The 72,089-nt window shown below is 40.8% G+C and overlaps 3 protein-coding genes across 3 annotated transcripts; 2 read left to right on the top strand and 1 right to left on the bottom strand.

Annotated features, from left to right (window-relative positions):
* Positions 1-24,175: 24,175 nt before the first annotated feature.
* tpbg (trophoblast glycoprotein) lies at positions 24,176-26,517 on the bottom strand. The gene has a single exon (XM_006794835.3). It carries the CDS (start codon positions 26,003-26,005, stop codon positions 24,872-24,874), a length of 1,134 nt encoding a protein of 377 aa, XP_006794898.2. The 5' UTR covers positions 26,006-26,517; the 3' UTR covers positions 24,176-24,871.
* Positions 26,518-29,217: 2,700 nt separating this feature from the next.
* On the top strand, positions 29,218-50,759 carry ibtk (inhibitor of Bruton agammaglobulinemia tyrosine kinase). The gene is made up of 29 exons (XM_006794836.2): positions 29,218-29,399; positions 29,993-30,856; positions 31,003-31,099; positions 32,438-32,562; positions 33,980-34,090; positions 35,679-35,849; positions 36,020-36,137; positions 36,520-36,700; positions 37,788-37,911; positions 38,234-38,411; positions 38,620-38,773; positions 39,896-40,280; positions 40,472-40,728; positions 40,817-40,903; positions 41,008-41,090; positions 41,447-41,484; positions 41,614-41,710; positions 41,852-41,953; positions 42,196-42,313; positions 42,484-42,544; positions 43,154-43,281; positions 43,443-43,555; positions 43,645-43,790; positions 43,953-44,071; positions 44,343-44,441; positions 44,651-44,806; positions 45,700-45,900; positions 49,032-49,164; positions 49,605-50,759. Exons 2-29 carry the CDS (start codon positions 30,533-30,535, stop codon positions 49,728-49,730), a joined length of 4,032 nt encoding a protein of 1,343 aa, XP_006794899.1. The 5' UTR covers positions 29,218-29,399; positions 29,993-30,532; the 3' UTR covers positions 49,731-50,759.
* A 10,824-nt stretch (positions 50,760-61,583) lies between these two features.
* tent5aa (terminal nucleotidyltransferase 5Aa) lies at positions 61,584-66,426 on the top strand. Its single transcript, XM_006794837.3, has 2 exons — positions 61,584-62,770; positions 63,223-66,426. The coding sequence occupies exons 1-2, from the start codon at positions 62,345-62,347 to the stop codon at positions 64,000-64,002; spliced, it is 1,206 nt and encodes a 401-aa protein (XP_006794900.1). The 5' UTR covers positions 61,584-62,344; the 3' UTR covers positions 64,003-66,426.
* Positions 66,427-72,089: the final 5,663 nt, after the last annotated feature.

Below are 72,089 nucleotides of genomic sequence, written 5' to 3'. Positions count from 1 at the left end.
ACTGGGACTGAGAAGTAGAAATTAATACATTTCTTCGTCTAGAACTGCTTCACCCATCTGGAATAAATGTCCAGTAAATTGACACGTGACATCACACGTGTGGAATGATCAGGTCTGCAAACACCACAGTATGAATTTCAAATTGGATTTTCCAGGTCTGTGCCTTTGCTAATGGGTGTTGATATTATTTTTGGATTAAGCGAGACAGCGATGTGTGAGATTAGAGTATGACCAGTGTAAAAAGAAAGAGATCCCTTTGGGAGAGTTCAAGCCATAAAGCTTGTCTCATCTCTGAGGGGCAATGAGGCATTAGATTGAGTTTCCGTTTTAGTCACCCAGTCCTAATGGGTCATCTATCCTGAGAATCTTGGAGTTGTTCTGCCAAAGAGGGATCACACAAGCTTTGCTTCTCCTCTCTCTCTCTCTTTTGTCTGAGTCACTGTGAAGGTGACCAAGTAAAGAGAAAAACATCTTGAAACAGTCAAGTGATGTCCATCTGTAGTTTTCATAGGATTCCAATGGGATGGTGACAGATTGTTATTGGATTTGAGAATATTGCACTAATACAGAATTTGACCCTACATCACCCACTGGATCATCCATCCTCTACTGCAGAAGGCAGTACCATTTAACTGCGAACTTAGACTCATATCCACCGATCAAGCATACAGTTATGAATAACACTGACTATCTCTTCATCGTGGCACCTTTAAGAAGGTGGGCTATGTTATGGAGCAAGTGAATATTTAGTCCTTAAAGCTAAAGAATTAGAAACAGAAAAAATGGGCAAGTATGAGGAGTTCAGAACTGCAGCTCTTGTGGGGTGTTCCCAGTCTGCAGTGGTCAAAGTCTGCCAAAAGTGGTCCAAGGAAGGAACAGTAACAACAATAACATGGTCATGGCTGGCCAAGGCTCATTGATGCATGTGGTCCCAAAGGCCCATGTGGTCTCATTTAACAGACAGCCGACTGCAGTCCAAAATACCGAAAAGAAAAAAAGTTAATCCTGGTTTTGACAGAACAGAATATACAGTGCTTTCCTCTGCATAGCTGCAGAGCAGTCCGGGTGAATATGGTGACCCTGTTTACCGCTGAAAACACCAACGGTGAGCTAGTGAGCATGGGAACTGAACGGAGGACCAATGGAAGAAGGTGTCCTGCTCTAATGAATCACATTTTCTTACATGGATGGCTGGGTGCATGTGTTGCTTACCTGGGGAACACCTAGCATCAGAATGCATTATTGGAAGAAGGCAAGCTGGCTGAGGCAGTGTGATATTTTGGCAATGTTCTGCTGGAAAACCTTGAATTCTCCCAACCATGTGGATGTTAGTTTCACATATAGACCCTTACATAGAAACGATATTCTCTGGTGGCCGTGGCCTCTTTTAGCAGGATAATGTGTTTGAAGACCACAGTAACAACACTTTATTTCTTTATAATGTACTAGGAAAATGGGAAATATGTGCAGCAGTTTATTGAAACATGCACAAACACACATGGATATACAGTATACATTATGACTATCTTTATTTTCTTCAACACAGCCTGAACTGTGTTAGGTAGCTTTCTTATATAAGTAGTCTTCAAGATTAGTACTTCTGAATGCCATATATAGCACCTGTTAGTGTGGTGTTTAATCTTCCTCATAACTTCTGTGACAGTTTTCCAGTATTTTTGGTTTCTAACTAAATACCTGCAAGACTTTAAGTCTTAGCTCTGCATTGTATTTGTGTTAGTATCTTAGCATGCTAATTCATAGTTCTCAAAAAAATTACCGTCACTGTGAGCATGTCAGTAATCTTATGTTAGTATTCCAAACACTGCTGCACTTAACTAATGACCACAAAGAGCCACTGGAGCCACTGTCGTTTCTTAGTCGTTTCTGTGATCCTAATTTCAAAGTCAAGCTGTCTTTCCCTCTGGCTTTCCTGACCCCATAAATATAAACCACCCAACCTTTGCATCCATACATCTCCCTCTGCAACTTGCCCATCTCTGTGATCTAATCAAACCTTGGGTCATATCCATGACTCTTCAGGGGCTCATTAGTTTGTCCATTGGTCTCAACAAGCTTCAGTGCTAACCATGGAGCAAGCCTACACCAAGCCTTAAAGCAGGCAAAGGCCACAAAGTCAACATGCTCCCGGGGAAGAAGGATGCAGCTGCTTCAGCAAGCATAAAAAACCCCCCATCTCAAAAGAGACAAACAGAAAGCACTTTTAGAAGTTATAATGCTTGTGACAGCGCAATGACAAACGGAAAAGTGCTTACTGTCATGAGCAGTGGGTCCAGAGTGAGAATACAGTGGTGAGAATGAAGCTTGTCAAATGCATCAGCAATATTTCAGTTGTTGGGGTTCCAGGATACACATTGATATTCAGCCATAATGCAAAACCTCATTTCTAACTTTGGAAAGAAAGTGAGGTGGTACTTGGGCAGACAGATACGGATTGAGCTGAAAGCTGTGGTGTGACAGGCAGAAGACATTTTGAGCTGACAGCTGGCAGAGGAGATGGAAGCCCTGCTGGAAGTGGGGTGTTAGGATGCTGCTTCTGCTGCCGCTGCAGCTTGATATCTCCTCCAGCCCGAGGGAAGATAAATCGTCTGTTGCTTCTCAGTTTGGAGACAGAGGAGCTTTTGCCTCACTGTCGGGGGGCAAAATGCTTATCAGTGGTTATGTTCAGATGTATTATGGTAAAATAAGCAGTTAAGTTTCCTGTTGCTGCTAATCTGCACTCTAGGGGTAGATGCACAGTGTGCTCTAAAATCCCAATTCAAAAGGAACAAGTTTGTTTACCAGGTAGAAACAGGGCATAAAATCAAGGGTTCAAACAAATGAAAACGAAACATGACTTTTTTTTAGAGGTTGCTCCTGGATGTCGATGGAGTTTAGTTCCAGACCACATTTGGCTGATAATAGTCTTCTGGTCTTAATTGAACTCGTGCTTGTATTTAGTAAAGATGAGCATGAGAATGATAGCTACGTGAACTGGTGGGAGGACCTGAACGAAGGAGGTGCAGAACAGAAAGAAACAGAGGGAGGGACAATAATGACAGAACAATCTGTCAGACTTAAAACGTTCCAATCTGCCCACAAATTTGATCTTGTCTTTTTATTCATGATAGACAACAAATAAGTAGTGAATTTTTCTGGGATGTTGTGATCAAAACAGAAAGCCTTGCAAAGGTTTACCTCACATAACTGTGTTCAAGTGAACTGTCCTTATAGTAAGCTACCAACTATCTCAACTTTTTCCTTGTCCATAAGCGAGGAAAAATGACCATCTGAAAGTTAGCATTGCTAATACCTTATTACTGCAGAAAGTCCTGGCAAACAAATGTTTATTACCCTTGTAGTTCTATTTTGCCAGATAGTCTCCACAATTAATGCAACTTTTATAAACAAAAATGCAATTTCCAAAATAAATTATGAACCTATGGTATGTAAAACCTTCAAATTCATCTAAACCCAGACCTCATTCCAAAAACAAAACAAAAAAATGTACATGTACTTTGACTCTTCTAGCTGAAAAGTCAGGAACATCAATGATATTATAATTAGGCCTCAGGGAAACGACTTAATTCACTGGAATTCCACCCAATAGTTCTGGAGATGTTTCAATGAAAACCAAAACCATAAACCTCGATATTTCAGTCTTGACTAAAACATATATTTTTTTAAAAAAAAACAAAACAAAACTGTAGACAAAATTGAAGCATTCATCTTTTCAGCAGTTCTAGGACACCAGAAAATCTGTAGCCAAGGAGAGAAGAAAAGAATAGGGCACATACGAAATTGCAATATTGCTCAGCACATTTCTCTGCTGTCCTCCCCCTCTTTTTCTCCAGGAGTTTTAGCTGATTCTAGCCTCAGGATAAAGAGGCCTTCTGTTTGTGTAGCAGACCTGACCTCTGAAACCCTGCAGCAACACATCCTTCACACGATGAACCCAAGAAAAGTGGAAACCTGGAACCAAAGCAAATAATAGGCAGAGACACATTCCCACTGGCCAACCAGGATGGTCTCCACAGTTTCTGTGTGTGCCTTCATGCCAGTTTGTGTGTTACCCATTGCTTCTTGCCAAAGCGAGGCTTTTTGTCTGTTCCAATATATTTCCGACAATCTATCTTTAGATGGCATTCAGTTTGATGAGTCCGGTTTTCTGAATGGTTCCAGGATTGTGCACATTATGAGCCTCTTGAGGTATTGATGTTTTGAGGTTCGAGATTCCCATTTCCTGGTACCTCTCCCAAATTATACTACCTTCCACATGCAGGTGTCCCTAGACGGCCTGCTACATCAGACAGAAGCCTTTATTCAGTTGGGGGGCTTATCGCTGAGACTGAACAACGACCCTCGTGTCCACTGAGTTGGAAGGGAGGACAGTTTGACAAGTTGAGAAAGTCATTTCATTTCCTTTCTGTCAAAGTGCCGCTTTCCTTTTCTTTTGCAACACTTTTGTACCTTCCAGAGAGAAAAAAATTATTTTTTTAAGTGTGCTTACCTTTCTTTGTCTATTTTCAGCAATGGAGGGTGACAGAAGTTCAAGCAAAAGACCTTGAAATCATAGAGGATATATGGGATTTGTCTTAACTAGCCCCTTCTAAAGTTTTTAGTAATGGTTAAAATGCAGGTTGCTTCACTCGAAAGAAAACCTCGTAATTCCACAATCATGAGAAAAACAATTCCTGTTACATTTTTGGGACACAGAGCATATCTTTGCATTGTTCTCTCAAAGAAAAAAGAAAGCACATTTGAATGTTGGACCTGCTTGTCTCCACTGCTTCTCATCTATAAGAGAGCCTGTCCGTGCTGTGCCTCTGGCTGGGGATCTTGCAGTGCATTGTGTCGACTGTAATAGCTTCTGTAACAAAGTAAGAAATGATTCACTTCAATTTGCTGAAGGCTACATGCGTTGTACTGTGCTGTATGCGGTGAATGAATCACGGCCACGACACGCAGCATTTAATGTAATTTTTGTGGAGGAAAGAGGGCGAGGGAGAGGTTTTTATATCTACTTTAAGCAGTGCACGTTATTATCAAGAGCAGTTAGCAGGGACTTTTTCAACAGTGATGGCTTTATAATTACTATACAGCAGGTTTGACTGTCACCCTTGGCAGTACCATACAGTGGCCTCTGCACATTTTTATAAAATGATCATTTTAGCACACTGACAAATCGAACCATTGTAAGAAAGTAGGAGGAATGTCATTCGTCACCCACACTGAGTAGAAAAGGCCAATTAAATTCATAAACAGCTAGTTGTTAAAGTTTTCCTCTTTCCAGCATTAGGTCACAAACAAGCAATATGTTTTTACCTAATCTTGACAAACATACGCCTAGCTCAGTTTTAAAAGGGATGAGATTTTGCAATATTGAAAAGTAACCGCGGTGCTCTATGATTAATGGAAAAGAGTGCATGTCTTAAAGGACCTGTAGTTATAAGATATGCTGTTCTGCCAGTGGAAACAGTCCTATGCAACTCTAACTGACCTTTGTAAAGAAATAACCCAGATGATTTTATCAGCTTTTTTGCAGTACCACTGATATCATCCAAAAAAAACCTGGTATTTAATTTCAAGCATAATGAACCAAGCTCTAATACCTCAGGATGAAAAAGTAAGCCAATGTGAAAGGGACCAAAAGCTGTAGATCTTCAAACAGCCACTTGAACTGGATTTCTGTTTGTGCTCTTTGTGCCTTTTGGAGCATTTAAAATTAATTATTCATTTAATGATATGGCCTATAGTGTCGTACAAACATTCCAAGAACACAAAAAGCTAACTCCCCTGCTCCTTGCTCCCAAGGAAGGACCAATGATGCCTCAGAGTTTGCAGTTTTACAACCGAATATTTTATTTTTCTTTGAAGGTAGGAAATGTCAGGGTGGGTGTTGTAGACCGTGTTGTTGTTAATGTATGTTTGGGGGCGTTGCACCCCGGAACCTTCAGAGGTTTTTCAGGGTTTTCCCTGTTGGAATGTTATGTGAAAAACATTCCTGTATGTGTTGCGACTAGCTGTGGTTGTTTCTAAAAGTGGTCAGTAAACGTCCTAAAAGTGGCACCTGAGTTTCCGAGCATTTTTATCCTGAGGTTATAGCAGTGGGCATGGACAAAACAACATACAAAACTAGAAATGAAACAGAACTAACTTACCTCGCATGAGAAATCCAACAGAAAATACAGGCCTCTTACCTGTGTCCCTAACCTAAACAGGAGAAAAAAGTTTTGAAAGAAAAAGGCTTCCCACCCCTACAGCTACCAGATCAATTAACAACGGTCTAGTTACACTATTTACAATATATACAAAAACAACCATCTAGTTCTAGCCACAGAAACATAATCACACACAGACACACACAGCTAAACACAAACTACAGGGCTAAATGCACAGCTTGTTTCGAAGCAGGCGACAAACTCTGTCATAAGTTTCCTTATTTCCTAAATAGCCAGATAGAGGGTCATCATGGGCAAGGCCTAAAACTTGTAGTTGGTAATCTTTTGGCATCGCAGCCTTAGTGACCACATCACACTCTCTTCCAGACACCGGAGACCACTTACGTAGCAATACACCGTGGTCAAATAGTACAACACAGGTTGGGTTACGTGTGCTTGTTGCCTGGCAGCAGACAGGGACCCAGACAAAGTAGCATCAGACTGCTGAGTTTTAATGAACTGCTCTCTGTCTATCGCCAAACACAAGTCATTTGGTAGCACATAAAATTATCTAGATTTATGTTTTTATCCCAGGAGAAAGCTTAACAGCAGTTTTAAACTTCAAGAACGTTTCGGAAATGTCCACCACATCACCTGGGCACGAGTAACCATGCATGCCGGTAAAACTGGAGAGACACTGAGCCCAGAGGGGGTATGAACGAAAACATCTGCAGCAGGATTTTCAGTGACTTTGGGTGTGGCAGGAAACACCTTTCCCCGAGACAAATCATTTCCAAGAATAAGATCAATACCAGCAACTGGCAGCTGATCTTGCACCCCCACTCGCACCCGAAAGGGGGGAAATAGAGTAAATGAATGAAGCGGCATGCCAAACATACTCATTCTTACTCCCCACACCAACAAATCTGAGCCACAGTATGACTGGTCAGAAAAAGGCACTACACCACATCGCGGCACAGAATGCTTTGCACTGGTATCCCTTAAAATTGTGACTGGAACTTGGCCCCCCTCACTCCCAGTCAGTGAAAGAAAGCCTTTAGACATAAAAGGACACCTCATCTATCTCTACTGCTGGCACTCTGGCAGACACTGGTTTATGCTAATCAACAGTAGATTGACCCTACAGCAGAGGTTTTATCCTTCAACATTTCTTTCTTTCTTAGCACCAGGCAAAAAGCAAAGAAATTACCAAGTTCCTGACAATAGAAACACCTCCAGCCACCATGAGGTTCCACTGGGAAACCTGAGGTGATCGTGCTATATCCACACCAGGTGAAACCATAGTGTCATGCTGCGTCGGAGATGAAAAAGCACCCTTGTGAGTCAGGGCAAACTCATCAGCTAGGACATCAGTGTTTGCAAAACCCTCAACATTTTGTTCATTTAAATAGACTACCACATGCATTTCTTAAAATCTTCTAAAAGCACTAGTTCTTTCAGCTTTGCAAAATCCTTGACTTTGCTAGCTTGACAACATTTATGAAAAAGAAGCCCAGGTTGGTCTTTTTTTTTCTTCACAATTTTGGAATTTCTGTCCATATGCTTCAGGCACCAACTCATAACCATCCAACACTATAGCCTTAGCCACATCATAATCTAAGCTTCAGAGTCTGCAATTAGCATCAAATCTACTTTTCTACACTTATTTAGCTGCTGTAATGTACGATTTCTGGCAAACCCATCTAACTCAAAATCCATTGTGGCCAACCAAACAAAACAAAAAGCCAACCTGAAATATGTAGACACAAATGAGAAATACCTACGGCACTTACCCATTCAGTCTTCAAGCTGTTGCAACCTTTCTGAAACCCTGTGCTGTAACGTACGCCATAATATGCGTACGCGTATGTCTCTAGAAATACAACTACATGTTGCATCAGTGCCAGCTCCAGTTCAGTAGCATCATTTTTTCCCCTACCTATTGCCTGCTGCTTCTTCTTCTGTCATTACTTTTTACTAAATTGACTGGAGAGAATGGATGAAGCTGAACAGAGAAAGCCTGCTGCTAGTCTTGATGTTGATGGTGAAACTGCAGAACAACACAGGCACATAACGCACACGTATAAATGTTGGGAATGTCTGTGAAGGTTCTCAGTCATCCAGGTCATCGTAGTCAAAGGAGCTTGCAAAGAAAAGCGTCTGGACTACTTTAAGTTACTTGAAGACGTTTCACCTCTCATCCGAGAAGCTTCTTCAGTTCTAAGGTCAAATGGTGGAGAGTCCCAGATATAAACCTAGTGGGAGTATCCCCCCACAGAGGGACAAAAGGACCCCCTGATGATCCTCTAATCGCCTGAGCCAAGGTGTGAAACTGGGTGTGGGTCCCAATCAGCCAGAGTTTCGGGTGAGTTCATTGTGAAACCTGGCCCCACCTTATCATGCGAATTCCTGAGGTCAGATGGCCCAGGATGTGAGTGGGCGTTAAGGCGTCTGGGAAGGGATCTCAAAACTGGATTATAGATGGCAGAGAGTTGGTGTCGTAAACCACCGTAAACCACCTTGGGAATGATTTTACTGCAATTAGCAACAAGAAATGAGTCAAATCTAGCACCAAATGTCTGATTTGATTCTTACAGGTTTTCAACATAAATTTTAGGCAATAATAATACCAAACTCCACACTTCCAATCCTACAAGGACGTACTTGAGTATGTTATGTCATAGACTCAACATAGATTTAACAACCTTTAAATTAACTATAAGGAGCTGCCCTTTATACTGTGTGTATAAAGGAGGTTTAGTGTAAAAAAAAACGCTGTAAGAAAGCAGGAGCAACAGCTCCAGCGTCTGTTCAGGGAGTAGTTAGAAACAGAATGAGCAGTGTTTTGGCAGCAGTCAGAGAACAAGTGCATATTCAGCGTGGTTATGTTGGGAAAACAGAAGAAAATGAGACAGTTTGCCTCTCATATGTAGCACAATTGAAACAATATCACACAGTTTCTTTAGTTGCTGGGATCATATTATATTATTCTGGTTGTTTATTTAATTCATCACATAAGGTGATTTGAGCCGTTGGTTGTTAGCATGAGATGAGTGAGGAACATGATGCCACATCTATGATGGGCGATCTGCACTATGACCTATCTGTGCTGCTTCTGGGTGGAAGTTTGGCGGCGGCACAAGGGAATACAAAGAACAATGTAGGCTTGATGCCTGCCCTGTGTGTTCTACCCTCAGCCCGCCATAACAACAAGAAACATTGCTTTACTTTTGTTTATATTACACTGTTAAAGAGTTTCTATACAACTTTCACAAGAGGCACTGGAATATATTCTTCCACCTGAAAAAGAAAAGGAAAAGTTTAAACACAATAAAGCACCCTACAGGTGTTTTTTTAAATTAATGATACTTTTCTTATTCTGTTCTTATGCTTTATGGTATATTTTAAAGGTAACAATCACCCCTTAGTTTCCTCTGCTCGTCTGTATAATTAGCATTAATGTTGTTCTGGTAGAGGAAAGTAAGTTGACCCAAAATCAGCTCTTCTGGAGTTTAATTCCTGGGAACATTTCAAAAGAGCAGTTTGAACTTAAGCTTAATGTGCAGCGTTTGTCTGTGAGCCATGCATCTCTGTTGTTTTCACACCACTAAATGATGCCTCTCAGGGATGTCAGCGTCTCAAGAAGGGGATATTATTACAGCAGCCCTTTTCCTCTGATCTTCCCGTCTGTGCTTGTTATCCAATAGCTCCTTTATCACTCGAACAGCCCCATCATCATAGTTCAGAGTCGCTGCGGAGGAGAGCGGCAGGCCTCGAGGACTGGGCTTATGTCACACGGTTGTGGAGCTTATAGGGCGCTGCGTGTACATCTTCACCAGCATTCATGGTGAAAGCGCAGCTCCTACTTAAGGATGCTGACTAACTGGCCAATAGGGAGGATGATGTGATTACAGAGTGTGTGCATGCCCAGTCGATCTGTTGTCATTAACATTTTACGCTCCTCTTTGTAACGTCAGTGTAGCACAGCATTATTGCCTGCAGCCTTGGCCTCGCCGTAACCCTGCCAGCCTTGTTCAGGATCACTGCTGATAAAAGGAAACTGTTTGAAAACTCCCTTAATGGGAGCAACAAGGAAGAAGCGTTTCATTTTTCCTCAACAGCTGTCAGTTTGACTTTGTACCCCTCATGCACACGCTCGCACACTCACACAAACGCAAACATAGCCACACCTATCTGGTCTCTCTCTCTCTCACTAATTAAAGATGGAGTTTACCTGAGTCTGTGAAGGTAAATGAGCTCACAGTCTGCAGTTCTTGACTTTCAAGTTGCTTATTAAAACACCATCATTATATAATTACATATATGCACAGCACTTGTAAAATGTTATATATGCTATATGTACATTTTAAGGTTTAACGAGATACTTGTGCACTTTAAGAAGAGATCAATGCCAAAATGAACTGGTTATCTGAATAAGAATACTTTAATATTATTGCATAATAATATTAATTTATTTTTAATAAAAAGTTAAAAAATAAGATGTACTATATAAACAATATATTTCATAAGTCATAAGGAAGAGTTGGAAAGTTTGATGGCGTTCTGTGGTGCATCATGTTGGAATTAGTCTTTTGCTGAATGCTTCTGTGGCTATTCAGCATTAGCTATAGAAGCTGTCTAATACTGACAGTAACATGTAACAACAGCAATAGTAACTAACTCATGAAACATCATGATCATGGGCTGTTCTCACTTGGCCACTGGTGTATGGGTTGCTGTCATGTCTATAAGCAGTGCCTTAGTCTTTGCCACGTTAAACTGCAGATGGTTCTGCTCGCATCACACAGCAAAGTTGTCCACCACAGCCCTGTACTCTTCCTCCCACTACTGCAGAGTCATCAGAAAACTTCTGAAGGTGGCAGGTCTTTCTGCAGTAGCTGAATTGCGTGGTGTACAGGGTGAAGAGATAGGGAGAGATGATGATCTCCTGCAGGGCTCCTGTGTTTTTGACCACACTGTCTGAAACACATTGCTGTAGGTGCACACTAGAGAGGCAGCCACCTGCATCACTGTGAGTTTTTCACCTACTAGAGCCACTCTGATGGTGTTGAAGAAGTCAAAAAACACGACTCTCACGACTCTGGGTGTAGACATGCCCACAGGTCTGAACCTGAACTGGGTGGGATCTATGAGTGGGCTAACCATAAGAAAGAGGTTGAGTCTCTCCACATCATGATGCGTGATGTGAGTGCCACAGCTCTGTATTCCTTAGGGCCACTGGGACATGATATCATGGGGATTCTTTTGCATATTCAGGCTTTTCATCTTTAAGGAACTGCCTGGTTCTCAAAGTTGTTGGGCACAGAACCAGAACTCCAAGGCTCATGTTGTCCCGCCCCGCAGACTTGCCTGAGTGATTTCTTAACAGCTGTCTCCTAATTTAGTCAACAGTGAAGGTAGCTGGAGCGGAGAGAGTGGTGGTGTCCTGATCTAGAGTGTCGAGAGTGCAATGTATCTGGGAACCTGGGGAGCAGGTGTGAAATAGGCTTCAAACAGTAGGCTTAAATCTGAAATTCTGAGTTCGCTGTGGGAATTTTTTTTACATACATGTATTTGTGACTAAATTAATAAACCATACACAGATTACTGACCAGGCTGTCTCCATGAATGCTCTACAGTGTTATTTATAAGCACAAAAATCAATATTTTCTTGGCTTTGTAAGTGACATGAAGGGCTATACCTAGCTCCTCACTTTCCCCCCCGAATGCACTAACTTGGGAGTGACATCACTCCTGAGTTCCAGACACAAGGAAAGTGAAGAGGAGAGAAGGAGAGAAGGAACAGAAGGTAGTTGGTGATCGTAGGCTTCACCTCCACTGCTGCTGGTTGTCCTAAAACTAGTGATGGTCTTCATGCCACTCCAGCCCTCCCTTGCATTGTTCCACTGTAGTTTGTATTCCGGCTTCCTCCTGTAATTGCCCTTAGCCTCCTTGATTGATGTATTCAGTTCACTTTGAACTGTACTCACCTCCCCCCTATTGCCAACTTTAAAGGCCGTCTTCTTCCTGTTAAGGAAATGATAAATGGTTATGTTGAGAGAGCTTCAGATCCTACTTCAAATTTATAGCACCTTACTTTACAATTACAAATATGATTTGTAGATTTTTTGAGTTTCATAAAGGAGCAAGACGTGTCACATCATCTATTATGATTATCTGACAAATGTTACATTAACCAGTTATACTTTGGGAAATAGGTTAACTTAGGACATAGATTGTAAATCAAAGCTCAAAATTAATTGCAACATGTTACTACATTTAGCTCCAAACTTTAGAAAAAAGGGAAAAAGTTAAGTTTAGATTTATAATATAAAATAAAATAATATATATAATACAATGCTTTCATTTCATCCTCCATCCATACATTCCCTTCTGCTTATCCGATTCAGGGTGGCAGGGGGGCCTGGGGCATATCCAACCTGTCATGAAACAAGAGGCAAGGCCCTGGACAGGTCCCAGCACCATTCTATGAAAAATCTAATACAGAGAGACAGAAAATCAATCAAAACTCACATTCACACCTATAGCAAGTTTACATTCACCATTCAGCCTAACAAGTCAGAGGACATGGAGAGAACGTACGGAGCCATGGAGAGAACACGCAAAACCAGCAGCTGGTGAATTAAAATCCAGAACCCAACTACTAATATTTAAATCTAAATTTTAAATACAAATATCAAATCTAAATTTAATTTTTTTTTATAAATGTTACATTTAAATAGTACACCTAAATGTCATGGTTAAAAGTAAATAATTATCTGTTATACAAATTTAAACTGCTGATCAGAGAAGCATCAAAAGAAAGCTTTATGAAAACTTTGGTGCCAAACAAAAGTGCTTTTCTACTTTCTTGGAGTACTCAAAGCACTCTATGGGCTTTGTTCAGCATTATGATCTAACAAGATCATAATGCTGACTGAACTCTGTAAATATGCATATTTACTAATTACCTGTTACATTTACGTGTTATTTTATTTTTAATATTTAGCATTTATTTTTTAAAATACGTGATTAATTTTACATTTAATTTTGATAATTTTACATTTAATTTACGATTTAGATTTACATTTAAAAATGTAAATATTGTTGTAAATCTTGTAGAAAATGACATCATATTTGAAAAAAAATGTTTGAACTATTTTAATTGTGCTTTAATTTACAGTAGAGAACCAATAGTGTACACGAGTTGGTAGAACTTTTTGGTTGGAAACCAAACCTGTTTTGATTATGATCTGAATGATCATAATCATGGTTTACAACAGTAAATTAATGGACATTCAATGTAAAGTGATTTAGTTATTCCCTCACCTGATTTTTGCTATATGCATATCATACCTATCTCTCCTAATATACCATCATAGTGAGAAAGGTCTATATTAAATCTATAGTAGATATAAAAGAAAAAGTTAATTTGGCCTGTATGCATGTACATATAATGTATTTTATACATTCAGCTATGGTATTGACTGATTGTGTTTTTATGTAAAGTGTGATGTGATAAATGTTACTACTGTCCTTGTTAAATAAATGCCCAACTATCAACACTCAGCTCTTTTTATGACCTTGTTTTAATTTAAAGTTCATTGGACATTTCTGTTAGAAAAAGAATAAAGTGACATTATTGTGTTACTGCACTTCAGTAAACGAGCGTGCTTCTGTTGCAGCTTCATTACTTGCAGATATAAAAGATTTAAGGGAGAAAACAAGTTTTTAGGAAGCCAGGAGATCTTTATCAGATGATTGTGAGTCACATTTTAAACTCAATGTGACCTGGCTGGATTGGAGCAGAGGAATTTTTTTACCATTAACACGAAGCTTGCCTCATTTCATTAATTTACATATTCTCCATCAAATCAACGAGGTATTTGTGGAGTTACAATGCCCCACAGACATCATTTCAGAACTTTGGCTGCTTTTTTGGCTGCAATCCCCATATTTCTGATTTACAACGATTCATCTCAAATAAATGAATCTTTGACAAAGTGTGTCTCTGCGGGGCGAGGAGAAAATAGAAGTTGAGGGAAAGATAAGGCTGAGGGAGACAGTATGAGGAGAAACGGTACATTTTGTCTCAGCTCCTTCATTCTGACGACTAAGAAGGCCGTGACTTTGCCGCATACCTTTATAGTTACTGAACTGACGCCTCTTTAGACTGCCCACTCAATGACGTATAAACCGGGGGACCAGTTGTCAGAGCAAGTATTCTGTTCATGTTTATCCTCACATTGTTAAAGGGATTTGTGAGGGAGTGTGATGGATTAATCCTCCATGAGCTGTGCTTTTTGCAAACTCCAGTGAATTTAGAAATTTTGCTGCTATGAGGGGGGCCTGGAAATTCATCTCAAAATACAAAGTAGTGACAACAAACAAATAAGAAAGGTCGTAGCTTAGCAAGTATAGTATGGAATATGTCAGCAGGTATGTGAGCGATCAGCACTTTACAAAAGCTAATTGAGTTTCTATCCTTCTCATCTGAGATTGGCTTGTGTACAGAAGGGTAACCGGAGAGATCTAGCTTGCCCAAAGCGTTGGCTTGTGAATGGTAATGTAGGCATCGTCAAGTACTATCTGATGTCTACATATGAAGCTCGTGTTACACAGCACTTTAAGAATGCTGCATGTCATCTGTCGGGCGGGGTGGGGGCTGTCTGTGGCTCTATCTGAAGCCTGTTTCATTATTCTCAAGTGCTGCTGTCAGACCTTTCTGGCGTGGAGACTCGTCTCATTTCATACAGAGAATAGAAAATGACAAGATGGTGTGCAAAGGGGCGGAACGGCACACTTGACAACTGGGGGCAGAGATTGTAACAGGAGAAATGTGAATGTAAGTATTTCCACGTGCACTGAAGCTGCTGAGAGAAAAGGCTTCGCTTGATGTCTTGAATATGCACATGTATGAAATGTTAACAAGGTGTGGGGCACTAAAACTGACAAAGTGCAGGAAAAAGTCCAAGTTATAGCCGAATGCTGCTATAAAAACTGTAATTTTCAAAATGGTGTCTAAAAGTAACATGAAATATATGGTTTTTTCATGGACAGTTCCTTGGAAGCACCTTTATTTTAATATCAGCATCATAGATGATAGTACTCATGCAGCACTCATAGTGATGTGTATGGGGGTAAAGTATTCCTGAATACACTTGCTAAACTATTGGATGTCCAAACATTACTTTTGTTGGACAAGGTTAATTTTTTCTTTGTAAAAATGCATCACATTAGATATAAAAATGTTCAGTTTCATGTTCAGACACCAGTTTGGTCAAAATTATACAATAACTTTTGAATCAGGTAAAAAATAACCTTAGAGAACTTTATCAATTGGGTCACAAAAATAAAATATATGTGTTGTGGATATGCATTATTATGTAATTTAACTATTACAGTCCTATGCTTTGTTTATGTGTGGCCACAAGCAACAAGACTGGCACTTATTTCCTCTACATTAGGAAATAAAATAATAACTTTTAACGTAACTCGGTTGAAATCCAATTATCACTGTGTTCAAACAGTCCAACTTAACATATAAGTTTAGGAATTCTTGCAGATATGCAGTATAATGTAAGTACAAAAGTCACCAAATTATCGAAAACACAAATCTATTCATTTTAATGCATCTTTATCCCTTTTATACATGTTATATCTTTAATATAGCCATTCCCCTGTATTTGCTGTAGTTAAAAAGTAGCAGCAGCAGTAGCATATACAATATTTGCAGCAGTGATTTTAGATGGTAGCAATGGTCAGCAACTAGTTTGAACAAATTTAACTCCAAACTCGGAATCAATTTTAAACTTACTAAATACTAAAACCGTATTACACACTGCACACAGTTTAATACGGGTGATAATCCAGCGACCATAATGCACAGGTTCTCCTCTGTGATGTTTTTGTGATGTTTTGCAATTGATCCTGTGTAAGACTCGCCTTGGGCGGCCAGAAATATTGTGTAAGATCAGCTTTTACATTATCGAAAACAGGAAGAGCATGTATTTTTAAACCAAGCATAAAATGAGCAGAGAAGTGCAAGTTAATCCGATGTGGCTGCCATGTGTAAAGACCCATGAAAAAGAAGACAGTTTTAGGCAGCATAAATTCTTGTTTCTTCTCTAAGTGCTGTAGCTGGAGGAGTTGACACAGCATCCACTTTAGCACCTCTTGTACCAGCAGATTAATGGCTGGAACACAGTTTTCATATTCTGTGTGGACCTTGTTATACTGATTCTTCAAGGCCTGCTGAGCACTCTAATTTGGATACGGAAAGAAATGTACATGTTTTTAAATGGGGGTTTTGCACCACATGACCTTGTAAAAGCAGTGCTGGATGGGGTGATCAAGCTCCTTCTGGCTGTCTCTGCTCCCGTTGCTTGCTACTGTTCTGCTGAGGTCATTACTCATTGTGACACCCTCTGCTAGACTACATCATATTACAAAACGTTTAATATTGTTCCGTGTTGAACACGTGGCCTCGCAAAACAAGCACCAAAAAGCCAAATTAAATGCATCATCACGATAGTTTCAGTGCTTCTTTCCTCAGCAAATCCTTCTCGTGTCTTGCAAAACTTTTTAAAGTTTTGCTTCGCAACTTTGGTTTGACATTCTGGTTGATTAGCAATTGATCACCTTATGTGAGAAAATGCACACACTATGCAATCAAAACCTTTTCACATTTTACCTCCTGAGGTGTTACGTGTTCAGCCCAGCATAACAAACAATTCTGAGCTTGCATTTGTTTTCCACTCCTGTTGTCTTCAGTCCCACCCCCCACTGCAAAACTGGAAACTGCACAAAGACAAGAAGAAAAAAAGATGACTTTCCATCTAACAATCCCCTATTTTTCCTGGTCTTCTCTAAATTTGATTCATTTCTTGCTCTGAGATGGTACATACTGTAGCTAAGATTTCATAAGAACCACTTTACCATACAGCACAAATGTGCCTCAGAAAGGTTGTGCTGTATTTGCACATTAGGGAAATATTGCTTTAGATTAGATTGTGAATGTGTTTCGTTTTAATCTTTATTTTTCTGCCTAACTGCGTTTGTGTACGTGGTTGGAGTTTGTCCATGTAGAAACGAGAAGTCCCGGCTTAAAAGCTGATAGCATGCTGTGACTGAAACCACTGTAATGGAGCTTGTAGAGATTATTGTTTCCAACTGCTGCCTAAAAAGGTAATATTGGACTTTTGACCTCCTTTCAGTCTCTGCCAGGAAATCTGATTGTAATCTGAGAAAAAAAGCATGAACTTTTACAGTTGTGTTTAGATTACATGATAAGATCTAAAGTTCCAGACTGCTTTCTCTGTAATGAGATTTGAGTCTCATCGTCAGGAACAGGAATGCACTTGAAATTCTCCACAGGAGTGAAAGTCACCAGATGGCAGAAAAGGTAAATAATCCCACACTGAACCAGAGCTCTGATGTCAAAATCTGATTTTAATTGTATAATCACAAAATTTCACTTCAAACTCAAACTACATTTTACATTCGTCATTTTAACTCCATCTATGAACACAATATCTCAAACATCACAGTACAAAAAAAAAGCTGGCATGCATTTCTGTAAATCGCTACAATACATTTATAAAACACACATTATTTGCCAAGACTGTGCTCATACAGCTTCACCTAATGCTTTCAACAGCAACTCGGAGCTGTGAGGCCCTGATTGTGAGTCAGTGTAAACATGTTGTTTGTATAAGTGGACTGTAGAGCAACATGTTTCCATGAGCTCAGGGCTAAAGGTGTAAGGGTGTTACCTGGTCCAGATCAGGTTTCCAGACTACCAATCAGGTGGTAACACTTCCTACGGTAATTTAAATCCCTTTATTTCTACCTCGTTGTCACTGTGGGTGAGAATCAAAGAGTAATTCATGGCAGCTAAATAAGAAAGAATTGTCAGTATTACTCTATGTAGAATTGGATTATCATTAAACTTCAGTAATGTGGCACCACCTGAGGGCAGACCCTCTGTGAAGTCATCATGAGACTCATTTTACAATCCCTTCATTTCGTTTTAAATAAAAACATCAACATGTCTCAATATGTTGTCCTATTGTCTCTTGATCATTAATAACTCTTCCTAGACACCATTCTGACACCTGATCTGAAAAGTTTGTGATTTTTTTGAGAACTCTTACTTCTCTTTTTAATAACAGGGAAACTGTGATAATAGATGGTCACGATGCGCCCACATTCTGCTGAAACCTTTTGTTTGAGAGGGGCAGGAAATCAGAAGACAGTCAGTTTGAAGGGAGAGGAGCTTATTTCAGACAGTGGGTGAACTGAGGGGTTCAAGATAAACAAAGGTGTATTTGGAATGAGTGAATCATGCAAAGCTACTCTTCTTGAGCCCTGCAATAAAAATATGGAGCTTTAAATTAGCATAACAGGCCCACTTTAAGCCCTTTTAAACACATCTGCCTGCTACCACTTCATTCAAGAAACAAATTAGTGTGAAAACACTCCAACATGTCACTTTCAAGCACTTGGTTGAGGCCATACATTAATCAGCTTCTGGTGGGGTTTCTTTAAGTGTCGGAAAGGCTGCCTTTGAGTTACCGACATTGCTAGAATCGGGCAGCTTTCAAGTCTGAGTTCACAGAAAACATATTGATGGAAAAACACGGGGCTCCTTTTGAGACCGGCCCATTGATCAGCCATGTTATTGAGCGCTGAGAAATCAACACGAGAATCAGCCACGTGTGCCTGATAGATTGTTAGGCGCACAGGTAATTTTCAGCGGAGTGAGAAAGAGTTGCACAGCTAAATAAATCTTTACACGGGAGGCGTTCGGAGCGTGGATCAGTCTGTTTTCGTAGCCGCGGTGGTAACACTGAAGTACTTTTACGTCAAGATATTCCTGCAGTAGACTCGTCAGAGGTGTGAGCTTCATCAAACTGAAATGTGAAATAATACAGCCAGGCAACCAGGGTTACTCATGGGGCATCTAAACCATGTTTATCTGCAGAATTTCCACAAAAAGCACTTGAAAAAACAAAGGAGCATATGATCTACCAGGGTGCAATAAAAATCAAATGTTCTTGGCCCAGTTTGTTGAATATCAAGAGCTTTCTGATGTGAATTTTTGATGTTCTATGAAAAACCTATTGAAGATCAAATCTATCATCCAAACAGACAAAGGTCACAGGAAAGGCTAGAATATTATTAACATTTTACAACCATCATGCTGTTACCCAAGCTTCTTTAAAAAAACAAACCCAAAAACCCAGTGACATATGACATAACCCCAGCTAATCTACACATAAAGGTCACTGCAAATATGCATTTTAGCATCTTACAAGCATCCTACTGAGTTCCAGCTTTTATATTTATTTTTCTTGGAGATAGCTTCACAGCATTTGTGTCCTTTTCTCACTCATCCCTGCATTTCTGTCCCTCAAGCAGATGTGGCAGATGCTTCCGGTTGCTGGAAAAGGCCGCGGCACTGCCAGCTCAGATCCGTCTTCGTTTACGGAGGCTTGTGGTCGTCAAGCCCTGGTGTGGCTCAGCGGGAGGCTCAAGCGTGGCATTATAAATCCACATTAGAGAAGGACAAGGCATTGTAAGGGGGAAGGAAAGAGACTGGGCCGATAACAAATACTCCAGGACCAGCAATGCCCCCAACGTACGCGTAAAGACCTCATAAAAGCTGTTACACAACCTTTAAGGATGAGGATCAGTGTTGGCGATTTCTGTACCTCGTGTTGCTTTGTTTAAAATTGTTATCTACAAAGCATGCCCCCACACTCACAACCGCCATTTACATAGTCTGATTTTTTCTTTTTTTTACTAAGGGAAAGGTCAGCAGCTGGGGCAACGTGCCAGGTGTTTGCGGAGCAGCAGACCAGTGCAGTGTGGTGAATGTAATTACGGCACTCTGGCAATCTGATAACCTGCCAGCCTGTCTCTCAACAGTAGGAAAGTGCACTGGCATATTAAATGTGGCTTAACAAACAGGGAACAGTGTGTGTGTGTGTGTGTGTGTGGGCAGTATAATGGGGTAAGTGTTCTGTCGGGTTTTCAGGAGTTTTCATCTGTAGGTGTTTTATTATTCAGTTCTCAAAACACTGACAAATTTCAGACCTTCTGATATATAAAAACGAATGCATTGCAACTTCAGTTTCTCTTTGCTAGGAGGCTATACTGTGTACACCCAGGTTATGGGAATGGCTGACAGTAACAAGGGAGGTACTTTTCTTCCTCAGGTTTATGCACAAGGCTGGGTTTGCCCCCTGGGAGGTAAGTCTGTTGTCTAGAAGGATGCACTACCTTAACAGCAAAAGTCAGGGAACAAAAGTCTCCTGTGAGCACTGTGACAGGTAAGATGACTGTTACATAATCAACTGCAGTCTTGATCTTCATTATCAGCTGTGATACTGGCTCTGTGTCTTGCTGAATGCTAAGATGTGGCTTCAGCTGCGTGTTGGCCGAATAAAGTGGGGGTCTTCGAGAGCAGGGTACCAACATTCCCTTTTAATGCTTTAAAAAGCTTGCTAAGCAATTGGAGCTATCAGAGAAATTACATACAGATAATTTTTGCATGTTTAATTATGGGATAAAGTCTCTACTTTTGCACATTTATTTAATCCCACTTAAACTTCCACTTCCTGCTCACAGGAAAACACTTAAAAAAACATCTGAGGCTGTTCGTTATCAGGTTTGTAAATTTATGGTTTATTAAATGTTCTCAAATGAAACTTATTTACATTAAAAGACATTTTTTGTAGTTTATGAGGTCATAACTTAGGAGGTAGGTGAGTGTTACCATTCAGTTTTCTATTTGCTAGTAACAATCCCCAACTTACTAACATTTAGGAAATTGCAAGTTAACACTCTTGGTGAACTCGAAACATCCCTTAATCACATTGGCAGGCCTAGGCTGCTGGGGGCTTTCCATGATGCACTTGTTCTTCACTCACATCGTTTCACTTTCTGTGTGTTTATACACCACTCTGCATTTAACAATTAGTTATGATTTTCTACCTCTCTTCCACATTGTTTTTGTCCTGTCTTTCTCTCCTCACCCTGATTCTGTTGGAGATTTCTTCCTGTTAAAGGGGAGTTTTTCCTTCCCACTGTTGCCAAGTGCTTGCTCATAGGGGGTTGTCTGATTTTTGGGTTTTTTTCTCTATTATATTTGGGTCATGTGCCATTCTAGGGAGATTTTTAAAAAAGAAATAAAACATACTCCATGGTTTTTATAACAAATATGACCTGGGCCTAGAAGATGTGTCTCTAGGGAAGACGTTTACCTGATTTGTCAACCAAAATTTGTATTTGTGTAACATAACATAAATATGGACACTTGTGTAGAAAGGAACTACAAGAAAACCACATTTTAAAGGGCAGGTCATAGTAATTAAGCATATTGAACATAATTAAACATATTAACTTACCATAAATACAATCTGTACAGTACCAAATTATAAAAAGACATAGTTTCTTATATATGTGTTCTTAAACATGAAAAGCACTCATTTATAACAAAGAATTTATATTAATTTAAAAAATGACCTCTCAAGCACATACAGAGGTTTGAGTAGAAACCTTTGTGGGTAAGTATTCATACAAGAGGCAACAAGTAGGCAATATATGTACCAGTTGAGCCTCTGGTGCCAATATCTGTAACAGTATCTGTTTACTAACAAGTACAACCATCAGTCCTGCCCCTGTCTGGAAATGAGCTTTAGCCGACGGCCCTAACAGACTGCTGAGGGAGTCCAGAGAGCTGCCCGAGACACCACCTCCTCACTGGACCTCACTTGACACCACAAGTCAGCGGCCAGCTATTTAGACATCCAGGCTGCTTGGAGACTAGAGTTAACGATCACAAAGGGTTCAGAGACGGTGTCGTCATGCTTAAAGAAAAGAAAGCCCTCCCCTCACTCATCTATTTTATTCTGCTTCCCCTTCAGCCATTCATTCTCTCCCTTTTCTCTCTCACTGTAATTACACCTGCTCTGCCAAGCGTAGCTTGAGGCGTGGCTGGGCAAAAATCACTTGTTAATATGAATCTGCAGATAGTGTACGAGGAGGAGAGCTACTTACTGATGGTCTCTGTGGAAACATTAGGCTGTAAGCAGCCTGCACCTGTACGCCCCTCCTGGGAAGGCCAAGTGAGAAGCCTCACTTTGGGGAATAACGTGTGCGTGTAGAATGAGACCATCCGTTTTCAAAAATCAGCCGGCAACAATTTCGAATGCACAGTTGGGTAAGGGCTTGTTTAATGGGCTAAAATTTCAATGCTAAAGCGTGCATGAGGAAGGTATAAATCAAAGGTGACATTGTTGAATTAGAGGACACACACATTACACACAAAAGTACCCTCCCCATCTCTAAAACTGGCAAAGCTGTTGTTTGAACCAATTTCTTGAGAGATGCAAGAGGTCCACATAGTACGCACAAAGCTAAAGATACCGATAGTATAGATAACGCCACTGATATTGGTATCAGATTGATAATAGCATGACTGGATTGACACTTTGTTTCTATCTACCAAGTTCAATATGTAACCTATTCTATGAATTCTATGAAATTCATTATTTTTTTTGCAAAGCTGAAAGGTGTGTTTTGTTGTGTTATTATTGTGAAAAGTAAAAATCGCAATGATTCAGTGGTCACTGAAATGTGTTCAGAATTTGCAAACTGATAACGATTCATTTCAGAAATCATGACACACTGCTCTCCCCTCCATAAGCAGCCTTAATAAGTCAAAAGTATTGGTATTGATGTCATCAGCGCTGGCCCCGTATTTACTTAGTATCACATTGATACCAAAATTTGCAGTATCACACAGCACTACTTGCCGTGCCTGCAGGAGACACACAAAGCATCAACACTAACCGGAGCACCAGATAACACAGACAGCGTTCCACATGACTTCCTTTTCTGATATCCAAGAAGTCTAATCAAACACATCCAGAGACAGTCCCAACTACAGCAGCAGCAGCTGATGACAAAAGCTCTTATTTTTCCCCCCCTACCCTGAAACACACAGATGTGCAGAAACACGCATGCCTGGCAAAACTGTGAAGGAAATCTGTGCAAGAGGCACGCTGCATGCACTGGAAATAGCATGCTGCGGGCAATGTGAGCCCCTTCATTAAAGAAACTGAGGAATAGGGAGATGATTATCTGTTATTATCTGTTATTTCTTCTTTTTTAAAGGTCAAGGAAGTTCACAGTTGTTCCTGCATGCAGACACAACAAACATCATTAATTTGTACTGCTAGATGGCAACACGCATGGCATCCCTTCAAAGGAATACCACGTATTTTTAAATTATTAATCCATACTATAGTGGACAACATGAAAAAAAAGAAATAACCCCCCCCAATACAACAGCAACTGACAGATGAGTAAAAACACTAATGACTTACTTCCAGGGATGCAAGTTCCCCTAAAGAAGGGTTACATGAAAAGAAAAGCCGCTTGGGCTCATTTCCATAATACCTCCGTGTGCCCCCATGAGCGCCAGCATCTCTGGTTCGGTTTTTCTTCATTTGCATGTGCCATGGAGCGACACGAACACTGATTTTTTCCCGGGTTTTTGCAGCTGGAGCATATTGAAATGCTTACAGTAAACGCTGGTAGGAGCTGTTAGTAGTGAGATTAGTCTTCTGGCTGCAGTGCAGGCTCACAGACATTATTCTGGGAGGGGAAGGGGTCGCAGCAGAGCCAGTGGTTCTTTATCAGACACACAGCGTGAAGTAAATTGGACCGGAGATAACAGTTGGGCTACTCTCATCACCTTTAAACCCACAGACAGAAGCTCATTTGAATTCAGGACGTGTCCTCTATTCAGCATCAGAATTTGACTTCTTTCCACAGAAAGTTGCTTGTTAATGAGAACACAGCCGTACACTGTTACCCTGGAGATACTATAAGTGGCAAAAGTGCAAACGTTTCACACATTGCTGAGCTCGCTGACAGCTGGAGTGAGATTTAGTGTTTGTCATGTGGTTTTTAGCCGAGCTGTGGCCCTGCCTCGGGAATGTAAGTGTGTGTGTGTGTGCCAATGAACTCCTTCATCACAGCTTTGGGATCACATTCCTCAGTCTTACAATTAAAAAGCCCTCAGTTGAGACAGATACCAGCAATCCAGAGGCATTTTATTCAGCTCAATATCATCACAGGAGGAAAAAAAAAAAAGAGCAATCACATCCACCTAATAAATCTGAAGAGCTAATGCAGTGTGCACTATAATCATTCAAAAGAAGGCATACTGTATTACACATGTTCACGTTTAAAAAACAAACTCAAGCAGTGTAACATTTGTCTGCAGCTGAGGCTTTACGAGAAGGATGCAACGACTGGCAGTGTTTTCACCAACTATTCTTTTAGTTACAAGTCAGTTCCCTTCATTCGTTTATCCTTTAGGGGAAAGTAAAAATAGAACATATCACTTTTTGCAACTGTCCAGAAAACCCCTTTGCCATGACTCATTGTCCATGCACTGTTACACAGAGACAATGCTGCTGACATCGCAGCTGCCAGGTGACTGGTACGGGACATGCGGCAGTGGCTGATGTGGAAGTCACTAAGGGGTGGGTAAAAAGGAGTGGCGACAGGTGCGAAGTCTGAGTATTATCATGTGGTAGGGGGGAGGAAGACTTTCATGCAAATCTTAATAGTATAAAGTCATTTATTATCTCACTGCACGGTCCCAGGCTGGTGCCACGCTGTACGCCCCCTCTTCACACATCTGAATTGATGCTCAGGTTGGCCAAACGTGGGTCAGAGTTTATCTCATACCTGTAATGATACCCCTCCATGTGGTCCCTACAAGCATCCCGGATGTTGTACATCCACCGTTTGATGCCCTTTCTGTTCAGGTAGAGCACCAGCAGGAATATGACGCCGATCAGGGCCAGCACCAGTCCCAGGAACACATAAGAAGTCCCCAGCACACCCTTCATCTCCATCGAGCACTTCAGCTCGTACTTCTCTAACTGCAGAAGCGGCTGGCGTCTCAGGTCCTTGGGGTTCGTGCAGGTCAGGTTCTGGACGTCGACGACCTGAGTGGAGTTCTTCAGCCACATCAGCGTGTCCTCGATAAAGCAGTTGCAATGCCAGGGGTTCCCTGCCAGCTGGATGCGGAGGTCCAGCTTAAGGCTGAACTCTGCCATCATGGTGCTGGACAGATATTTCAGGCTGTTGTCCCTCAGGTCAAGGTCACGCAATGGGGGCACTCTGAGAGTCCCGTTGTGGATATTGATGATGGAGCTGTTCTGCAGGCTGAGGCTGTCCAGGCTGGAAAGACCAGCGAATATATCGCTGGGAAGAATCACAAGGTCATTGTTGGACAGATCCAAGACTGTCAGCTGGACGAGGTTCCTGCTGCGCAGGAAATTTAGAAGCTCATCTGTGGTGGAGTGATTGTGCAAAGACCTACTGAGGTTCAAGTGCTGCAGTTTATTGTCACTGGGGAAAGCGCTTTCACTGAAATTCTGGAGTGTGTTGTTGCTCAAGTCCAGCCACACAAGGTTTGGCAAGTTGTTAAATGCCATCGTATCCACATACTCCAGCTCATTCCCACTGAGATGGAGATCTGTTAATAGCTCCAGGCGGGTTGGGAAGGAGTCCCCACTAATACGGGAAATGCTGTTTCCTGACACAAATAGAATTTTGGTGTTGTTTGGTATGAAATGCGGAATCTTGTCCAAGTCCTTGTTTTGGCATTTCACAGTTTGTGAGGAGCACAAGCATTCCTCCGGGCACCCGTGACCGGACGGCACGATCGCGAGGAGGAAAAGTAAAAACATCACGCAGGACTTTCGGAGTCTCCCTCGCGTGCCTCCGCAGTCACTATCGCACAACGTGCTTAACATGCGCCTCTTGGAGTTTGGAAATCAGTGTGCGCAGAGCGTGCGTAAAGAAATCGTTTTTAAAACAATCCAAGCGTGCGACCCCTGCTTCGTTATTCGTCCGCGGTGTGGGGAACAAAGGAAAGTTTTTCTAACACCGTTTCCCACGTTTATCCTTTCGAAAAATGCCCCCAGTTCCAACTCCATACAACTACCGCCACACCATCCTTGTTTAGGATGAGTCTACATTTCAGTGAAGCAGGCAAACTTCTCCGATCCTGTTTCTTTGTCTTCCCAGTCTCAGGCTTTTCAGAACATTAGAGGTACAAGATATTTTTCCCCCTTTCCTTAGCAAAACAAGCAAATCCAGAATATTTATTTCTTCTTTTTCTTCTTCTTCGTTTTTTTTCTTCTTTTTACATCCAGTTACTTATTCCGGCTGCTGGTTTCCAAACAGACAAAACTCTCGTTCTCCCAGAGGTGCCATATATTACATACGTATTTCCAGCATTCCGCTCCTCCTAATCGTTGCGCGTCAAGAGGGAAAGACCAACCGCAGCAACACAGTGCAGACCATTGCAAGGAGGGAGCGTACCATTATTCAAGAAAAGAAGGGGTGAACAGAAAACTCCCACAAGTTTTCTTCGGCCTTCAGTTTTAATTCTTATGCTTATGCTTATAAGTGGTTTATTTTTTTATAAACCTAACATGAAACTCTTGCAGTATTCATAAATTGGCTCACAGCTTACCAGTATGTATGAAAAAGGCTGAATACTTCATCTTAAATGGGACATGGGCTTATGGATAGTTAGTGTGGAAGTGTTAACATTCATTTTATTCCTGAAAATCGCAGTTACTTTCTGTATTAAATAATAAAATGTTCTATATAGTCTCAAAAAAAAAAAAAAAAATCAAGAACAGATTTAAAGAAGCAAGCCAGTCTGGCTGTTGGATTAAGTGTGATATATTAGAAAGAACGAGACACAGCACTGTCATTATTAGTATTATGATGTGAAGACATTATGAAGAGAGATGGAAGGATTTTGTGCTCATGCACACGTTAGTTGTTTTCTTATATTTTAAATGTTAATATGTCACTGTTCTACCCTACAGGAGTCTAGATTTCCTTTTATAAATAACTGTAGCGTTTGGATTGAATGACTTGTCAAACATAAGTTAAAAATAAGTGTAATGAAGCTCTAATAACTCATGAATAAAACTGAAGCGGTACTTGACATTCTACAAAAAGAGGAGGTGACCCTGCATGAGGAAAGGGAGGGAAGGTAAAGGATTATCAGTCCTTATTGCATTTTTATTAATTGTAGTTTTTACTAAGCAACAGACCATGAATCAGTATTTTGCACTATTTAGTTAAAAGGAAAAAGGTGCTTTCATGTGGTCTCTTATGTTAAAGGGTCACCAGATGCCCTTGCTTACCCACTCATCTGAATTTCTCAGACTTGGGACCAGCACTGGGAATACACCAGCTTGTGTCCTCCTGAGCCTGGGTTCGTGTGTCTCCTCCTGTCTCAAACTGGGGACAGTTTGCTTACATGATAAATCTTAAATGTTCCACTTTACATAAAATCATCCCACTGAACCATAACCACTTGTTAGTGTATAGGAGTGGCTTTGTTTTTTTGTTTTTTGTTTTTTTTTTGGGGTTTTTTTTTTTTTTTGGGGGGGGGGGGGGGGGGGGGGGGGTTTGTGTGGTTGGAATCCTGCAGTGCAGTTCAGCACAAACCGCACATTCGATTACACATAGTCTCCATGGGAAAAAAACACATCTAGCCTAAAGGGACTGGAAAGCCAAAAAAAGGTTTTTATGATTCGAGTGCTTTACTATTTCTTTTAACCATCTATGAAGATAAACAAGGAACACCGTGAAGATTTATTACATGTCAGCAAAATACTCAATTTAATAACAGTAAAGAAAACACAAAAAGTGCCTGGATATTGTGTATTAATATAGTACTATATGTGTAATTTCTAAACATGCTTTTGATCCCCATTAATTACGGCATAACTGTTTGGCTGTAATTGTACCTGACTGGGGCCTTGTAGTAGAAGCATCGTCTGGGCAATTGAACAAGAGTCATAAGCTTGAACGGTGAGGGAGGGAGTGCTCATTAATATGGCATATTTAGGAGCAGCCCCTAGTGTGTATCTGAGCATAATCTTAGCGTTACCCTCCTTTGACCCTCTGCTATTCATAGTCCTGGCCAATATGCCAATCATCTGTGTAATTCCATGAAACCTGGATTCTGAATATCTAACTACATGATGCTTTTCTGGAGAACCTACAAACTTTACATCTTCGTGTTATATTAACGCTAAATGTGGTAAACTCAAAATGTTGATCATCACATAAGTTTTCATTCACTGTTGAAGAAACAAAACAATGATCAGAGATGGTTTTTAAAACATTTTCTATCCTATTAGTTTATCCTCAAAGTTTATATTTAAGTGCGAATAGCATTAGTCATTTAAAAAATATTCAATGATGAATTCTTGCTTCTATGGAACGCTTATTATTGTCTTTTCTCTTGATTAATCTGCAAGCTTGTTAAGATGTAATATTTATGGTATGTATGTTTTCATTTTTTGTTTTTATTATGTTATTATTCGTTAACATATGTACAAGGCACAGTTATTATAGTTTTGTATTTTCTGATCAGTTTCTGTTTTTATTTCATTTTGACTTTTTGTTTTTAATTAAGCTTAGTTTTAGTTTGGGTCCATACTGGGTTTTCTTGTTTCAGTTTACTTTTTGAACTTTTTAAAAATTTTAACAGTCTTGTAGACACACAGAGTCATCAGCCAAACTGTAACAATGATAATAATAATAATAATAATAATAATAATAATAATAATAATAATAATAATAATAATAATAGTTATTATTATTTATTTTATTTTCATCAAACTAAGAAATACTAAAACTAAGGTTTTCCTCTATATTTTTTATTTTATTTTAGTTAATTTTGAGGTCACAAAATCGTTTCAGTTAGCTTTATTTTCCCCCCAGAATATTTTATTTTTATTGTAGTTAACTAAAAAAAAATTATGCAGTTTTAGTTTTTCATTTAGTGTTAGTTAACCAGAATAATCTTGGTATAGGAAACTAAATGTCAAAATCGCATCCTATGACATCACCCACAGAGCGACAACACACTCTGAACTCAACTGACCGCCCCAAAAATCCGCCAATGGGACATCAGGATGCAGGAGCCGTGGCCAATCAGAAGTCTTGACATTGATGCAAGCTCTCTTACCTAACCTGCAGGGGCTCATACCTGTCCAAAATTCGTACCGGCGAAAAAATACATTGCGTTTTCCATTTGTAGTAATGACACAGTGGATTTACGTCGTTGATGCTACTTTCTCCATGTCCTCTTTTTTCTTTCACTAGCGGAAGGTAAGAAATACCCCGACGGTCATTTCCTTGCTAACGTTAGCTTGCGATGATGTGTCAGCTAAGCGAGCTATCAAAGTAGTATTAGGTAACTGTCTTCAATTAACTATACTGGGCTGATTTTCAAACATGTCCAAATCGGTGCGTTTATCCCGCTTTGAAATTATCTATGTTGCAGTACCCTGTTAGGCAGGATGAGCTAATACTACTGGGTGAAGTAGCTGCTGTGCACAGCCTGCTTCTGCAGCAAGTTAGATAAGCAATAAAGGAGTTACGACTGTTTCTATTAAAGAAATGGGGCCACTAGGCCTTAACATCAAGGGTGTTTTAGCTGACCATTAGCGAGACCAAATGGTGAGTGGACAATAACATCAGTTAACATTAAGCTAAGCTAAGTTAGCCTGTTACATAATCGTGGTGATTAGTCAACATTAAACCTTGTAAACTCAGCTGACTCGAGCTACTTCAGACTGATTTTAGGGCAGACTTGTTCTGAAGTTTACACTTTTGTATTTGACTATTGCACACGTGATTACATGTAATCAAAATGAGGACGCTGTTTTGTCACTAATGTGTGCTTCAACTTTCTCCTTTAGGTACACTCTACAATTATGGAGTTGTGAAAAAGAGGTGTGAAAATTTGGGGGGGAAGGTGGCCTTTCCCCTCAGGTTTGATGGTTGGGACTGCAGGAGGAGAAGGTCAGAGGGCTGGTGTTGTTGCCTTTTGTACATAATTAGAGGGAAGACTATTTTTGCAGATGTTGTACAATTTCTTTTGTATAAATTCATAAAGAAGTTTTCTATTTATTAAAGTCCTGATGCCATTGTACACTGCGAGCACCCAGCCTTGTGTGCGGTCCTTGGTCGAAATGGTGGACTGAAACGAGTCACGCAGAGCTCTGGAGTCGCTAGGGTGCGGTGGAACCTCAACACAAGCACAATTCTAGCACTCCAATCTACCTCGGCTGTTTTATTTTTGTCCTATTTTTTCCCCGATTTTTTTGACAGTGTTTCTCTTGTTTGTTGCCACACATTACATTGTTTTTGAGTGTGTTTGCCATTATTGGTGGTGGGCTGGCAGAAGGTCTTTGCCAAGAGGAGAAGGGCTTCACTGTGAAGATTTGTCAGAGGTCAGGATGAGTCAGGCACCGCTGGACTGCACCCCCAAATGCCGCTCACAGCAGCATGCAGACCAGGTGGTTGCTGCACTAACAAGCGGCTCTGAGGGGCAGCTCCGGGCTTTCCTGACTTCACACTGCCACAATGCGGCCACTTTGCGGGATGCCTTCGGTCGTACAGCCCTGCACCTGGCAGCCTCACTGGGTAAGAAGTCCCTGCTGGAGTGGCTGCTGGAAATCAAAAGTGCTGACCTGATGCTTAAGGATAAGGAGTCTGGCTGGACCGCTCTGCACCGCAGCGCCTTCTATGGACAGATCCACTGTCTCATATCACTGGTCAAGGTGTGTGTTGATGGAGTGCCATTAAAATTTACCACTGTGTCTATTAAATTATTACCAAGAAGAAACAGTCCAATCAAAGCTTTCAGTACTGTAAAATGGCAAACATTATTCTGAACTTTGACCTACTTTTGAATTTTTTATTGCAGCATGGGGGACTTCTCTCCACCCAAGACAAGGAGGGTCTTTCAGTCCTGGACTTGACCATGAAGGACCGCCCATCACATGTCTTGTTTAGAAACACTGGTAAGAAAAGCCGACCCCCTCAGACGCTGCTTTTAATGCTTTGGTTTTGTTTTGGAGATATGTCACTTCGCTTGTTCAAAAAAGAACAAAGCTTGGGCCTATACTACGATTCAATATATATGTGATATCTTTGTCTTTTCTGCCTTCCGTTATCATATCACTGGTAATAGGTAAGTGGTTATCGGATGGATCAGTCAAATGTAGCTCACATTGAAGAGGCTGTGTTGGCAGCATATGACTAACCACAAATAGGGACAGGTCCGATGGCAACCGAGCAGTCTATTTTATGATGATCAGATTGTAATAGTACAAAAATACAACCACCTGCTGAAAGCAACACAGCTGGTGCAGTCAAATAAGCAAAATGCGAGTGTGTGTGATAGGCAAAGTGCTGCAGAGTAGTTCAGTGTTGAAAAGCTCTGTGTAAATGTGTTTAAGTGCACTCTGAGCTTTGCTCAGTGAGACCAGAAAAGCTCACTGTGTCAGGTAACAGACTTGTCATTATCATAGCTGTATCACTGGAACACAGGTGATTCAGACATATAATTACAATTGCGTATTCTTTTAAACAGTCTGTGTTGTGTGACGTGTTTGTGTTATTCTTGCAGCTGAAGCCCCTGCGGTGTTTAAAAGGTCTGAAAACAAATAAAGAATAAATATAAAAATGGTAAATGGCCTGTGTTTGTATAGCGCTTTACTAGTCCCTAAGGACCCCAAAGCGCTTTACACATTCAGTCATCCATCCATTCACACATACATTCACACACTGGTGATGGCAAACTACAAAAATGGAATTTAAACCAGTAACCATGTTTAGTGTGCTCGATTTGATTCAAAACCACCAAGTCAAGAGCTAAAATTCTCCACTTTAGTATCATATTGCTATATTGAGGCTTATAAAATGTTTTAAACAGTTTAAAAAAAATAATGTCTTATTCATATTCTGCAAAGAAAGATGAAACTTTAGGTAGTCTGCAAATGTTCCTACCTGCGCATTGTGGACCTCAGTGTGTATATAGTAGGTTTCCAGGCTTTTCTAGGAATAGTTATGTTATTTTCCAGGGAATGGATTGGTCAGCAGGTGGTTGTTTGGTATGCGTTGCTCTCCTTTGTGGAACAGAGCAGTCCAGAGCAGCCTAGGACTGCTCTGGACCGGCAGGCTGCAAACTTAGACCGCCTGTCAAGAGCAGGCTAGGTTTGTAGCATATGTGGCGTCTCACTGAACCCCAAATCCAGTTTTGCACTACAGGCCTCTGTAGTTAAATCAAAGATTAGGTGGAGACAGTGTTTTGGCTTTTCTTTCTTTTTTTTAAAATAGTGTTTCTTTCTTCACCTTAGACCCAACTGAAGTTTACACGTGGGGAAACAATACAAATTTCAGCCTCGGTCATGGCAATCAGGAGAGCCGACAGCACCCTGAGCTTGTCGATGTCTTTGCCAGGACTGGAGTTTACATCAAGCAGGTAGGCTAACAACGCATTGCTGTCTTAACATCTCTCAAGGGAGTGGGGAAGTGTTTTTCTACCTCACACCCTGAAAACCCAACTCATGTGTATCTCTGTAGCACCAGGGATGCTGTAATAGCTCCGTGTTTTGACTGAGTACCAAGATATTACATTAAATTAAAAAAAAAAAGAAAGAAAAAAGCCAGTGCACATGGGTGTTTCAGATAAGCCACATCACTTGGGTAAAACCAGTAAAACACTCCTATCCCCAGAGCCCTGTATTACACCACCTTCTCCTCAGGGCACATGAAAATTTGCAGAATGTTTTTTTTTCTTCCCCCTTTCAGCTGTCCAGTACCGTTTTGTCCACAGCAGCTGAAATAATGCTTATGCTGGAGAGCTTCAGACTGTACCTGTGATAAATGTATTAAGTTATACATTAAAGCATATTACATAATATAATTTGGCATATTATAGTGAGTCATGGCCTCATTTCCCGGTTCATCTAGGAGGTGGCTGGATCAGTAATGTTATTTGAGTCTAATACAGCACATTGTTTCTGTATCATCAGGCGTGGTCTGCCGTCTCTTGTACAACCTTCAATTGTGACTTAGTGGAGCTGGTCTGTACATTGTTAACCCCTGCTAGCTAAACTGTGCCAAGCCAGGCTACAATTTCATGCGTTTGTCATGTCTAGGCTCTTAGTGTGATTAATATAGCTCCTGGAACCAGTTCAATTACCCCCAGTGGCCTGTGTACCCAGTGGGTGTCGGAATAAGATAAGACTGCGTTTGCTATATTTTCACTTTCTGTTTATCTGTTGACTAAAAATTTATCTGTGCCTAATGTTGTGTGTTTGCTGTTTACAGCTGAAAGTGTGAGGGTTGTTCTTTTTCTTTTTTTTCCTCTAACCTGCAGGAGTCATTTCATAAAGCTAGTTGAGGACAGGTGGATCTGATTTCATGACCATTTCATGACCCAGTGAGACTCAGTGTAGTCTTTGTCTTCCTAGTCCAATCCAGCAGGTGCCAGAGGTTAAATATTAATTCCACAATGACATGTTTTTAATTAAATGAGCTACACTCATGTGTACGCATGTGTGTGGATGTCCACATCAATGCGATACTTCAGGAGACATCCCTGTGCTCTATTGAAGGCTTGAGGGGAGCGATGTATTAGTAATGATGTTTGCTTTTCCACCTGTGCCCTGGCCTTTTATTGCTGTAGTGTTTTACTATCGCTACAAGAAGGGTTGGCCCAGGGACATGGAAAGAGATGCATTGCAGCCTCGGACGTGAGGTCAAAATTATAATGACAAGAGCATTAATCAGCACAACCAAGCACCCCGTAATTTTCCTGTAGTGGGATATGCAGGCTATTAAAACTGAAAGCAACAAGGGGATACCACAATTACGTTTGTTTCTTCTTTCTGCAGGTGGTGCTGTGCAAGTTCCACTCCGTGTTCTTGTCTCAGAAAGGCCAGGTGTTCACCTGTGGGCATGGACAGGGAGGCAGACTTGGCCATGGAGATGAACAGACTTATCTGGTGAGATCTGGGCATCATGTCAAAATCCCCCATATATTTAAAATGAAATGAAGAATTCCTTCCTCTTTAATGAACAAATATATCAATGCATTATCATCATAATCATGTGCTTGTGCATTTTATTGCTTCAGTTACAGAAAATTTAGGTTTAAAAAAAGTGGTTTTGAAACTTGATCTGGATTTGATATTCATTTAAATCATAATTATAGACAAACACAATCTATTTTAATCTATTATAAATGAAGTTAACAGCCAGGTTTTCTTTGTGCTAGCTGTCTTGGGAAAACCTTAAACCTCAGTTGTAGATAACGGGTATCATAAAGGTGGTTATCAGCTTTCTCTGGTAAGCCAAGCTTTCTGCTTTGGTCTCCATGTGTGCTCACATGAAAAAGGGGTCATATGACTTTTTTTTTTTCCTTTCCATACAAAATGATCCCTAGGAGTGCCTCCTCCAGTCAGAAATGCTTTTAGATGATAATGATGATTATAAAATGGTGATTAAAAATATATATAAATAATACAAAAATGTCAGTAAAATGTAGCATTTTTAAAAATAAAACAAGAGATTAATCCTGCAGAATTAATTATTAATCATGAGATTTAATGTACAAAGCTTAACGAAACTTAACTTCATACATCACATTTGTTTGATCTTGTGAGCATCTACAGTCTTGAAAATCCTCTATTTTTACTCTTCAGCCGTAAAAGGCTGATGGGTTATTTTTGTCACTCCACTTCGTCCTCGAGTTCACAATCTTGGGTGTCCGCATCACCCTAGTGACGTGATTATTCCCACCAATGTTTTTTTTCCTTTCTTTTCTGTAGAAAAGCTGATTTTGTCAGTTGCCAAACTGGAGGGGCGCTCAATATCTCCTTGATTCAAACACATATTTTAAGGAGATTTTTAAAAGCTGTCAGCACAAAGGTTCACTTACTTTGTTCAGTTGACACTTTTCAGTACATGCTGAAAAATGTGTGTTCAATAAAGCCACAGGAAGTACAATAATTGTGTTCACTAGAGGATTATGGTTGTCTGTGGGACTTAGAGACGGGGATGGTAAGTGAGAGAGGTGCTTGTATCACATCTGTAACTTAAGATCTCAACTACACAGATATACGGTTTAGAAATGTCTTTAAGTCTGTTACGCTAAATGCACAGTCTCATTTGTTTTCTGAGCTTTTAATGGTTTAACCAATAAAATAATAATAATAATAATAATAATAATAATAATAATAATAATAATGGATTGGATTTTTATATAGCGCTTTTCAAGGCACCCAAAGCGCTTTACAATGCCACTATTCATTCACTCTCACATTCACACACTGGTGAAGGCAAGCTACAGATGTAGCCACAGCTGCCCTGGGGCAGACTGACAGAAGCGAGGCTGCCATATCGCGCCATCGGCCCCTCTGGCCGTGTGGAGCTGTGGTATCAGCCTTCTGCTGATACGAATTTAACACTTCTTTTGTGTACTTCAGATGGGCTTGGAAACAGTTGTTAAACCCTCTGTTTCTCCCTCTTTATCTTGTTTTATATTTTTGGCTATATTTCTTTTGTCTCATTCATTTTTTTGGTTTTTTTCAGGTTCCTGGGATGGTAGAAGGCCTGATGTCCCATCACTGCTCCCAGGTGGCAGCAGCTAAAGACCACACAGTGGTCCTGACAGAGGAAGGCTATGTTTATACATTTGGTCTCAACACATTCCACCAGCTGGGCCTAGTTCCTCCTCCCGCCTCTGCATTTGTACCTAAACAGGTAGGAGGTAGCAGTGGGAGCTGCTGATATTTTGCAGTGAATCCATAAAGCTTTGGCTTGCCTTTAATTAATTTGCTCATTATTAGTATATAAAATGACCTTATGAATTGATGTTATCTGTTTTGTTTTTTGGTTTTTTTTTATGATGTAATGATTTGCTTTTCATAAAGGTTTTCTCCAAGATGCTCAAAGGTAGGACTGTGATTGGAGTTGCAGCAGGAAGGTTCCACACAGTGCTGTGGACCAGGGAGGCTGTCTATACAATGGGACTCAATGGAGGCCAGCTGGGTAAGTCCTATTCCTTAAAGTCAGCCAAAATATTACCACAAAATAAAAAAATAAACACTTTTCAGATACATGATATGATTTAACAGTTTAGATCAGTCAGTTTAAGATGAAACACACAGCATGAGGTCATGTGTGACAATGCCAGAGAACAGAGGCAGTATATTTAGCGCAAATTCATGAATAATGATTGTATTGCAAAAGTAACTTTGCACAGTTTTCAGTTTACTTATTGTAGGAGAGACGTTTTATTTGTGTAAAATGCCATTAATAAGATAAAAAAAGACAATAAGGAGATTTAAAAAATCAAATCAAATCATTCCATGTTTCGAAAAAACTCTTTAATAATCACTTCCTTTCTGGTATGTTTTGTCCTCTTTTCCAGGTTACTTGCTGGATCCAAATGGAGAAAAGTGCGTAACAGCCCCCCGGCAGGTGTCAGCTCTGCACCACAAGGATGTAGCCATATCTATGGCAGCAGCTAGTGATGGCGCAACGGTAGTTGTGACCGAGAAGGGGGATGTGTACCTCTTAGCTGACTACCAATGCAAGAAGATGGCTTCAAGGTGAATAAATCAGTAGGACATCGTGCCAACCTTAAGGTTTAGCGCTCTTAAACCTGCAAAAATGTATATTTGGGCCATGTGGGGGCAGCAGAAACAAAGTATGAGCTCAACATTATCATGATCCCCATTTAGATTGGTGTTGTGATCAAATAATTAATCATTTACACATTGAGCAGTAACTTATTCTGAGTCATCTGTCTGGCTATTTGGCAAGCTTGCATCTAGTATTCAGTCTCCTTTAGCTTTGGTTTTGTTCGCCGCTGTTGTTTCCACTGACTCCTGATTGCTAGATGATATACTCAGTTTGGCAGTGGAAACTGTGTTTCTGTGCTTATACTCACTGCTAAACAAAAGTTGAAAAAAATGGGTTAAAATTGGCTGTCTAAAGGGTTAAATTTATCTTCGTAGCAAAGCCAAGCGTAGCTGCAGAATCGGCTGATAATTTTCTGTCGGTTCATCACTATGAGAGACTCAAAGGTTTCACATTGCCATATTTTTATTGTGTTAGACTAGACCATAATCCTATACCCGAATCAATAAATAGCTATGAATTAAGCTATGTTAAATGGCTCATCTTTTAATTTGATTAATTTGGAACAATACCATCTGGAATCAAATAACTAATGGACAGTCTTCACTTTGCTCCAACCTTCTCATATTTTTCTACTGAAAATTGCTCATACTCTGGCAAAAAACGCAGAGCTTTTATCTGTCATTATGTTAGAGCCAGATGTGAAGATTTTTTTTTACAAGCACAGCAATTTTCTCAATTATTTTGTTTTCAAGCGATTGTTTTATTTATAAATATAAGTCTCTTTCACTGCAGCTCAGAAGTTGCTGCTTGTTTAACATGTAGTCTTAATGAACTGCATTTCAGGCACTGCTCAGTGTCTGACAAAAAATATTTGAGAACAGCTTTATTAGAAGTTTGATTTTATTGTATTAAATATCATCCCCCTAGATTGGGAATAGTTGTCTATTCTGTGAGTTCTGTAGTTTAGTGTCGTACATACAAATGTATGTATTTGTAAATACATTCCTGCTCTTCTTTCTTTTCCGATTATTGATTTTGATGGGTCTCTTACAGGCAGCTCAACATCAGGAAGGTCCTGGTCAGTGGGGGGAGTCTGGACCATCGAGTAGCTCCACAGATCTTGAACGAGGGAGGAGCGGAAAAGGTGGTCATTCTGGCGCTGGATACAGCTGGGAGGGTAAGTGCACTGTTATGCAGCGCTGTGCTTTTTGTTCTACTTTAGAGGTGCTTTAAAAACCACAAGACAAGCACCATTTAGTTCCTGTATCTTCAACAGAAGAGGGATGTACAACAGTAAAGCTGTAGTTCACTTGTGCTTCACTTATTTAATTCTGGTACATGGAAAGAAATACATCCTGTTATTTTTATCATCACTTTACTTTTCCTATTCTTATCTAACCTATGCTACACGGTTACACAATCCAAAATCTGCCTTACTTGTGTGACAGCCTATAGATAAAAATGGTGAGTAAGACTAGTTTTTCTCTTGTCTCTGTCAGGTGTTTTGCTGGCGTTCCACTGGCAGCTCGGTGAGACAGTGCCGGTGGGCGTATGCGCGTCAGGTCTTCATGGCGGACATCGCTCTCAGCAAGAACAGCATGATGTTTGTGACTCAGGATGGAGAGGGCTTTAGTGGTGTGTGGGCTGGAGAATATAAGAAGTGCGGGGAAAAGAAAGGTGAGGAATTTAGGGGGGAGAAAGGTGTGTTAAGTTGGCAATTTTTTTTTCCTCCACACTTTTTATCTGTGCTGGGATTAGACTTTGTTATATTTTGGCCTATCTATAAAATACATTTCAATGAAAGTTAAGAGGAGTGCCTTGATGAATGGAAGAATGGAAATGGATTTTTACTATATGTGGTAAATGTTCTCCTTCTTTGTTACAGAGGGCAGTGTGGAGGTGTGTGGCCACTCGGATGTTGGGACACTGTATGAACGAATCCGCCTGGAGAAACTCCCCTATGTCCACAGAGCTGTCAGCATTACCATGGACTCAAAGGGCCGGAATTTTGGAGTTCTCCAGGCTGACCCAAAAACAAGGTACACATACCCTCAAGTGCAGAAAAGGCACTACAATAAGGGACGGACACTTTAGTAGAGCTGTAGATAGACTTTGCTCATCCCATGCTGGGAAAATACAGTTGTTACAGGAGTAAAAGGTCAGGAAGAAAAAGTGAATTAGAGATAGATTAGAAAAAATAAATGTTGTGTACAAAAAAGACAAAATATTATATAAAGGTACACAAACCTAAAAAATTGCCTAATCCAGCAGCCCACACATGCAATAGTTTATACATCTCTGTTAGGTAACCCACTGTATGTGAAATGGCCATGAAAAAGTTTTTTATGTGTGCCAGTGAGCACAGAGTACTTCCCAGTATGAAGGCAACAATGCAGCACCAGAAGGTACACTGTCCAGAATGATTGTAAGGTAGTTTTATCTTAAACATTTTCATGTGTTGGGATAAAATTCAATTATTATTGCCTAGAGAGCCACTTTTGGATCGGTTATCCACGTCAAGCTTGAGAAAGAAAGCAGCCTCTGTGAACAAGGCGTAGAAAATGAAATGACTAACACCTAAGGAACAACTGACATGAAGAAGTAAAGTCTTAAAATCTTAGTTCTTTATGTCTTTGAAGTATGATATCTAAACTTAAGTAAAAAGAAGAGGTCTAATATTCTGATCTTTATTAATAATATTCAGTAGTGTAATAAGTTCTTCCATCCGCAGTAAGAAACATGGTTATAACTATCCACACTTCAGTAAAACCTTAAATGTTAAATACTTAAAAAGAGGTACTTTAAAGTCCCCCCCTCCCCCTTCATACTTAAAAAGGTCACTAAACGATGTGTTTAGGATTCACACTGCAGCTGCTTAGGCATGAATCAGGAGAGTGGACTGTTTCTCTGAGCAGCTTGTGCCTTGTTTTTTATTTTTAGATCTCCTCTCTGCTCATTACATTCATTGCTTTATTAGGAGTCAGCTGGGAAGATTCTTGTCTCTTTAAGGGTTAAGCTACTTACTATCATTCTTCTCTTGTTATTCAAAAGCTATGTTATATAATTTCTGATTAAACTGGATTTGAAAGATTAAATCCAGTTGGGTTTTTGTGTGTGTGAGTGTGTTTGTAATGTATGTTCCCTGTGTATATGTACTCCAGCCTGTACGAGGTTCCCAGCATTTCTCCGTCATCCTTCTCCCAGCACTTCGGGAGCCTTCTGGATGAGGCGGACGAAATGGACAGCATCCACGATGTGACGCTTCAGGCTGGTGATCGCACTTTTCCGGCTCACAAGTACATTCTGTCCATGAGGTCCGAGTTCTTCCGGAAGCAGTTCATGTCTGAGCACTGTGGGGTCGATGAGGAGCTCGATAAGGAAGTGAGGAAGAGCGAAGATGCCGTGGGGTGCGATTTGCTCATTCTGGAAAAAATCCCACCGGACATGATGGAATACGCTCTTCACTTCATCTACACAGACTCTTGTGAGCTGCTGGTGCACGGAGCGAGGCCGAGAGTGTCAGGGGTCATTACAGTCCCAAACCAGGTGAGGGGGAAAAAAAGGAAAATTATATGTGCTTGATTACGCTGTACTATAATGTAGCTTTTTCTTTACGCTACATCGATTTTTAACTCTACAATAATTTCATTTTCATTGACCTGGGAGGTCTGTTAGCTCTGACTCGGCTGTGTTAATTCATGAAGACTGTCTTCTGCTGTGTCCATTGCCTTGGTTAGGATTCAGAGGAGGGCAGGCTTATCAGTAGCCTGCAGGACTTGGGTCTGAGTGGTCGTTCAGCCCTCGAGGTGTACCGTTCCCTTCCACCTGCCGCCAAAGGCAACAGTGACAAGGCCAAGGGCAAAGGCTCCAAGCCTGGCAAAAAGGGGAAAGGAAGCAAAGGTGACAAGGCCGGAGCCAACGAGGGAGGTGCCAACCCAGTGAAAACCTTACAGGGTGTTGCAAAAAAACTCGGCCTGGGCAGCCTGTCGGCACGGTGAGAAGCCGAGCGCACTTTAAGCTCAAGGGCAATACAGATTTCGTGTCCTTTGTTTTCATCCATTTTTTTTTTTATTTCTGCACAGACTGGATGGTGTCAAATACGAAAATGGAAAAATTAATGTTACAAACAAGAAGACAGGCAACAAACCAAAATTCTACCAGAAGAAATGGTACGTATGTGTGTCTATAATCAGCTTTAGTTACTGAATAAACTGCAAACTTGTCAGACACAACTTAACTGTTTGTATATTTTGTTCTTTCTATGTCTGTGCAGCTCTTATCTTTGTGATGTCACTCTGAAATCTGAAGATGGGAAAGAGTTTTCTTGTCATAAAAGTGTCCTCTGTGCCAGACTAGGTAAGATGAATCAGGTAGCATGCCATCGAGTCATTCAAATCAATATAAACGGTAACTTCAGTTTGTTTTGCACAACTGTGTATGGCATAACATATCATTTGCACCATTTAATTCTAAAAAAGTAACTCATTACCTTTTGTAGCACAATTGGTTTTCCTTCCTTTTGCCTGTAAGAGAGCATGCAAAGGTAGTCTGTAGGTTCAAATACTGTTACTGAAAAGATTAGTTTTTATCGTGCATGTCATCTAGATACACATCCAAAATGACTTTTAGTGTTGATTAGAAACACTTTTCTTTTTCTTTTTTCTTTTTGAAAAATGTACTTAAATTGGTTTCTTGTTTCTGTCTTTCTGCAGAGTACTTCAACAGTATGCTCGGTAACCCCTGGATTGAGGTATGCCAAGTCCCCCATCCTTCTGTTGTGATATATATAATTATTAGTATTTTTTTTAAACCAGTCACAGCTCTAAAGTCACACAGTTTCGTACTGACACTCTGATAATATTGTGTCGCAACCCTTCAGGCTACGTCTTGTTCTGCACTCGAGATGCCCACCAGCTCAGAGATCCTGCAGGTCATTCTCGAGTACATTTACACAGATGAGTCTCCCACGATTAAAGGTAACCTAACAAGTTGGGGGGTTTTTTCCTAATGAAAACACATTTTGAACTGTTTTTTATGGTCATGTGCTCTCCAAATTTAGATGAATGTGGGGGAAAACCCCACACTGATCATACTGTTCTCTCCCTTTTCCCTGCCAGAATCTCTGAATGTAGAGTTTGTCTGCAACGTGTTGGTTGTCGCTGACCAGCTCCTCATCACACGGCTAAAGGAGATGTGCGAGGTCGTCATCACGGAGAATCGTATGTTCTCTTACTCGAATTTGTCACATAACTTCTTGCACTTGCGCTTTTCTTTTTCGTTTAGTAGACCTCTTCATTTGAGGGTATCTAATTCTCAGCATTAGCCTTGGGGCATCTGTTTAAAGTTAAGTTCACATTGTCCTCGTATCATCTTGATTCTGAATAATTTCATACATAGAACTCATGAAAACAATAAGCACACACATCTGCATCGTTTCAAACCGCTGCTTTTCTGCCCTCAGTGACTCTGAAGAATGCTGCAGAGCTCCTGGAGTTTGCCATCATGTACAATGCAGAACAGTTAAAACTGTCCTGCCTCCAGTTCATTGTGCTCAACATGGCCGCTCTGCTGGAATCAAAGTGAGAACTTAAAGCCAGTGTAGCATTTTGGATTCAAAGTGGTGTGTTCAAGATCATGAATATGTTTAGTAGAACGTGTGCATGTAAATATGGATCCATAGAGCAGAGCAAACCAGAGAAGTGTTTTCTAATCAATATGTTTTTGTTTTGTGTTACTTTGGTGTCCTCAGAGCTCTGGATATTCTCAGTGATGAAGTGTTGGTGGAGCTTTCTGCAGCCTACAGGAAGATGGTGAGTCCCCTTCCACCCATAAAAACACCCCAGTCTGTGTCAGAATTTCTTTTTAAAGATGCTCATTGTTTAATTTTATTTCTTTTTTCCCCACACAATTCTTTAAAGTGAACAGCAGGGGGCAGCTCTTGTAGTTGTAGAAAGACATCCAGTTGTATAAAAGCCTATAGGGGAGCAATCCTTGGCTTCAAACAGTTTCCTGATGACTTTATGGGCTCAGTTGCTAGGTTAAAGTTACACTGAACACAACATAAAGTTCATTTTGTACATTATTATCAACAGGTGGGGCTTCACCTAGTCTGAAGTGATGTCACTACATCTGCCTTTTATTTCTAGTCTTTTGTCACAGAAATCATCCTGTTGTTCTGACTTTCACTGATCATAAATCTTAAAATGATCTACACAATGTAGAGATTGAGCTGTAGAGAGTTTCTCCTGCCTCTGCAGACTGTGAAAACATGTTTGTCGATTGATTGATTGATTGATTGATTGATTGATTGATTAACTGTAGGTGATGTAATGTTTTCTAAGACAGCCATACTTAGATTTATTGTCTATTGCATAGAGTTTTTCATAAGTTTTTCTTTCTTTTTCTCCATTTGATTTCAGATCCCAGCAATGCAGAAGCGTGTTATCACCCCATATCCTGGTGCACCAGACCTCAGTATGTATGAGGATGAGGATTTGGACTCCACATTCAGCCCTAAACCAGAAGCAGAATTGGATCACTCTTGCAGGTACAGTCAAATATGACACAGTATCACTATGTTAATTTCTAAAGGTTTATAGCTAAAAGGCAGGGAATTATCTGTGATACCTTTAAAGACGTCTATTAAATGTCTTCAGTGTGTCAGCCTAACAATAATCTGCTAATAATTTCACACATTGTCTTTTTCAGGGAAATCCTGTTAAAAAAAGCTAAAATGAAGGCTAAGAAGAAACCAAGGAGGCGCTCTGATAGCTCAGGGGGCTATACTCTCTCTGATATCATCCAAAGCCCTCCTGCTGCTGGTATGTGGCTGTCAGCTTCTTTGTGATGTTGGATCTTGTTGTTATTGAATTCATGACAAGTTACCTAACACATGCTTTTTTTTGCTCAGTGGTCTCCCCATGCCTGGTGAAGTCAGGTAAGGTGAACTCGACTGAGTCTCTGCAGGAGCTCCTCACATCAGACTCTGAAGGCAGCTACATGGGGGTCGGCAGTCCCAGAGACATGCAGTCACCTGTTTTCCATGAGAGAGCTGAGGTTAATTTTACATCTTTAATATGTTGCACATTGCGTGTAGTTAGAAGTGTGAAATAATTAGATGAATTGCCAGATTAAAATCAAGACTGCAAAGATGGTCTACTTAACACTGTTAAGTTAGAGTTGAAGCGTTTGTGAGTTTTATTTTTTTTTTATCTGCAGGATGAGAAAACTTTTAGCCAGAGGCTGAAGACCCCACCCAGCACCCCAACATCTATTAAGAACGGCCTCCCAACTCCCCCCAACTCTGCTCCGCAAACCATCCCAAAGGTCCTTCCCTGGTAGGGCAACTTTGATGGTCTGAAATTTATCAACATTTTTATTGTCTTATTAATTTGTTTTTCCCACGTCTCCTCGGCTGACAAATGCAGGTTTAAGATTGAACAAAGGCTATCTTGAGAGGATGTCATTTTATCCTTAAATCCACCCACTTTATGTTGAGGGGGTGGTTAACAGAAAGGAAGCATTTTCAGCCCTGATAAATAAATAACCACTGAAATTTGAGCAGTATATCTTTCTTATTAAGTGTGACTCTGTTTTTTCAATTTGCAGTCCTGCTCGTGCACCTCCAGTCTTGGATCTGAGAACCATCATGGACATGGAAGCCAACTCTCTGCAGACTCTTGGAGCAACTCCTAAAAGCCCTGGAAGGTGGGCGGGTGGTCTACAGTGTTTAACTGAGAAATCCTCAATGAAAAAATGATTTATACCACTTATTCCAGTCAATAGAAGGGAGTGATGGGTTTAATTAATGACTAATATCTGTACTTTACACATGTATCTTTCAGTTCTTAATCCACTGTCTGGAAATGAGAACTGTTGCTTACTTGAGCTCTGCTTATTTTCCAACCTGTCCACAGTGTCAGCACCAGCATTAAGCACTCCCCTCTTTCCACTAAACTGTCCCAGAAACAGAGGAAGATGCTGGCCATGGCTAACAAGGAGGCCAGTGCGGAGTCCACAGCATCCAAACCAACCCCCACAGCCACTCCATCCAAAAGCAGTGGAAAGGCCTGGTGAGTGAGCCCAAATACGAATACCGCTACTGTCATGGAATACCTTTGTGTTCCTGATATATTTCAGGAAATCTCAAAAGAGAAAAAATGCATTTTGTCAGTGAGCCCACACATTCCTACTCTGGATGGGACAAGTATTTGTGAAATTGTGTAGCATGTAGAAAATATCAAGAGTGGAAGTCTCCCTTCTCCTCTTAGCTAAAATGCTAATGTTAGATTGACTGGATAAGTTTGTTTCGAGGAAAATATTCTTTTTTTAACTGCCACAAAGCAGGTTTACAGCTAATACAAGTGCAAACAGCTACAAAAGCTCTATATTTCCTATTTGTAAAGTAGATCTGCTTTATTAATAAAAACATTTGTTTACATTGTACAACAGGTAAAAGTTGGCTTAGTGAAAATGCATCATTGTGATCGTTTGACTGCTTGTCGATGGTTTGACAGCAGAAGGCTTATGTTACATCCAGTGTTTAGTTAAAAGGCTTGGAGAATACTTGTGGTGGCTATTTGTTGCTGTGTTTGGATTAGGTAACACTAACTATACTAGCAATATGACATTTACACATGATCAATTTGCATTCTGTTTCTGAAACAGGTTATAATATGTGCCACAGTCATCTGCCTTGTGATCTACCCTACACTATGATTTTAGTTTTTAGTTTTTTAGTTTTTTTAACATCAAAGTTGGGCATGCTTACAATATAGGTCCCCTTTGAGCTTGGGCATTTGAAACCTGAATCTGTGGTTAAATTACTCAAAAAGGTACAAGATGAAGAAAGTTGTGAGCCACTATGTAATGTCTTAAACGCACCCGCAGCTACAGAAAGGGTAGCCACCTTTTGCTTTTAATTGTGAACTTCTTCTTCCCTTCTATGATTTCTTTCCACCTGCAGGGCAACAGCTGTCCAGTCCCCACCCTCCTCGTGTTCATTTCGGGCTCTGCTGGAGGAGGAAGAGAACCATTTGATCCGAGCAGGGCAAACCGGAACGCAAAGGGGCCAGAGCACCCTGGGATCCCCCGTCGTTGCTGCACCTGCTGCCAGAAGGGTCACATTCAAGTGTGCTGAAGGCAGCGAGTCAGAGAGACCCGCGGGGTAAGCAGAAGTCGAAGTGTAGCGTACAGGAGTAAGGGGTTCTTCCACACACTGGAGGTAGAGCCAAAATAGCCTCTCTTTTTAAGGAGATAGAAATAGTCTTGAATTGAGACTCAAATCTGTGCCAAATATTTTGAGATGGCCAAAGAGTACCTCATCTGTTACATAAAACATATTATAGGTTGCTGCTGCAGTAAGATTAAGTGTTTCTGACTTGTGCTGCTGATTTCCACTTGGAGGCACTATTGAGGTGTCATCATGTATCAGCTGTTGTGTTTTTGTTTCCAGCAGTCTGCAGCCCTGTAGATAACCCATTGTCTTACCAATAATCTCCCATTATTTTTACTTCTAATTTCTGCAGCCTGAATATCAAACTTGGCCCCCAAAACAGGAAGAGAGTATATACGTAACACAAGCAGGCACTGTTTCGCAGCTAAGACATATAAAAGAGGAAGTGATAGTGATTGTTTAGACTTATTGTTCAGGAAACACAAAAATAAAAGCTGTGAGTTGTAACTAACCGTAACGCTAACTGGTGCCAGGGCACTGATAAGATGTGCTCTAGTTGGATAGGCTTGACAGCCTGAGAAACGCATTAAGCTCTTTGTTGTGTGAGGTGAATGGCTCTGAATGACCCAGTGCTGCTGGGTTGACCTGCCCTTGACTGAGTCACCCTGACCTTTACAATGTTCCTCAACAGCTGGATAAACACGGCATGCACAGAAGATATTCCTAGCTGTAGTAAGTGGTGTGCTCTTCTTTCTGACGTTGGGTAGCGCGGAAGCAATGCAATCCTCTATGTTTGGCCACCTTTGCAGCTTTTAATTCCTTTCAGGTCCGCAAAGTCAAGTTAATCTTGTCTATCTGTATGTAAGCACATCTCTTATCTGATTTCATCTTCCTCTGCTGTATGTTTGGCCATGCTTCATGCTGTTAAAAGCAGACTGCTAGATATTAAACAGCTGTGAAAGTAAGTCAAGTGAAGCCAGTGATGTTAATCAGAATTGATAAGGGCAGCCCTCGTGTCACAACAGATCACACAGAAACGGGAGCAGGTTTCAGGGTCGCCCGGGTATTTGGATGAGCAGACACGGACGAGTTCAAGGCTCAGGAAGCAGCCGTGCACGCTCTTGTGTCTGCCTTCTGGGACACAGTTTCCACATCCCAAATCAGATTTAATAGAGATGCCTTTATAATCTGCGCTGTGATTGAATGTCAGACATTTTTTCCTCTGCTTATGTCTTGTGGAAATATTTCCAGTGTTGTCTCTCGTCCAGATGAACGATCACACAAACAGAGGCCCCTCTTTCCATACGACATTAGCGTGCGCCATAATGGAGTGTTTTTGGCAGGATTTGTAACAACCCGCTATATAAACGACCTACAAACTAAAAAAAAAATCACTTAAAGCACACACAAATCATTCTAAAGGTAGCTCATTTGTATGAGACAGGTCATATTTTACCCACTGTGTTGAATAGATGTATTCTTTAACAAACATTATATATTTATACCCTCTTCTCTAAGTTGTTGTACAAGTATTTTAGGAGGATTTAGAAATGTGAATATATTATATATAGATGGTGTTTCAAGGGAAAAACACCATCTATAAGCAACAGGAAACTGGTTTAAGTCAGCTTTCAGTCAACCTTTGTGCACACTTTGAATCCTCTGACAGCTTTTTTTTTTCTGCTGTTGCAGTAACTCGCCTCATGTTTACAAATGATAACCGGTGTGACTTTTCTTATACTGTTGGCGCAAGGTCTGCATTTTATTTTTAGGCTAATCCATTTGGACACTGATGTGTGAGCCGTCACGTTTTGGAGTCTGTTTTTCTACCATTTTTAGAGTCAACAAGGATGCTGAATGTGAAAGTCTCTAAACAATGTGTTTGCGAACACAAATCCCAAAAAATGTTGCTGTGTATGTCCTCGGTGTGTAAATGAATGTAGCCTGTGACTGTTCTTACCTTCATTCCTCTGACAATGGAAGATTAACAGAGACTGAACAGTGTGCTGCATGCTATCAGAAACCCCACTGAGCTGCTGAATGTAATGAAACATGTAGCTATTAACTTGGTCTATCAGAATAACATTGGGGGGGACTGAATGAGTGGGAGAGTGCAGTGAGAACTGCAAACTCTGACACAGCTTTACTCTATAAATGCATTACACATTAGAATATGCTGGTATTTTTAAATTTCAGCAGTAAGTCAGACTCCAGTGGTTTGTGCCCCTCATCATCAATTCTGCTCAAATCTTTATGAACAGAATTTCTAGTTTCAGCAAAGAGGTGGAACTAGGAATTTGAAATTTAATTTGCAAAAAGTTTTTTGCGGATGATGTGGTCTGCAGTAATGAAGACGCTTTACCAAGTCTGTTTTGGTAAAGTGAGGGCCAAACATCAGAGCCAAGTTATCATCTCACTGGTGAGTCTACATTCTTGCCCTCACCTATGGCCTCTAAGTGTGGGTAGTGACAGAACTGGATTGCAGATACAAGTGAAGGAACAAACAAGTTCCTCTGAGTGGTTTCTAGGCTGTCCCTCAGAGATGAGGAGCTCAGTCATTTTGGTGTGGCTCAGAGTAGAGCAGACACTCCTCTACATTAAAATGAACAAGCTGAGGTGGTTGAGGGATATAACTCCTGAATCCCTTTTAGATCAGGTGTTTCAGGCACATCCTACTTGGAGAGGACTCTGGGGCAGACCCAGGAAACCCCAGAGAGATTATGTCTATTGTCTGGCTGGCTTGTGAATGTCGCTATGTCCTCCGTCTCTTCCCATCCATCCCTGTGCCCCTGACCCAGACCCAAATAAATACCATGATATTTGACACAGCACACCTAGGAAGAGTGCTGTGTCAAATGCAGCAGAGATCAGAAAGGGTTGTAGCTTGAGTTTTTATAGTAGCATGTGCAGCAATCATGTTAAAGTCTTCAGCAAAGCATTTTAACTTCAGTACTGTTGTGCAGTAGTGGCAGAGGCTTGTTAAAGCCAGGTGGACAGGTGGCCATTCACACACCGGAGCTTGTCAGTAGTGGTTGACTCAACCTTTGTCCACTGACTCAGACTCTTGTTGCAGCACTTGATACCAACGTGTGTGTGTGTGTGTCAACCATCTATCCCCTCAGGCCGTGGGTGCTGGGTGCAGTGGGCAGCCCTCCCCTCTCCTCCCTGGTGACCTTTGCTTCCATCGTGGAGGAAGAGAAGCAGCAGGAAGCCGCGCTGATCCGCAGCCGAGAGAAGCCGCTGGCGCTCATCCAGGTAACACATCGTGTCTGTGTGTCACAAGCACGCACACACACCCTTGGCATCACTGATTGCATAGCTTCTGTGTACAGCGTCGGTATGGAAAACATGGCAGTGGTCCATCAGAAGACGCTTCTTGTGTCTCCTGTCTTGCCTTATCTGACTGACTTTTACCTAATCAGCATTGCACTCTGTACAGTGCTGGTTAGAAATGAGGTGTCTCCAGTTTTGTCTCTTTGACAGCACACTCTTCTCCTCTTCCAGCTGGTTGCCAGACTTCTGTCAGAGCCTTCACAAAAACACTTTTTTCCACTGAGGTTTTCTGGTTGCTATTAAGTAAAACACTTATTACCATTAAGCTTTCAGCGTCAGCATTTTGTTCTTTTCCCTCTCAATTGAAGTTTGTTTTTTGTTTTTTTTCACAGTTTTTTCCTTGTTATTTTCTGTCTTTATAGATTGAAGAGCGGGCCATCCAGGATCTTCTGTTCCACTATAAAGCCCACGACAACCCAGATGAGCTGATAGTGGTGGAGAGGTCTTCCAGAGGTCCCATAGCAGTCCCGACCTGGAACAAACACTGATATTTAACGCCAGTGACGTTCACCACAACCGCTACATACCATCAATGTGAGAACATCTCATCCCATAGTCACTCTATACTTCAGGCAGTTTCCCCAAGATCCATCAGTCCATACTAAGACGTACTTGGGACTCATCATCCTAGTTTAAGATGAGTGTGATGCGAAGCTCGCTTCTCTCTGCAGTTTTAGGTTTAATTTGTTTTATTGCTGCTCAGCATTTTGTTTGTGTGTGAAAGAATGAGTGTTTCCCCACAATTGAATACAGTACTGAGGAGAGGTTTTGGGACTGGGATGAGTTGTGCATGTTTTGTTTTTTTTGATGTACTCTTTACTCAGCAAAAGCAATGGCATAAAAAGTAAACAACTCTTACAAATGAATATTATTAGTGATGTGAAGTTGACGTTGTCAAAGAAGTGAAAATGTGAGACGTTCCAGGCCACACAAAATGTGTCCAGGCTACATCACAGGGGCTCTCTGGAGCTTAAGAGACGTTAAAGAGTGCCAAAGATCATCTGTGGTAGAGCGTCAGGAGCAAGTCATATGTGAGCTGTTTAGCAAGGCAGTACATTTAGTTTCTTTTATGGACCCCCCTGCATTATATCAACATTGTGTGCTTCAGTTGATCTGCAGTGACATGGTAATTTTGCAGTAAACAGTAACATTTACTTTAAATTCAAACACGCTCACATTTGTCATAGATAAAAAGCATTATTTGATGCAGTTACAGCAAATGCTAAAGCCAGACTATACTCAGTAGGGTTGATTGTGTTTAACCGCTCAGTAATGTGTTCTAGAAATGCTCCTGTGCCTTTCTATTACATGATAAACAAAGTAAAGCAGCTAAAAAGAATATTTTTTTTCTCCTTATTGTTTTACTCTCCAGCTCTTTTCCTGGAGCCAGTGTAAGCTTCGTAGGTAATGTTCTCATTTTCAGATGCCATTTTTGCCAGTGCGTTTGTATGTTTGAGGCCTAAAGATGTGACGGGAAAATGGCATGCAATAATAAAACATCTCACCTGTGCAATGAACCTGGCTCCTCTCTGTGTTTCATAGATCTGAGTGGACAGAATAGAATTTTAGAATTTCTAAATAAAGTCTTATCAGAGAGACTCAGTCATTCGCTGGATAATGTGGATCTCAAAGTATCTAATAAAAAATAACATTTAAGCTCTCCATCTCTCTGCACGTCATCTGCCCTGCATGAGCAAATGACCATTATTAAGTCTCAACCTGTGATTAACTGTGATGACCCCGATCTGAGCAGAGAGCACGGTGATTGAGGGATTTTATTGGCTGTAATTACAGGTAGAGCATCACATTGAAAGTCAGGAAGAGACGGCTCACGGGGAAAATGTTAATTACAGATTAAGATCTATTAGCTGGTGCAGAGATGACACGTGAATCAATGCCTCGGAGGGAGAAAAGTTCCTTTTTGACATCACACCAACGTAACCTGGAAACTAATGAGAGATTTTTTTCTCTTTTCAAAAGGACTGCTCATGCTGTGCATTTGTGCGCTGAATAAAAATTAAGTGGTTTAGCGTGTAGTGTAGTGCCACACAACGTCTCCTAAATATGACTGTAGAACACAAGCCCAGATAAAGTATTATGGAGTATTAACCAATAAGCTACAACTTTAAAACCTAATAATATGTAGAGCCCCCTCAGGGCATGGATACAGGACAGGAAGCAGATCTTGTGGGTTGTGTGGGTTGGCTTCTGAAGGATCTCGGTTTTCTTAGGAAATAGAGACCACTTATCCCCTTCAGCCTGTTGTTGATGTGGACGCACTTGCGTTCCTCCATTACATCAAGATCCTGCCCCGGGATAGACATGGATTGTCTCTGATTCTTTCCAAACCACTTCACAAACTCATCCACTAGTGCCTCCACCCCACTAACACATTCAACCAACCACTGCAGAACTGTCAGTACTGTAGGTAAGTGGCGTGACCCTGTAAATCTGAGCTGTACACTGTGAACAGGAATGCAGACAGAGCACCAGTCTTATATACTACACCCTGTCTGTCAGGTGGTCATTAATGTATGAGCTGGTAAACATGTTTACTGAGATTTCCTATAGCTTCTTTTTCAGCAGCTGAATCATGTTAAAGGAGGTGATCTTCACTGTGCAGCTGCTACCACCCAAATGGGAGCAGGCTCTCTGCAGCATGTGGATGATTACATTCATTCTTTGTACACGAACAGCAGAGGGTCACACAGACTAGAAGTGTTGGAAACAGGAAGCCTGGCTCTGTTAAAGCGCAGTTACGTTTTTCTTCAGTTGGGATGCTGCGTAAGTTTAACAGAAGTAACGTATTACCTAAAATCATTCAAACTGGTCAAACATCTCACTACTAATTAGGTTAACGAGTAGAAGAGTTGTGTTTAAAAAAAAAAAAAAAAGGAACATCCTAGAGTAGTTCAGAAGGAAAGGTGAATAGCTGTGTGGCAAAAAGTTCAACAACTAAAAAATGATTTTCACTACACAACAGCAGGAAAAATAGGGATCATTCAATTATGTTTTCGATAGCTGGTATCTTCTGCTATCTCACCCAGGATTTCAGACAGCTGGCTAGCACAGGTCCTCAGAACCTTGGGGCTGATGCCATCATCAACACTTCAGTGCAAATGCAGCCATTTAAGCAATACTTTTGGCTCTTACCATTTAGATTAGCGAGCCACGCAGCCTTTACCAGAAACATTATAGGAGAGAAATGAGACAATGAAATCTATGGGAGGATTGTTTTAGCCATTAGCTACTCTTTAACTGCTTAACCTTTGCTTTTAGATAAATAGCCATTAGCAACCTTTAAGCTTAACAATTTTATCATTAAATGTCATTATAGCCTTTTACTTCGTCTATATCCATTTAGCTATGCTGATGCTTTTCGCTCAGTTTCAGTGACTGACAATGTAGATTATATTTTTTTTAATTAAGTAATGTTTACGTTCCCTCTGACAGCTGCATTAGTACCTCCTGGGCTATATTTACCCTGGTTAGGAATCAGTGCTGTAATCATAAAATAATTATGATGCTTTAGCAGCGCTCCAACTTCTTCTTTTTTCTTCTTAAATACTGCATATACAGTATGCCAGGAAATACCAGAATAGTAATTTGTTTTCATTTCTTTAATCCTGAGGTGAATTGTGTACTATTTGGGTCATTCAGTGAAAATTCACCTCACCCCCACAGAATTATTGATTTTCTTCTTCTTTTTTTTTTTCCTTCAGCAAATTTAATGAAGTCCATCAAAGTACATAGCAGACAGAAATTTGGCAAATTTGGCATTTTCCAGATATCCTTATTTTTTCAGTATTTTAAATGCCTCCGAATTTATTAAGTACAGGAGATACATACGTGAAGTTTTCAGGGCTGAAAAAATATTTGTTATATTTAAAAACTGCAGTCAGATTATTTTTAAACTCAGTCCAAGTGTCACAATGTGAAGTTATTTGAAGAAATAGTTTTTTTGTTTCTCCTATAACCAGATTTGAGCACCAGTATAATGGGAGTATAATAGTGTCTTTCACTAAGAATAACAAAACCGTGTGTGATGTGATGTAGCATTTTTATTGGCCGGTACACTTTCCAGGGGCATAAGCGACCAGTCAAATCAAGTTATAGTATCTGATAGGTCTTCTTTTATACCTACTCTTTGATACCTGGCTTGTCCTATAGCTCCTTCTGTGTTAAAATTATTTTTGAATAGTTAGAAACGTGAAGCCTGTTCTATTCTGATAGTGTTGTTGGTCTGAAAGTTTGCGCTTCTGTTATCAAAATGTGAAAAATAATGACCTGCTGTCTCAGGATCTAGTGCTTTTCTTTTCTACAGCACCAGGAAAATGATTGTGCCTGGATGTTCTCAATGGATATATTCAATCTCAACATGTAGAACTATTACAAGGTGCGTTTTTAACAGAACTTAAATGTATCACTGTCTGTGTAGGTTCTCATTCATCCAGGTCCTGACTCAGTCCTGACACTGCCCTCATCTGACTAGCTCTTGATGCGATCAGTGTTGGGGTCATTGAGAGAAACGCATTAGACGCGTTACACAAAACACTGCAGGGCGTTACTTAATTACTCCCAGGAGAAATTCATTCATTACATTACTTTCGTGTTTCTTCATAAAATGACCATTTAACAGCATGAACCTATAGGCTAATGTCCCACACACTACCGCTGACTGCTCATTGGTTAGTTACCCGTTGAAGTTCAGGGTCTGGCTGCTGGGTTGGGGTCAGCAGTCACTCAGCTGTAACATCACTCTGGGTTCTTGGCTAGCTTAACGTTAACATGCAGTCAGTGCAGGTGCTTGCAAAGAGCCGGAGTTGTGATAGCAGTATAATGCAGTTGTTTTTGCCCTGGATGCGGTTTGCACTTTACCATCACGCTCTCATCCTTTGCACAATAAAAATAAAAGTAATGTCCACATCCACGCTGTAGACTGTACTATTTTTCTCCTCTGTCACATGAACTGAAATAAGTGGGATCAAAAGGCAAGGAGACTATCAAAGGGCTCAAAAATGATGGAAAAAAGTGATATTAAAATGATAATTGTAACTTGGACAGTTTTCACAGTATGAAGGTAAAACTTTATATGATGTGCTGAAGTTAATACAAAAAGTTAGTACAGAAGGGTCGACTGATTCTAAGCAACTCAAGTAAGAACGTTTCTCCAATATAACTCACACTATAAATTTAAGGTTAACAACACACAAATAAGCACTTAAACTAAAGGTTGTTATTTTCTTTCAGTCCAACAAGCGTTTAATACATATTCAAGTTCTTCTTCTTCTTGTTTCAGTTTCACTTGATCGTCTGCCTCCATCACACCCTATTCCTAGCTTCCTCTTCATCCTCTGCAAGTTCTCCTTCACTATATCTACGTCCAACCTCCTATCTCCAGCTTATCCACTATGCCTCCTCTGCAGATGTCCAGACCATCTCAGCTATGTCACACAGCCTGAGCTGTCCTCATGTACTCTGACCTCTCCATTCTGGTAACACCCAATGAAAAATAATAGCATTTTCTGCTCTGCCCCCTCTGGCACCACCTTTTGTCTTTGTGTCACGGCCACTGTCTCTAAACCATTAATCACAGCTGGTCTCTCTCTTCTTCATTTTTCTTGTGCACTGTCTGTCACTTTGGATAGTTGACCCCAGGTATTTAAACTCATCTACCTTTGCTATCTTTGCCCATTGTAATGTCAGGTTTTACATTAAACAAACATTTTATGGATTGGAAGTGAGACAAAAATACAAATTACGCCTGCAACGTGTCCACGTTGTCCAGTGAAGCGTTATATAGAAACACAGTGGGGATGTCTTGATTAAATATTTTTCAGCAAAATTGACTAATTTGTTCACGAGTCTCCCCGCTGCTTGGTTTCTTTTCAGAGCCTCTGCCAGGAATAAAAGTTCAACAACCTTCTTCAATCCTATTTGCCAGACAAGAAGCCAGTTAGCCCAGGATTACCTGACCTAACCACGGCCGTCATAGAGCTGGCAGCTTTACAAAGACCATTAGAGCCTCTGCAAGTGTTTTACTCCCAGAGTGTGGCTGGAACGTGGCACCCTACCTGCCGTCTTGGATCTCATTCAGGAGATGCCCTCTCAGCTTCATGTTGTTTTCCAAGAAACGTGATGCATTAATTATGGCCTTTCTTAATAGATCTTTTAAAATATGTTAGGCATCCTTGCTCTGTTAAATAAAGATCAAGAAGGTTTTACTACTATATGAATGACTGTGTGGCAAAAAGGGATCTTTAAGAATACACTGTCTATTGGCTTTGTCAGAGAATACATAAATATAAAAAACTATTATGTGATTCTCTGATGGAAGTTTCTGCTTTGGGTTCAGGAACACTTCTTCTTTAGTGAAATGAGATTTAGAAATGCAAGACACCAAGAAAAGGAAGAAAATATAGAGACAGGAATCAAAAATGCCACTATGTTTCTGGCCCATGATTATATAAGAGACTGAAAGTGGAAATTTGTCCTATGACCTGACAACTTTGGATTTCCTCTTTGAAATCATGGACAGCATATCCTGACCAACTGGCTTGAGGTCTGGCTTCTAGCACTCATGGCTATTTCTTTATATTTACTGTATAGCTCCAAGAGTCCACCTTTCTGTCAGTCTCAGCAAAAAAAAAAGAAATAAACATTTTGCCCAAAATTGATGATGTCAGTGGATAAAAAATAGACAGTATAAGGTCTCGTAGAGTTAGCTTGGTTTGCGTTCTACCTTTAGATTCAAATGACAGCTGAGACGTGTTGTTAGTATAAATGGGCACACCCGTAAAGGATGCAGGTGCAATTATGTGTGAAGTCACATAGCCACAGATTAGAAAACCACATTTAAAAGCCTTCAAATTCAAGGTGTGGCTGTTTGATGTGGATGCTTTCCAGCATAGTTTGAGCTTCCAGGTGCAGGGGAGTGCTGTCATACCATTAGCGTTGGTCAAGTGAATGCAAGTATACCAGACACAAGCACATACAGTACTAAAATCACAGCATATCTGTAGCATCTATTAGGTGGTGAATTACTATAGCAGCAGCATTCAGATCCTTTGCTGTTCCTAGTCTTGCACAAAGACCCTGTAATGGAGAAGATTAGATGAGATGGGCCTCACTTATCTCCCAATGAAATAAGACCTGTTTTGTAACTTTTAGCCGACCTTGAGTAATCTGAAGCCAAACACACCACAGTTTGTGTCTCTTTTGGATCAAAAAAAGCTGAAATAATGGGATCCTCTGTGCAAAGGTGACTGCTCCTTCCCACTCCACAGACCCCACATAACCACGCACTACTTTTCCTTGAAGGCAGAGCGATTCTCCAGCTTTTTGCCACTGGGGGTCAGAAGCAGCTCGACTGAAAGTGGCTGGAAATCCCATTTCTCTCTCTGCGCCTCTGATCCAAAACCAAAACTAACTCTACTGTCAGCAGAATATATCTCTCCAACAGCTGGGACAAACTAATGCGACCCTTCTGGAAATCCAGTTATCTCTGAAAAGAGAGGACGAGGGTAAAGGATGATAGGGGAGACAGAGAGCTGAGAACCATGAGTAGATCTTTGTTTCCTAGTTATGCATGTACTTTCTTAGGCAACATTGCCTTAGAAACTGGTCACCCATATGTGAGACCTTAGTCATGCTGCAGAGCTTCCCAGGGCAAGTGTTTCTGATCGAATCTGACATCCAGTTATTCCATCTTCTTTTCTTCTCTAAGTTACTGCGGCAGCAGGAACCCCCCCCCCCCCCCAAACAACTTGAAAATGAATTGTCTGTTATGTGACAGTGCTTGTACTGTAAATCCTTTGCTTCTGGTTTCTTTGCTGGCAATGAGAAATATTTATCTTAGAGGAACTGTTTTTCAGTCACCATCTCTCCTGGCTGAAACAGTTTACCAGCAAAAGCACCAAAAATAATGCACACATAAGATGGTCCTACTGGTAGAGCCATGTACACAGATTGATGTTGTAAAATCAACTGTTCCATTGGTAAAATGTTTGCAGTGGCTAATGTTACATAAGTGCTTAAGCTAATGTAGTGCACAACCATTATATGTCATTACACCTCGCTACTCAGCATCCTTCCTCAACAAAACATAACATTTACATTTAAAATTAACTTTCCGCCACAGCAAGGATTTAGAATGACTTTTTAATAAAGGGGTTTCTATTTAAACTTGCTAGGCTAGCGTTAGTTGATACTATAGAGCTCCATCCACTTGTCCAGAAATGGTCACTGCCTGGTCCAGAAAACCAGCATGGTGGTGAGAGACCAACTTGACAGCATCCAAAATGCTGACTTTGAAGAGTCTAAATGAGACTTCCCAAAGCAGTGGGTGATGTCGTATTGGCTACATCCTACAGTCAATGTTCAGTCTGTGCTCTTAATGAGCTGCATCTCCACCATCTACTCTGGAGTCAATTCCACCTTCTTTGAATGCAAAGGGTCTACGTCAGGATGTCAGATGTGATACATTCATCTCAAAACCTCACAATGTCATCAAGACTTTCAACAGAGGAAACACAACAATCATAATGACAAACATAGGAAAATTGCCACTGGCCCAAACTGGAAAAATAAAAACAAACAAACAAAAAAATGCTAACGTGGTTGTTTGCAGTATATAAGAATAATAGCATAATAATTGTTTTTCGTAACTATAAAGGTTGGGTGTATTACTAAATTTCTAAAAGTAAAACATGCAACAAGGTTAGCTAAAAACACTATAGTGAAACTATGCACTGCTAGCGACATTAGCACAATAGCTGAAGTGTTACTATTGGTGTTACCTAGAGTTTCAGCTTGACAAATAAAAACATATGGTGTGGAAATCTTTTGTGTCTCCATCTATTGCGATGTAAATTTGTCATTTGACTTTGTTCTTGATAAAAAAAAAAACAATGTCTTTAAAAATGCTAACCCTAAATTACCCATTTAGTAACAGTAGCTCAGCCTTTATTTTGAATACAAACCTAGCTAATGCTAACTTATAGAATGTTTAGCCTTATGATAAGAAACAACAATAAAACGATAGGTAGGAGAGTTTTTGGCTTCAGCTAACAGTAAACAAAGCCAACAAGGTGCTTACAAATCTATCTATCTAATAATAATAATGGATTGCATTTATACAGCGCTTTTCGGGCCCTCAAAGAGCTTTACAATTCCACTATTCATTCACTCTCACGTTCACACACTGGTGGAGGCAAGCTACAGTTGTAGCCCCAGCTGCCCTGGGGCAGACTGACAGAAGCGAGGCTGCCATATTGCGCCATCGGCCCCTCTGGCCAACAGGCGGCAGATGAAGTGTCTTGCCCAAGGACACAACGACCGAGACTGTCCGAGCCGGGCTCGAACCGGCAACCTTCCAGTTACAAGACGAACTGCCAACTCTTTGAGATCGCCCTATCTATCTATCTATCAATGCCAGAGTTCAGCGGACAATGACCAGACTGCTTTGAGGTGATGGCAATGCAACCAAGGTATGTAGAAGAGCGTCTTTGATCCTTGAGAAAGGTGGCCTACAGTAGCAGAAAACCACACTTTGTGCCACTTCTGTCAGCTGAGAACAGGAAATTGAGTCTAAATTTTTCACAGTTTCACCAGAAGTTCGACAATAGAAGACTGGAATGATGTTGCCTGGTATGATGAGTCTTGATTTCTTCTGTGACATTTGGATGGTAGGGTCAGAGTTTGATGTAAACAATATGAAAGCATGGCTCCATCCTACCCTGTATTAATAATTCAGGCTGCTGGCTGTGTTGTAATGGTGTGGGGGATATTTTCTTGGTACATTTTGGGCCCCTTAGTACCACCTAAGCATCATTTAAAAACTCCAGCCTACTTGAGCATTGTTGCTCATCTATTTAGGACCACAATGTACTCATCTTGCGCTTCCAGTGGGGTAAATACCCACACTCCATATTACAAAACTCAAATAATCTCATTTGGTTTTTTGAACATGACAATGGGTTGACTGTACTCAGATCTGCTCCTCAGTCACCAGATCTCAATTCAGCAGAGCACAGTTAAGATGGGCAGCTGAAAACTGCAGCCACAGTGTGATGCTGTATTGTCAAAAAGCACTGATGTTTTACTTTTATCTATGCAGATAATAAGTCCAATTCATTTTGAAACTGCACTTAAAATAAAAAGAATGAAAGAATGGCGTTTGTCTGTAATCCAGTGTCTGATAATGACTTGTCCTTTCAAGTGAAGAACCTGCAATAATGATTAGTTTGTCTGTATCTGTTATGTATGTCTAGAAATATTTTTCAAAGGCTTTATGTCACTAGAAGGAAAAGTAAAAAGAACGTTTAAAGGTCCATCTGCCACACGGTCCTGATCTGAAGGGAAAAGCTCAAAGGGAGCAGCGACGTTTCACTTCATGGTAGATAAAACCAGCTCATGCAGTCTGATAAATGATACTGGAAAACAAAATGACTCCCTCCCTTTTTTTTTTCTTTTCTTTTTTTCCTTTTTTTTTCTTTATTTGGCTGAACTGTCCAGAAATGTTTTCATAGACCCCAGAGGAAAACTTTGTGTGATTGTAAAAGATTGCTTTATGAGGCATTGAAGCTGTCTCATCCACATACATTAGACCCTGCAGAGCAGGAAAACAAGGCTCTGTTTTGGAAATGATTTTTAAAAACTAAATAACCACCAAGTCACCAGTAAGAAAGGGTATGTATTATTTTTTGAATTTGTGCCTCCATTTGAATTTCTGACAACATAATCTCATTCCTGTCTTTCAATACGCTCAAAAGAATAAATCATCCATTTCGCAATGAGTAATGAGGTGCCAGGTTGTGTTTATACAAAACATTTCATTTGCAGTCGTTGGTGTTGTAATGGATGTATATACCTGCTGCTGGCTTTGATTTAGCTTTGCAGAAGGGAGCGGCAGCACCATGCATGGCCGTGGGGCCCAGTCCAATGCTTTGCAAACCGTGTCTCCACACCTGGGAAACGCATCGGCAGAGCTGCTTTCAGTCCATTGTAACTGACTAACGGTTCCATGTACATTTCCAGATGTGGGATTCAGTTTCAGTTCAACCTGTCTGACACATGCCAAAACAAAGTAAAGAGAAAACAAAACACACAATTACAGGCAACAGATGAAGTGAAGGTCAAGCTTTTTAAAACACCCTTTGGATTATGCTCTAAAAATAATATTTTTCTTCCAAATCTGAAAATCGTTCTTTAATTAAGGCTGATTTTACAGGGGTGCAAGTTAACTGTAAGCGCCATTATAGCTGACTGCGTGTGTCTGCATCCTGTCATGATGAGGGAGTTACGCACAGCTCCTGTGTGGGACTCTGAGTTAAGACAGTGCAGTAGAGTATATGGGATAATCAGGGTTTACAGATCTGGGTGGCTCCAGTGACGCAGGGCTTTACCCGTGCCTAATAGAGTGTCCGTGACGACAGCCTCCTTCACCTCCACATGGCATCCCCTGGGCATCACTGATCCCTTCAGGCTCATGCAACCCCTGACCTTCTCACATGCTGATTTAATAGTCTGAGAGGTTCCTAAGAAGCCATACAGAAAAATAATGACATTAATCAAAGAGATGAAATGCCACAATGCAAACCCTTAACTGCAACCAATGACATGATGGACATGCTAAAGTGTGTTTTAGAGAGTATCCTGATTGGTCACTGAGCATATCAGCAGCTGAAGGTGTACGTGAGGTCAGAGGTAACAGGTTTTTAATGTCACAGGCAAATGTTTACCCACTTTTTTCTTTTTTTTTTTAATGAAAAGTCGCATTTCTTTGATGACTTTTAACAATGACTGTAGATAGTGACACTGTAAAGGTAACCTTAGACTCAGTGTAGCTCAGCTGATTGATTTACTTAAAGGCCTAAACCAGCCAGCCCATAGATGGCGACATGACGACGTGTAGCGAGTTGCGGATCAGCTCAGTCTGAACAGATCAGAATACTTTTATATTTATTTATTTGCTTATTTTTTTAACAATTTAAAATTCTATTGTTTCCCCTCTTTTTTTATTTATAATTTTATTTGACAAAATCATGACCTGGATCATGACCACGGGAATGATCTCATGAGTAACTGAATCATTGTTCCCGTATTCAGTGTGGTTCGGAGCCTCAGTTATCTCATGAAGTAATTTGAAGTTTAATATATATCTTCTCATTAAAATTCATTTAAAATTTTTACTATAAGACTATGGAGCAGCTTGATAAAGCAGAGCCTTATAGTATTGTCAAACTGACCAGCGTTAGCAGCGAGAAGCAGATGGGGGGCGGGGTGAAGTGCAGCTTGCCAGCTTCAGACTACAGACCAGAGTCTTGCAGAAGGATGCTGCGTGTCAAGTGGGCAAGTATCGGTTAACTTATAGAAAAAAGCACGGGGGGAAATATGTTGATCTAAAAAGACTGGAGGAGAGGAAGCTGGATTTCCTGAGCGCACACAGCTGCATTAACGGGATTACTATTTGGCAGCAGGAGGAGATATTAAAAAATATGTAGGAGCCGTGCGTAAAAATCCACAAGATTCCTCCGAGGGGGTTGAACGTCAGTGGGAGGACTGTGCCAAAAGCGCGACTTGAGCAGCAGCTTATTCATGCAAATTCATAAAGTCATAGGCGTGCCTTTTGGGCGATGGAGTCACAGTCGGAAAAGCAAACACCCTCCTGGATCATCAGCGACCTTCAAAGACTGTGATGCGCAGCGCTCGGACGCATTGACAGCAGCACCGAGGCAAATGTTTTAAAGGCGTAGAAGAGACAGAAGAGAAAGTTAGGGCTCGCTCTTCCGCACGCTTTTGTTAGCGGGCTCAGATTCTCCCTTAGCTCAGTCACCAGCTCGACTGCTGCGCCACTTCTCCGCTTGGATCTCCAACCAGAGTGCGCAAACTGTAACGCACAGCCACCAGCCCCGCTGCTCTTTAATATATATATATATATATATATATATATATATATATATATTTTTTTTTATTGTTATTTTTTCTGTTTACAGTCACTTTGGACTATTTCAAATACTGGCACTCCTCATGCGGAAGACCCTACTGTTTTGAGAAAACGATTGAATTTTGTTTTATTGAAATTCCGGAGGACTTCAACACCATGTCAGAGGACGATAGCAGCTCCACTACCAGCTGTGTGTCCGACACAGACAGCAGCAACGTCAGCGTCCTCAGCTGGGAGCAAGTGCAGCGGCTGGATGCCATCCTGACGGAGACCATCCCGATACACGGCCGGGGAAACTTCCCCACTCTGGAGATGCAGCCGCGGCAGATAGTTAAAGTGGTGCGCAGTCGGATGGAGGAAAAACAGATCCATGTCCGGGACGTTCGATTAAACGGCTCTGCGGCCAGCCACATTCTGCACGAGGACAGCGGACTGGGCTATAAAGATCTTGACCTCATATTTTGCGCAAATATGAAAGGAGAGAGTGATTTTCAGACTGTGAAGGACATAGTTTTGGACTGTCTCCTTGATTTTTTACCCGACTGTGTGAATAAGGAGAAAATAACCCCTTTAACGTTAAAGGTAGGCTACACACGCCCTGGCAGATTTTTATTTCTGCTTCAGATTTGTTAGATTAGTTTTATATATGTGATAAGATTGAATTGTATTTGTGCCAACAGGGATTAGCGACCATTACGCACAGCTTAATGTGCAACTAGACCACTTTAGTGATAGTTAAAAAATTTGTTTGCTGTAGTTAAGAGGATCGAGTTAAACCAATTTGGAAGGGATCCCGAGCTCAGCCATATAAGTACATTCCATAGCCTTTAATATTGAGGTCAGTAGCATTAATAGCTCAACAACATACAGTAATTACTTGTATAAATATAGGCATTAAATTCAAATCCTTACTGTACAATGCAAAGTTAGGCAGAATTCTACTAAATTAGTAATTGCAGCTTCAGTTCTATTCACTTTGTTTGTGCTTCTTTTTCTCTCACTCTTTTTCACCCTCTGCACACTCACTCATTTAGGAAGCCTATGTTCAAAAGATGGTGAAGGTGTGCAATGACTCAGACCGCTGGAGTCTCATCTCCCTCTCCAATAACCGGGGGAAGAATGTGGAGCTGAAGTTTGTGGACTCTCTCCGGCGGCAGTTCGAGTTCAGCGTGGACTCATTTCAGATCAAGCTTGACTCTCTGCTGCTGTTCTATGATTGCTCAGAGAACCCCATGGCTGAGACCTTCCACCCCACCATCATGGGCGAGAGCGTGTATGGTGACTTCAGTGAGGCTCTGGACCACCTACGTCACAAGATAATCTGCACGCGGAACCCGGAGGAGATCCGTGGAGGGGGTCTCCTGAAGTACTGTCACCTGCTGGTGAGGGGGTTCCGGGCTGCGTCAGAGTCAGAGATGAAGTCCCTGCAGCGCTACATGTGCTCACGCTTCTTCATTGACTTCCCTGATATTGGCGAGCAGCAGCGCAAGCTGGAGTCCTACCTTCAAAACCACTTTGTGGGCCTGGAGGACCGCAAGTACGACTACCTGATGACCCTCCACGGAGTGGTCAACGAGAGCACCGTGTGTCTGATGGGACACGAGAGGCGGCAGACCTTAGGGCTCATAGCCATGCTGGCTGTACGTGTCCTGGCTGAGCAGAATGTCATCCCCAATGTGGCTAATGTTACATGTTACTACCAACCTGCTCCTTATGTGGCAGATGGCAACTTCAGTAACTACTACATAGCGCAGGTGCAGCCAGTGTTTGCTTGCCAGCAGCCTGCCTACTCCACCTGGCTGCCGTGTAACTGAGCATCCCTAAATAAGAGAAGAAGGAGGGATCCTGATGTCTTTAAACAGGAGCGAGTGGCACAGTCGTACCCTTAACCCTGCACAGTGCTTGACAAATGACTGAAAAAAAGGCATCCTTTTGTTCTGTGTTTTGCATCAAAGCTTCTGCTTTTGTTCATACTTTGAGTATGAATGGTAAATCCAGAACAGTTGGCAAAATTCAGATGTGATTATCTCACATTTCCCGAAACACCGACAGTCTCCTGATCCTGCCCAGGCCAACCAGGTTCGGAAAAGACTCATTTGGATAGCTTGGGAGCAATATCTGAGTTTTAAGGCCTTGAATGCCAGCTGCAGATGTGTCACTGACACTGTGCAGAAGACTGATTCAATCTTTAATTGAAACTCATTAGCCAGCATGTTGCAGCAGCAGCAGCAGCAGCCCAAACAGCTGCATCAGAGTCTTTAAGTGAGACACTCACACGCACTTTGAGGTGAAATCAGAGGTGCACAGTGCTCCTTTACATCATCTGAACTGAGGTGAGAGCCTATTAAACTAGAGTGGACAACAAACATCACCTCACATTTGGATATAATTCTTGTTGTTTACAGACCAAAGATTTTTTTTTTCTAACTCGAATACCCCACCGACTTTTAAGGGAGAAATAGAAACAAAATATGAAGCTATTGTAATGTCTGTTTGTATATGTGAACATTTATGTGTTTATAAAGTGCCTATTGCCTCACAGCAGGCAGAGAAAAGAACGAGCAGGCCACATGACCCCCTACGCTGTTTATAGGCAGTAGCACCCCCAGAGGCTTGTGAATGTATATGTGAAATCCTGCACAGTCAGTGTTTGTGTACACGCGTGTGTTCGGGTGAGAAAGAGCACCGTTTGTGTGGATTTTGCAGTAAAGTAGCAGCCAAACGTACGAACGAAAAGTTCCTGCAAGGTTCACATTTCGTCTTGTGTATATTCAGTAAACGTCCCAGATTACCAGCATGTCATGACAGAGCCCGATTAAATATCAGCGACTTATCGAGTCACAAACAATGTTTCCTGTATATTTTGTGTAGTGGTGCTTCACTTTTTCTCATCTGAGAAGAAAAAGAAAAAAAACAAGGAGGGGTGGGGGTGACAATAAGTAGATGATAGATGCAGAGAGAGCTCGATCGTAGAATGTGTTCCTCAGTTTTGGAGGAGGCTTGCAGAGACACCTCAGATGATGAGAAACTGTTTGCTGTAGCACCCTGGCAGGGAATTCCTCAGCTGCTGCTGAAGAGCTTGAACTTAGCTGGGAATGCAGATACTCTGTTCAGGAAATGTAGTGCCAAACACTTAGGCGTCTCCTCCCTCCTGCCCCTTTGTTGATACCCCTAAAGTTTAATGAGGCCATTGATTGAAGCAGATGGTGACAGAGAAAGAGAGGCAGAAGAGAGTGAGACGCTAGTAGGGAAAAAACCCTACTGATGATCTGGAGAGATGGGTGCAGCTGGTGATGGGGTTTATCTATCTGGGGCTACTGTGTTTTACTGTACAAACTGTCTTTGTTAAGGTCAGATTACAGTTACAACTTGTCGGACAGCTTGAAACCAAACCATCCTGTTATCAGCGCCTGCTTTAATTATCTGCTCATTGAAACAAAGAATGGAAAGCGAAGAATCCCGCATGCATGTTTCCACCTCAGCATCAGAAGACTAAGTTGCACCTTATGTTTCCGTTGTGAGGGCTGATGGTTATTAATGTTTTTCTTTTTTGATTTTTTAAGGTTTCATTCCTCACCTGTTTTGAAGAATTGTGTATAAATATATGATTACATGCTTTCTAACTATACTGTAGCTTTTTTCCCCCCCAGCTGCATTAAGACAAAAAAAATCTGAAAACATCCGCGACTAGCATTGTGTCAGTACTGCAACAAAAAGAGAAATTCTTTCGATGGAAAAGCATTTCGCTCTCATCCCCTAGTCTGGTGACCCATAACTTCTTTGCTCAGTTGTTTCTTCTAAATAGCTGTCCATGCTGATGGTATCCTTTGGATTGTGCAGGCAATGTATTGTAATTTTATACTCAGTGAAGTCCTAACAGCGGACTAGCTAGTGGCTCCAGTCTGCTTGTCAGCTAGTGATCGTGCCTATCAGTTAGAGATTGTGGGTTGCTGCAGCGTCTTGTATGTGTTGTCCAAAGCTCAGTTTCATGCAGTCTTTTACAAATCGCAAAAGAAAAGAAAAAGATCTTTGTCATGTATGTATATTTTTTATGATTGTTATTTTTATAAATGTATCAGACACTGCAGGTGTTGCAGTGCTTTTCAATCTGTGATCGAGCTTCAGAGGAAATGTTCTCAGTAGCTTTTTTTTGGTTTCTTTTTTTTTTTTTTTTGCTATATTATGTTATTTGTCCAATGGGTCAAAAGGTTAAAGATGTTTTCCTCAATAAAATATCTGAAAACCAGATTTGTTATGTCTTCTGTTATGCATCTGTTTGACTGTAAATCAAGTTTACTGCACTGGTTTGCTCCAGAAACAAACCTCCTGCCAAACGCAAGAAATTACTCATTTATCGATTAACCTCAGATTTCTTTTTTTAGAGTCGTAATGTCTCTTTTTTTCTTTCTTTCTTAACTGGCGTGAGCCATTCAGTGGTTTTCACATAGGCTCCCCGCTTACTTGCTGGGAAAGTCAAATCCCTGTCACGGCCTGCTGGGCCCAACAGGCCCAGCCAGAAACCCATCCAGAACTGGCTCGTTGCTGCCAGAAAGAGCTGTTGAATGTGAAGGGATTTGCGTCCACCCAATAAAAACAGACTTTAGCGCTTTTGCAGAATGAATATCTTTGCCTGCTCATCGAATTCTCTCTGTTAACAAAAACCCCCCACCCCTCCAGCCCCTCCATACGCCGACAGAAATGCAGTGACGATCAGCGCTGAGGCCCGCTGTGACCAGAGTCCAAATGTTTCATGGCTGTCAGGCTGAAAGAAAACTTGCCACAACAGAGCTGATTGTCACACAGGTCACATGACAGACTGTCCTAGATACAGAAGGATATAGAGATGTAAACACATAATTAGTAAGAGATTCACTGTGCCACATGGTCCTATATATAGTCGATAAGATAAGGACATTATAGCTTGAACTTAAGCGCATTTGCACCTGATTAAATCTGAGCAATAGAGGAATGATTGACAGGGCAGCAGAGCACCTACAGACAAGAGAAATATTTGCTGTGTGTGCCTATGCGTTCTACTCGACCTTCCACTCCTACAAACTACAGGATAGGTTCATATTTTCTGACTGTAAACAGTACTAGCATTCCTACACACTGAAGAAAAGGAATTTTTTTTACTATCTCAATATTCAGGTGAAAAGTTGAGGGCTCTTTTTTTGCACAAAACAAGTTCTGCAGGCTTTTAACTTCCTAAAACTGCATTGTAGGAAGTTCCATTGACCTACAAAGGAATTGCTTGAGGAAAACGCCTCTTTATGTCCAGTATTGACCAGTTTACTTTACAAATATTGACCTGAAAAGAAAGTGAGCATTACTTTAACTAAGAGGCAGTTTTAAGATGTGATCACACCAACATACGAATCCCTAATAAAAAAATACCCCATGTGGTAGTTAAGGCTAAGAATTCATTCTAATCTTAACTTCACACCAGTGACATTAAAGCCAAAGTGCTCAAAAATACTTTTGTGGCAGTTCTCGCTACAGTTTGCATCTCCAGGACCACGTTTTGTCATGATGACACACATAATAGGCAGACAGACAGACACGGAGAAAACAATATCAGCTATGCTACTGCAGCTGGCAAAAATACCCACAACACAGCCTTGAAGCAAGAATGAGATACTAATAAATGGCTGGTTTTGTGAGGCACTTATTCTGGCATTTAAAGGTTCATTTGCTTCTGTGCTGAGCATTACTCACCACATGTTGCTGTCTACATAGCAACCAATCCGGCAATACCGCTGCAATATAGATTCCTTCCATCATTAACAGGACCAAGCACAATGCTGCATATGTCCTTCTTTAACGCTTTCCTCCAGAAAGATGACATCGAATGACCTCTCCATTACGCATATCAGTGAATATGTGGTTTGACGACCATTAGGGTAGCCCTTGTATGCCGTATAGGCAGAGATTATGCTTACTAACTGATGCACACCCAGTCATTTTGTTCTGGAAATTTGACAGAAATTGCTGAGTTTAAAAAACAGAAACAAGGGTTACCTCTAGTAAAGCAGTGCTAGTCAATATTTTTGGTTCCCTTGAAGGTTTCTTCCTGTTAAAGGGGAGTTTTTCATTCCCACTGTCTAATTGTTGGGGTTTTGCTGTATTAAGGCCTTAATGCAGAGAATGTGTGGAAAAAACAACACAAAATTCTGAATATTTTGAATGCATAGTTGTTGTGTAATGTATACACACTCCAAATATGTTGTGATTTTGAGAAATATTCATCCTTAAAAGACACAGTGTGGAAAAAAATGAAGTCAACATCAAGCGATGATGAGCTGGTCCTGAGGTTCTACATAAGGAAAGGAAGAAACTGAGATTTTGGGTTCATCCAGTTTTCATGAGAAGGCAGCAGCAGGGAGAGTTTCGTGGTTTCATCCAGGAGTTGAAGCTGTATCATGAACGCTTTTGTACAACATATTTCAGGATGTCAGAGGGGTAGTTTGAGCTCTTGCAGGCAAAGTTGGGACCACATCTAAGGAGGCAGAGAAACCATTTCAGAGAGCAGATTGACCCGGAGCAGCATCTAACTGTGTGTCTGAGGTAAAATATTATTATTTGACCATTTTTATATCATTGTAAATTCAGTACTAGTGCATATTTTGAAGTGCATGTGCACTTGTTGCTAAATGCAGCGATCTGATTAGTCAGATCTGTTCATTTGGATCCAAAAAAAGTTGAGAATGATCCTAAAAAATAAATGCTGCAAAATCGTCCTATGAAATAAATTGGTCGGTATGAAAGGCTGTATTAGGAGTAGGTGAGTCTGAAAATATTTTTAATACACAAAATATTTGCATGTATTGCATGAACATTGCACATCTGGTGTATAAATGTCTTTATTGTAGGGTCTTTACCTTACAATAAATGTACCTTGAGGTAACTGTTGGGATTTATATAAAAATTATATATATATATATATATATATATATATATATATATATATATATAATGAACAGAGGATTAAATATCTATGCTGGTGTCACTTAGAGTCATAATTACACAAAGTGTTATCACACATTTTCACCATCTATCTTTCAGCCCATTTTGGGGGATTTTAAAGTAACTTCTACTTTATTTTGCTTTATTCCTGTCATGGTCCTGGGTCATTTTGACCCAGTGTTCTCAGTTTTCCTGTGGTTTTGTATTTTGTTCCTTATGTTCATTGGATTGTTTGGTTTGGTATTTGGATTCCCCCTGTGTCCATGCTTTTATTGTCGTGTTTGTTCTGGTACCGTGTTCCCGTCCTCTGTGTTCTGTGTTCTCCTCATCCCCTCGTATTCATCCTTGTTCTCTGCCTCTCTCTCTCTGCCTCTCTCTCTGTGCTCATCTCTGTGTACTGTTGTGTTTAAGGTCCACATCTTGGTGTCAGTATTTTCAGTTTCGTGTCCTCCCCGCTCAGTCATGAGTAATTGTCCTCAGCTGTGTTCCCCGTGTGTTCCCACTTCCCTCATTACCTTCTGTGTATTTATGTCAGAGTGTCCCTTTCTTCTGTGTTGCGTCGTCCCTCTAGGTTGTGTGCATTTCCCGTGTCTTCCCAGCACCTCAGCTTTAGTTTCTCCCAGTATAGTTTTGTATGATTTCTTATGTTCCTGTTAATAAAGACCTGCCTTTGAGTTCATTCCCGTGTGTCTAGAGCCATGCATTTGGGTCCTCTCTTGCCTTCACACAGCCGCCGCATGACAATTCCTGCTCGTCTAACAGAACTTTTTAATTTCCTTTAACCAGCACACTTTGTGCGCCTCTGCTTAGCATCAAAGGCTAAAGGTTCCGTTTAGCAAAAGAGAATATGCCATTTAGTAACTACAGGTTAAAAATAAACTGCATATAGCAACCATCAACCTCTCTACATGTGAATTAGCATTTTGAAACCTCAAGCATTTTGCCTTTTAGCATTTTGTTGTTTTTGTTTTGCAGCCAGAACTAGACATATTTGAACAAGATGGCAGACTGGTCATTTATCGGTGTTAGCAAACATTCTTAGCAAGCTACACCCATAGACCGTATAGCTACGATAAAGGTGTGTGACATACATATAAATACATAGTTTTTGTACAAGCTAATAGTGTCAATTAACTGCACGGCAAACCATATTATTTGTCAGATAACAACTATAGCGCAGTTCAGAGGTCCAAGAGACCTAAGCTAGTTTCATTATGACACTTCAGTGTTTAGGGATGGGATCCATGGAGATCGACTTGTTTCTGGAGAGTAGAAGTGGCCATTCAAGGAACTTTCCTTTTTTTGGCACAGTTTCCTCTTATTTCTTAGAATTTAGTGGAAACCCAAACAAAACTAAAAGGAGAGATGTCATAATCAGATTGCTAGAAACACAAGCCTAGATGCAGTTTAATGTTTCTCTATTCTATAAGTGCTGGCTACATGAGTTACCTTTTTAACATTTTTGGCTGGTTGGCAGTGTTTTGTTTACTAATATTTGTGCCTTTATTGATTTAGGTTGTGTGCATTTCCCGTGTCTTCCCAGCACCTCAGCTTTAGTTTCTCCCAGTATAGTTTTGTATGATTTCTTATGTTCCTGTTAATAAAGACCTGCCTTTGAGTTCATTCCCGTGTGTCTAGAGCCATGCATTTGGGTCCTCTCTTGCCTTCACACAGCCGCCGCATGACAATTCCTGCTCGTCTAACAGAACTTTTTAATTTCCTTTAACCAGCACACTTTGTGCGCCTCTGCTTAGCATCAAAGGCTAAAGGTTCCGTTTAGCAAAAGAGAATATGCCATTTAGTAACTACAGGTTAAAAATAAACTGCATATAGCAACCATCAACATAGACCGTATAGCTACGATAAAGGTGTGTGACATACATATAAATACATAGTTTTTGTACAAGCTAATAGTGTCAATTAACTGCACGGCAAACCATATTATTTGTCAGATAACAACTATAGCGCAGTTCAGAGGTCCAAGAGACCTAAGCTAGTTTCATTATGACACTTCAGTGTTTAGGGATGGGATCCATGGAGATCGACTTGTTTCTGGAGAGTAGAAGTGGCCATTCAAGGAACTTTCCTTTTTTTGGCACAGTTTCCTCTTATTTCTTAGAATTTAGTGGAAACCCAAACAAAACTAAAAGGAGAGATGTCATAATCAGATTGCTAGAAACACAAGCCTAGATGCAGTTTAATGTTTCTCTATTCTATAAGTGCTGGCTACATGAGTTACCTTTTTAACATTTTTGGCTGGTTGGCAGTGTTTTGTTTACTAATATTTGTGCCTTTATTGATTTAGGGGCCAGTGTGCACCACACATCTTTGATACAGTATCTAATACAGTACTCATCAAGGCTACTCCTTGGCAAGTATCAAATGTCAAAGTCGTGTAACATCACCTTTATCATGTTGTCCTTCAACCGGCAACCAGCAGGAATATTTATTTGCTTATTGTCGACGCCTGCCTTCTCGTGCTGTTAGTCTAAGTCTTAATTTCAAGCATCACTCTACTTAATCCTCTCTTAAGAACCCATCTCATTTGTGGTTGGCTCTAAAGAAGTCAGATTGATGTAATGGCGCCAAAGGACCTAAATCTCAGGTCCCTAATTTGAGATGCAGCATGAAGAGAAGTAGCCCTCTTAATTTAAGGGAAGCTTTGATTTAGAGTTTAAAGAGAGAGTTCTGAAAGACTCCTACCACAGTAGGTAGCTGGCAGAGGGAGATAGATGAAACAGAGGGAATCCACACAGTGGATCCAGCGTCGTTATAATTATCTGTTTACCTTTAAATAACGTCTAAGACACTTATCATTCATCCTGTAGTTCTTCGTCCCTTCTGGTAGTCTGTACTCATCTGTTCTTTAATGGCTTTTCCACCGCAAAGATTGGAGAGTGGCTGGCTTCATGTGATTTTGCTCCTTTTTTCCTTC

This window comes from Neolamprologus brichardi, chromosome 11 (assembly GCF_056152115.1).
Source record: "Neolamprologus brichardi isolate AB-2024 chromosome 11, ASM5615211v1, whole genome shotgun sequence".
Taxonomy (NCBI): domain Eukaryota; kingdom Metazoa; phylum Chordata; class Actinopteri; order Cichliformes; family Cichlidae; genus Neolamprologus; species Neolamprologus brichardi.
This window is presented reverse-complemented; position numbering and strand designations above follow the sequence as displayed.

Coding starts and splice junctions, on each gene's coding strand:
- tpbg (XM_006794835.3), bottom strand. CDS start 26,005: ATGTTAAGCACGTTGTGCGATAGTGACTGCGGAGGCACGCGAGGGAGA.
- tent5aa (XM_006794837.3), top strand. CDS start 62,345: ATGTCAGAGGACGATAGCAGCTCCACTACCAGCTGTGTGTCCGACACA. Junction 62,771..63,222: donor TAACCCCTTTAACGTTAAAG/GTAGGCTACACA, acceptor TCACTCATTTAG/GAAGCCTATGTTCAAAAGAT.
- ibtk (XM_006794836.2), top strand. CDS start 30,533: ATGAGTCAGGCACCGCTGGACTGCACCCCCAAATGCCGCTCACAGCAG. Junction 43,791..43,952: donor TTTTCCATGAGAGAGCTGAG/GTTAATTTTACA, acceptor TTTTATCTGCAG/GATGAGAAAACTTTTAGCCA. Junction 44,807..45,699: donor AAAAGCAGTGGAAAGGCCTG/GTGAGTGAGCCC, acceptor TTCCACCTGCAG/GGCAACAGCTGTCCAGTCCC.